Raw genomic sequence first — 72,089 nt, 5'->3', positions numbered from 1 at the left:
AGGATATGCCTATGAAAATAAAAGAATCTTACAGAACACCAAATAGGCTGGACCAGAAAAAGAAGTCACCTCGCCATATAATAATCAAAACTACAGAATAAAGAGAAAATATTAAGAGCAGCTAAAGAAAAAGGCCAAGTAACATACAAAGGCAGACCTATCTGAATTACACCTGACTTCTCAATGGAAACTCTGAAAGCCAGAAGATCCTGGACAGATGTCCTATAAACGCTAAGAGAACAAGGATGCCAGCCCAAACTACTATATCCAGCAAAGTTTTCAATTACCATAGATGGAGAAAACAAAATATTCCATGACAAAGCCAGATTTAAAAAAGATGTATCCATAAATCCAGCGCTACAGAAAGTGCTGGAAGGAAAACCTAGACACAACAAGGAGAACTACCCTCACAAAGACACAGGCAATATATAATTCCACTTTACCAAACACCAAAAGAAAAAGGGAGGGAAACCTACATACAATAATTCCACTACCACTACGAATAAAACAAACACAAAGAAGAATCATCAATCAATGGGCATTAATATCTCTCAATGTCAATGATCTCAACTTGCCTATAAAAAGACACAGACCAGCACAATGTATATGAAACAAAACCCATCCTTCTGCTGCATACAAGAAACACATCTCAATGTCAAAGACAGACGTTACCTCAGAGTAAAGGGTTGGGAAAAGATTTTCCAATCAAATGGACTTCAAATTAAAATCAATCAAAAGCAATGAAGAAGAACATTTCATATTCATCAAAGGAAAAGTCCATCAAGATGAAGGCTCAGTTTGTAACATCTATGCCGCAAATACATAGGCACCCACATTCGTGAAATAAACATTATCAAAGCTCAAATCTCACATAAAATCTCATACACTAGTAGTAGGAGACTTTAACAGTCTGCTGTAATGGCTAGACAGGACCTCCAGACAGAAACGTAACAAAGAAACAAAAGCACAAATAGAAGTTATGACCCAACTGGTTTTAACAGATACCTATAGAATATTCACCCAAACACAAAGGGATATATATTCTCCTTGGCGCCACATGGAACCTTCTTTAAAATTGACCACAACAGGAAACATAGCAAACCTCCACTGATAAAAAATAATTGGAATAACCCCCTGTATCTTATCAGACCACCATGCATTAAAATTAGAATTCAACAATAACATAACGCAGCAACCCTACAAACTCATGGAAATTGAACAATGCACAATTGCACCATCCCTGGGTAAAGGACGAAATAAAAAAAGAAATTAATGGCTTCCTGGAATTCAATGAGAATGAAGACACAACATACACAAACTTGTCAGACACTCTGTAAGCAGTGCTGAGAGGAAAGTTCATAGCACTAAGTGCCCATATGAAGAAACTGGAGAACAGTCACACTAGAGAATAAATAGAACAGCTGAATGCTCTTGAACAAAAAGAAGCAAACTAACCCAGGAGGAGAATATGCCAGGAAGTAATCAAATTGAGGGCTAAAATCAATCAAGATGAAACCAGGATAACATTGAGAAGAATCAATGAAACAAAGAGTTGATTATTTGAGAAAAATCAACAAACCTCTGTCCAAACTAACAAAAAGACAGAGAGAGCATGCTAATTAACAAAATCAGAAATGAAAAGTGGGGACATAACAACGGACACTGAGGAAATCCAGAGAATCATCAGGGCATATTTGGAAATCTGTACTCCACAAAATTCGAAAATTTAAAGGAAATGGATAATTTCCAGGATAGATATCACTTACCAAAACTAAGTCAAGAACATATAAACAATCTAAGCAGACCTATAACACTTAATGAAAAAGAAGCAGTCATCAAAATTCTCCAGCCCAGGACCAGATGGCTTCAGTGCAGAATTCTAACAGAAATTCAAAGAGGATCTAATTCCAATACTCCTCAACGTATTCCACACAATAGAAGCAGGAGGCTCACTGCCAAACTCTTTTTACGAGGCTACAATTACCTTGAAACCCAAGCCACACAAAGACACAACTAAGAAAGCAAACTATAGATCAATTTCCCTCATGAACATCGATGCAAAAATACTCAATAAGATACTAGCAAACCGGATTCAAGAACACGTCAGAAAAATCATCCAACATGATCAAGTAGGCTTCATCCCAGGAATGGAGGGATGGTTCAACATTAGAAAATCTATCAATGGAATTCACCATATATACAAACTGCGAAAGAAAAACCACATGATTAGATGCTGCAAAATCCTTTGTCAAAATCCAGCACCCCTTCATTATAAAGGTCTTAGAGAGATCAGTGATAACATTAACATATCTGAACATAAGAAAAGCAATATACAGTAAATCAACAGCTGACATCAAACTAAATGAAGAGAAACTCAATGCAATTCCTCTAAAATCAGGAACAAGTCAAGGCTGTCCATTCTCTCCATATCTCTTCGATATTGTACTTGAAGTTGTAGCTAGAGCAATAAGAAAACAAAAGGAGATCAAGTGGATACAAATAGGAAAAGAGGAAGTCAAGCTTGCACTATTTGCAGATTGAAAGACCCCGAATTTATAGAAAAAAAATATAAGCTTAAACAGGGAGGGCACCCCACTAGAGAACTTGGGAAGTGAGCAAATGACCCCATCCCAGGAACTGGCCAAACCACAGAATGGAATCTATGGTTTAGCAACCTTGATTGCAGAAGGGCTGTAAACCCACAAAAGGCCAATTCCGGGCTGCTGACCACCTGTGAAGAAGAACTTACCAGGGCATCAGAGATGGGCAAACAAGAGACGATAACACCATTTACTTAGGGAGAGATGATTAACTCATACCAAGGTTTGAAGAATTTACAACGTGTAGGTCAGGAAGACATCTACTTCCCCTGGTCAGTAGTCATGTACCCCACACGTCACAAGATAGGGACCCCTCCCAAAGGCTTGTAGTTTTTGTCTTTAAAAGCTGATTGTAACTGAACCTCGGGGCCAATCAGTCTAAAAGCTGACCCAGAGGCCCATCTGCAGATGCCTAATTAAAGCCTCTTGCGTGTTGCATCAATTGGCACGTGGACTCTTGATTCTTGGGGTGACGAATCCATCTTGGGGACCCCTCCTCAATTCGGGGTACCCCAACACAGATGATATGATAGTTTACATAAGTGACCCGAAAAACTCTGAGAGGGAACTCCTAGAGCTAATAAACACCTTCATCAATGTGGCAGGATACAAGGTAAACTCAAAAAAATCAGTGGCCCTATTATATACAAATGATAAAGTGGCTGAGAAAGAAATCAGAGAAACATCACCCTATACAATAGCCAAAAACAGCATTAAATACCTGGGGATAATGTTAACCAAAGAAGTGAAAGACCTCTATATCAAGAACTATGAGTCTTTAAAGAAAGAAATCAATCAAAGAGGATACCCGAAAATGGAAAGATATCCCATGCTCTTGGATTGGTAGGATCAACATAATAAAAATGCCAATCATGCCAAAAGCAGTCTACAGATTCAATGCAATCCCTATCAAAATTCTGGCACAATTGTTCACAGACATAGAAAGAACAGTAATCAACTTTATATGGAAAAACGAAAGGCCCAGGATAGCCAAAACAACCCTATACCACAAAGGAACTTCAGGAGGCATCACCATACCTGACTTGAAGCTCTATTATACAGCTATAGTACTGAAAACAGCTTGGTATTTGCACAAAAATAGACAGGTAGTCAAATGGAACCGAATTGCAAACCCTGATTTTAACTCACACATCTATGAACATTTGTTTTTGGGCAAAGAAGCTAAAACTATACAATGGAAAAAAGAAAGCATCTTCAACAAATGGTGCTGGCATAACTGAGTATTGGCATGCAGAAGACTTCAGATAGATCCATGTCTATTGCCATGCACAAAACTTAAGTCCAAATGGTTCAAAGGCCTCAACTTAAATCTAACCACAATAAAACTCTTAGAAGAGAGAGTGGGAGATGCTCTTCAACAAGTTGGTACAGGACACTGCTTCTTGAACATAAGACCAGTAGCACAGACACTGAGATTGACAATTAACAAATGGGACCTCCAGAAACTAAGAAGCTTCTGTAAGGCAAAGGAGACAGTCAACAAGACAAAAAGGGAGTCCACAGAATGGGAAAATATATTCAATAACTCCACATCTGACAGAGGGATGATCTCCAAAATTTACAAAGAAGTCAAGAAGCAAGTCTCCAAAACACCAAAGGATCCAATTAAAAGGTGGAGTACAGAACGAAATATAGAGTTCTCAATAGTGGAGGCTAAAATGGCCAACAGACACTTAAGAAAGTGTTGAACTTCCTTAGTCATAAGGGAAATGCAAATAAAAAACCTTTGAGATACCATCTTACTCCTGTCCGAATGGCTAAAGTCAAAGACACCAAAGACAATTTATGCTGGAGAGGATGTGGATTGAGGGGAACATTCGTCCACTGCTGGTGGGAATGCCAACTTGTACACCCCCTATGGAAATCAGTATGGAGATTCCTCAATTAAATGGGAATCTATCTACCACAAGACCCAACAATTGCACTCTTAGGCATATATCCAAACAATGCAAATTCATATAAGATGGACATCTGCTCCACTATGTTCATAGAAGCATTATTTGTAACAGCCAGAACTTGGAAGCAACCTTATGCATATTGCATATTGCAATTCAGTAACTCTATTGAGTGGTTCTGTAAAATCCATTAATATAATAAGAATAGATTTAATTCTGACTTTTAGACATAATCATAAGGACTTTGATGCACTTTACTTAAATGTTATTCTTTGTAACCTACCTTTCCTGATTTATTTGCGTCAGTATAAAATGTAGGGACTCCACATCTTGATTTTTACAATAAAATGTGAGGAATGATTCATTTAGTTCTCTTTACAAGTTGAATTCTCTTCGTTTTGGGATAATTGTTGTTAATATTTCCCTCAAAAATACTACAAGCTTATTGTCAGGGTTCAGTTTCAGCCCATAATTTGTCAATTTTCTCCTTATTAAAAAGTACTATAATTTCTTCTGGGTCTATTCCTGCCAACTGAATTCCCAAATTTACTTTTAGAATTAAATTAGAGACCTTTTCAACATATATTTTAATTTTTACTTTTTATGTTGTAAAAACATCCATTCTAATATGATATCTTCCCTCAGCATTAAAATTTTTGTAGAGGAATGCTGAGAGTATAATATGATTACAATACAATTAAGCTATTGATCCACATCAACCACATTTGCAAAGAATGCCATATGAGACTACTGCTTCCTCGAATCTCTTTAAATCTATCATTGGCACAAGAGTAAAATTAGTCCTTATAGAACCTCTATCACACACCAGTTCCTGTGAGGTTACTCGACACATTAAGGTTAGTTGTTTGTAAAGCTTAGGCTATTCCTCTCTAATCTTAAAATTCAATGGTGAACTTGGCTGTCCTATAAATTCTTCCATCTGGGTTTAAATATCTCTAGTAATTCTTTTAATAATTTTTCTTGAATCCTGCATCTTGGCACTCATATCAGCCAACTATTTTAGAGATAAACAAAAAATTTTCAAACCAGAAACAAAGTTCATCAAAATGATAACAGTATGTCAATACCAGTTAATTTGATTATCCTTTCATTTAACTGTCTCATTTTTAAATCATACATTGTGTAGCGATATAGAAACCTAACTGTGACCATTGTCATTGTAATAGTGTTTCCCATTTTTAATGTGAGAAAACTTTCTTTTTTAACTGATTCCTGCCTTTAAGTATTCCCAATTTTCTTGCCAAAATCTGTTGACATTGTCACTGAACTGTGAAGCATAGTTGAGAGTGGCAGCCCCAGGATGTGACCTGTAGGGAGAGTACCCATAGGGGCAAGAAAGAGACAGGCAGAGAGAGAGAGAGAGAGAGAGAGAGAGAGAGAGAGAGAGAGAGAGAGAGAGAGAGAGGACTATCTGAAAAACTGTACATGGTGTTGTGTAGAAAAAGCAAGTATGACAGGTTTGGCCTTAAGGCAAATCTAGCTGGTTTAGGCTGGGTAAGTCCTATGGCATTTGGAGCCCATGTGCTTTTGGAATTTGGGTGCCAGCTGAATACTGTTTAAGGAAGCTACAATAGGACAATCCCAAACTCACTCAAAGACTTGGGGACGAGTCAAAAGAAATCCCTGAGACCAGCTTTGACCTGGGATGGTGACTTCAAAGCTGTGGTAAGCAACTTTATCGGGAATTCTTACCATTACACTTTTCATCAATTTGTAGTGTGAATAATACAAACCCAGAAGCAGATACTGGGGTTCAAGCTGAAGATCAGAAAATTCAAAGCATCCAAGCCACCTGACAGCTCTTACGTATATCAAGGTTGTGGCAATCCTGTCTTCAATATGGCTGGAGACAAATTGCCAAGTCTGAATGCCTGCTCTCTAGTGGTGGTATTAAAGGTATGCAGATTCTATGGCTAACTAGTATGACTGTTGAAAATAAAGATGCATACCACTACTGGTTGTTCCCTATGGATATAGCTAGCTTTGCATTATGATCACCAGACATGCTTCATAAGATCATAAATAATATATCACCACATTAATATTTTGTAAACAAAAAATTAAGGTTTTCAACAGTACCTGAGTGGGGTGCCTTGAACCCCAGGGATGTTGACACCCTTTTATGTTATGTACCCAATTATAATTATGGGGAACGTTACTTTGAAATCCATAGAGAAATACCTTCTCCATGAAATGAAATATATTAACAATGGGTATTAGAATATAAACCACAAAAGAACATCGGGAAAAGTAAATCAAAGTATTTAATATTTACCATTATGTTGCATATCTGTAAGTCTGTAACAAGCCTGGCAGGTAATACAGGGTGACTACAAGCCCACTTGTAACAACCTTGAAACTTTTTATTTCCTTTTCTTTATTCTTTATAGAAATAACATGAGTTTTAGAATCATACTATTATATCCATTTTTACTAAGTGTTTTGCATTCACAATATTATTTATCCACCTGTGAGAAATCATAATCTTTACTCTTTCCATTGTCAAAATTTTTCAGGAGTTGGAAGCAACCAAAATTTATTTTCTGTATACACAATGCAATGATAATGCCAGTTTTTAGAAGACAATCAACTAGTGTGTTCCTTGTGGCAGAAGTAAAAAACTAGGCCTTATTAATCCATATCTGTTGAATATTGAGTTGGCAATATTAAGATCATCTCTCAGTGCCATAATAAGTATATTAATAACAAAGTTATAATTCTCACTTATTTAATACTTATTTGTTATTGGGTACTGTGATAAATTCATACTCAAACAATACTTGTGCATAGTAACCTCATAGAGATTCATTTGTTGAAGTCATTATAACAAAGTAAGAGAAGTGTACTATTACTCCTGTCTGCCTTATTAATAAATACCATGTTATAACACTTGCAATCATGACTCTAAGTTTCCACACCATCCTTGAGTTCATACCCCCAACAATGTAACACAGGTATAATATAAGTCATGGTTCCCTAGAAGAAAAATAAAACAGAAAAGGAATATATGTCAAAGGGGACATATTAGATTGGATTACACACTTTGGTCTGGGTAGTTCAAAAATGGATATCTCACACTAGAGAACATGACCTGGTAGTTTTTACATCACAAAACTGAATGTTTCTGTGGTGTTAATCTGGAAATGGAAGAATAAAAGTTTCCTGGAAAGTCCTTTGTCTCCAGCCATTATTGGAAGCCTAAAGGTAGGTTCTGATTAAATTGAAGGGATGAAGAATGAGAAATAAGTGGATAAAGTTGCTAGTAAGTTTGAAAAATTTTACTTCTTTCGTGTTTTCTCTGGACTGTCCCTGAAAGTTGAAGTTCTTATTTGTTTTTGAGACTTTCCTTTTTAGTAAAGCCCCTAACAGGGGTTTCCAGAAGCTTGGATTTTATTTGATTCCAGAACCAATCAAGTTGACAATGAAGGTTAACTATCAGAGTCGTGTAACATATAATTGTGATTCGTCATTGCCATGTGACATGCTAATAGAATACCTGTTTATAAAATATTGTTGGATGTTTGAAAATACTTGTAACATGCTTCTTGGTCTTAGAATAATACTACGAGAACTCCCCAAATAATTGCAGTCATTTAACTGAATGATTTGTAATAAGTCATTGTACATCAGATCATACTTGATTCATGAACATACAGGTGATTCTCAGGCATGTGCATCAGCTGAATTTCAAACACTTACCAAAACTGGCATCAGAGCTTTGAGAAAATACTGAGAATATTAATCAGACCCAGTCACATTTTAGTAAAACCTGTAGGTTTGTGAGTTAGATATTGCCAGTTTTCTAACGCATCTCTAATTTGCAAGCACTAAATATGCAATAATATTGAAGCAAGATAACTTATAAAGAGTTTAAAATTGCTTTCAGATAATGAGACTTTGTAATAAGCTGAAATAGCAAACCACATTCTGTCTATGTCCAAGAATGGTCTATTAGAGCAAAGGAAACACAATGTAGCGCTACTTCCATGGATATGGCTGTTTGGAATTGTTTATATTTCTATAAATTTTTGAATAATAAAACTAGTAGCCATTGTCTTCATAGAAGTAGCTAAAGTTATTATGTTGCTCTTTTGTCAGTATTAAGAAAATATCTATAACAACTATTCAGCATGCTATAGAGACAATATTTAGAATGATTTAAATTTGAAATGGTAATGTTAATATACTATTAAGATATATTTATTTTATACTGTAAAATATCACTTAATTTATTATTAAAGTTTATCAAGAATGTTTCATATACACAAAAATAGTAAGTTGAGATTAGTGTAAATTACTATGTGGGGTATTCACAGAAGGTAATCTAATAATATTTCTGTGTAATGAAGTGGAAAATTTTCTTTGTATTTAAATTAGTTTACAGCTTATGACACTGATTATTAGAAAGATAAAGTTCAACTGGACGTTTAAAGTTAAATATGACCAGATAATACATTTTGTTCAACAAATTTCTGTTGATGTGTTTATAACAACATGGATATTTACACAAAAGTGATCAGGAAAAGTTATTTTTGAAGGTAAATAGCAAAGAAATAAAATTAAATGGCTATGGCTTGTTATTTAATAAGAAATATAAATTTTACTCTAATGGGGAGTATATTTTACATACATTATCTAAAATTCCATGTAAAATAACTATGGATGAAAAACAGTTTATTCTAATACATGTTAAAAATCTTTCAGGATCTGTATCATGAAATGTATTTTTTAAAGTATTATAAGTAATCAATGTAACAAATTATACACAAAGCCATTTCTCTAATTCTAGCAATGTGTGGTCTGCTTTGCTAATCATTTTGTGCAGTAGAAATGTATATGATTATTCTCTGGACTCTTCCATGTGATTTGGTACAGATATTTTTGTTTTTCTTTTCTGCCTTTGAATTCAAAATCAAACATGGGAAGTGGGTATCCTAACTGGAGACCTTAACAACTCATTCTGTATCTGCATATTAAAATCCCATTCTTATTTACCTCTCTGTAAAGGAATATGTGGGGCAGCCTTCTTTGGTTCTCCTACCTTCGTTTCCAGTGAGTGCAGCAGATATTCCCAACCAACCCTCTTGCCCAAGTTGTTGCTTTATTTCAGTCCCAACTCACGCAGACACTCCTCCAGAACACACAGATTAAATAGTCTAATTACAGATATTCACTTCTTCCCCCATTCCTCCAAATCCAACACCTAAGTCTCATCTACAGCTCTCTTGCAGACATTCTGATGAAGCCTCCCCTCACTCCTTTCTCCTGTTTCCAGGGGACTACCTAAGCATATCCTAGCAGAACATCCTGAATTTCCCAAACCTCTGAAGCCTACAACAAGCTAGTTCACCAACATCCCCATATCTCAGGACCTAACACCCAGAAATACATTTTGCCATCACTGTCCACAGAAGAATTCCCTAACATTCAACACAGAAATACCAGACTCTCCTATGAACCATAAAGGAAGCAGAAACCAAAGTGTAATAAAAAGGCCTAACAGAGACAAGACCATATATCAGCACCTTGAATTAAAATCTTTATGAAAATTATTGAGGTCCTTAAAAGAAGAAATAAACACACACTGTAAAGAAATGTTTAAAAACACAGAAGAAAATAAGTAAAACCATCCAAGACAAGAAAGTACAAATAGAATCAATACAGATAAACTACATTGAAAAAAATCTGGAAATGAAAATTTAGAATTGTGAATGGAAAGCACAGATAGAAGTCACATGACTTAGCTCCTAGCAAACTGGTGATGCAATCATGCAGGCAGCTTCCAGGAGACATGTCTCCGTACCGTGGCTGGCAGGAAAGACACAAGGCTAAGAACCCACATTTAGCTCTATTTAGTGTATTTAGATGTGTTTATATCATTTTTTATGTTTTATCAGTTCTTATGTGGATATATATGACTGGAAATTGGGTATCATTTATAGGCATAGTTTTCTGTCTCACAAGTCAGCTCCCAAATACCCACGTAGAAACTTCTTATTAATAATAAAAGATTGACCAATTGCTTAGGCTTGTTACTAACTAGCATTTACAGTTTAATTTATGCATATTTCTTGTTTAAGTTCTACCACCTGGCTTGGTACCTTCTCTCAGCACAGCATATTCACCCTGCTTCCTTTCACATTTCCTGGGGTGATTCTACCCTTCTTTTCTCAGAAGTTTCCTCTTATACCCTTCAGTATGACTACGATCAACAACAAAATGATAGCTCATACTGGTGAGAATGTAGAGCACAGGGAACTCTCATTCATTGCTGGGATTTAAAATGCATATAGTCTCTCATATAAATCAGTGTGTTGGTTCATCAAAAAGATGGAATTCAATCTACTCCAAGATTAAACTATACCACTTTTGAGTATATACCCAAAGGATTCTTCATCCTATCATTAGAGACACTTGTTCATCCATGATTATTCCTGCTCTATTCATAATAGACCAAAATTGGAAACCACCTAAATGTCCCTCAATAGAAGAACTGATAATGAAAATTTCATACATTTACACAATTGAGCATTATCCCACTGTAAAATAAATGACATCATGAAATTTATAGGCAAATGAATGGAACCAGAACAAAATCATTCTGAATAAAACATTCTATAGCCAAAAAGAAAATACTGCATGTGTTCCCTCATATGTAGGTATTAGCTGTTAAGTCAATGATAACGAATATGCAGTATAAAGAACCACAGATAGTAAGGCTTAGAATAAAGAACTAGAGGGAATAAACAGATCTTGCCTTTAATCCTAGCACTTGGGAGGCAAGGACAGGCAGATCTCTGAGTTTGATTCCAGCCTGGTCTACAGGAACTAGTTCCAGAACAGCTTCCAAAGCCACAGAGAAACCCTGTCTCAAAAAACCAAAAAATGGAAATATATTAGATATTTATAAATGAATGGGTGGCTGGAATTAGAAGATCAAGTAGGAAGCAGGGTGGGGGAAGGGGATTCTGAGATGGAGTTAAGGAAGAGAGAGCAAAATTTAAGGAGCATTTGGGGTTAGTATAAAAATCTATTATAGTAGATACTTGATATACATACATACATACATACATATATATAAATGTATGAAGGTGATCTAAATGAACTTGTCAAAAAATTTGCGAAAGCTCCAAGTATTTGTCTCTTCTGGAATTTGATTACTTCTAATTGAGTGTTAGCCAAAGAGGCTCCATGGTTATCCCTAAACAACCTAGGATGTTGCTAAGACAATAAGTTGTTATCCACAAACTAACAGCAAGCCTCCATTGTAAAATATCATGACTACACAGGATACAGATATCGAACTGGTTCTTGCATTGTGTCTTAATTCCTGTATTCCACTATTGTTTATAAAGGAAGATACTCTACACACTACTAAAAGAGACATCAAGTCTGCCACAAACCTTTTGTCTGCAATGGTGCACTGCCTTAGAGATATGTTAGGGCCATGGTGACACAAAGCTTGTGGGAGTATCCAACCAATGACTTATTTGATGTAAGACCCCCTTGACAACATGGAATCTATACCTGACACTGCTTGTCTGACTAAGAACAAGATACCAGAAACCCCAGAGACCTAGGGTAAAGTCAAATACATTTGGTATTTAGGCAAAAGAAAATTTGTGATAAAATTCCTAAAGATAGTCTGCATTATGGCTTTGTGCTGGATAGGGATTTCTTAGAATTCTTCTCTCATATATTAAATGCCAACTGCAGTTTCCCTGTCAACTTGATATAAGCTAAATTCATATGAGAGAAGGGAACCTCAATGAAGAAAACACCTCCATAAAATAAGGCTCTACACAAGCCTACATGGAATTTTCTTTTTTAGAGATTGATGGGAATTTCTGAGGCCACTGTCGGTGGGAAAATCCCTGGGCTTCTGTTCTCGAATTCATAAGAAATCAGGCTGAACATGCCATTCGGTAGCATGCCTCCATTTACTCTTGACTGAATCCTGTCTTAAGTTTTTGCCCGAGACCAGCCTGGTCTACAAGAGCTAGTTCTAGGACAACCTTCAAAGTCACAGACAAACCCTGTCTCAGTAAAAAAGAAAGGTCTCTGTCCTTGTTTGAGTCCCTATCCTGAATTCCTTCAATGATAAACAAAGATGAGTAAGTGTAAGCCGAATAAACCTTTCTTCATCAACTTGTTTTTGGTCAGGGTTTTTCCCATAGCAATATTAACCTTGACTAATTTTGCCATCATCAGAGGAGCTTCCTGCTGCAACAGATGGTAAAAGATACAGTGATCCATAGCCAGACATTACTCAGAGAGTGAGAGTCCTTGGAACACTCAGCCACAAATGGGTAACTCCATCTAATCTCTCTCCTCAGAGCTCAGGGACCCTTACTGAAGAGTTAGAAATTGTGTAAGAACCAGAGAGGATGGAGGACACCAAGAAAAGAAGGCCCTCTAAATCGACATGAACAGTGCTCATGTGAACTCAGAGAGCCCAAAGAAACTTATAAAGGGCCTGCACAGGTGTCTATCAGGTCCACTGTGTGTATACCATGGTTTCTAATTTAGATTTTTATGGGATTCCTGAGTGTTTGCACAAGTAGGCCTCTGTTTCTCATGCTATCTCCTGAGCTTTTCTTCTTTTGTTGGTTTCTCCTGTCCAAATTCAATATAATAGATTTTGTTCTATTATTATATTTTACATTGTTAATAATACCTAGCTACTAAGATGAAAGTTAACAAATGAAATTTCCGTTTTACTTTGTGTGAAAGGAAATCAGTTTTCTCCAATAGAATGATATTGTGTGTATCCATCACTCCAGGACAGGCCTCGTGATCCACAGAAGCTACCCAGCATATAATATACTACAATTTTCTGCGTGCTTTGACTTGGTTCCAATTTAGTGATTTTGTTGTTGTTGTTTGTATTCGTTTATGTTTTATTTAGGATATTGTTTTATTTTGCTTTCTTGGTTTGGAGAGATTTTATTTTGTATTAGCTTGTTTGGTTGTTTTGAGAAAGAACTTAAATTTGGAAGAGGAGAATATTTGGGAATACTTGGTGGAGAGGAAGAATATGTTCAAAGTATGCTTAAATTTAAAATTGTTTTAAATAATAAAAATATAACAAAAATTGAAAAATGTAATATAGACAGTCTTGAAAATCAGATCTTGAAAATGCAATCTTTAATAGTGGACTTCAACCAATGGCACCTGGATTTTAAAATGGAACTGCTAACTGTAGGACTAAGTTCTTGAGACTACTCAGCTTGCATTAGTGTATAGGGCAATCAAAATGAAATTTTCCCTCAAGTGTCTTTTTTCACCACAACCTCTCTCATCATAATAGAATACATCAATTCCTTTAAATGAATCTCCCTTGTGTTTTCCTTCACTCCATGTATATCTATCTCTTTCTCTTGTTCCTCTATTTATAAATGCACATAATATAAATGTGAGTTTTTGCTTCTCTAGAGAACAGTGAGTACTCATTACTTTAAAATGCACTGATATTTTATGTGCTACCAAGAACGACAAAAATTCTCACAACTAGTACTATGTGACATATGAGTTGATCACAATATTTTCTCGTTGCTTTGAATTTTATTTCATTTCTTCCCATCACTCAAAAAATTACCTAATGTAAAGTGTTTTGCGATGCTTATGATAGGTTGTAATGTCTTTGGAACCAAGCAAACAAAATATGTTACAGGGGTCTTATTACTCTTATTACATTTTGTTTCTCAATTTCTTAAAATTCCATATGGTGTTTTGGACCAGCCAACCCCAACTTCAAAATGGAACAAAATGCTTTGGTTTTATGCATGTGAAAAGTTAGCTAGCCTTAAGTTCAACTACTGTTCTTTTGCTCACAGCATTAAATTACTGAAAAATAATAATGTGGACAAATTCAATCAATTCAAAATATCTAAAACCAGGTGGCCAAGCCCATATATCAGGAAAGCATCTGGGCTACAAGTAGATAATCCTTTTCTGGAGTGATGTTTATTTTGAGGTATTGGATGAAAACAATATCTTTGTGCTTTATTTGTATTTTATTTATATTTATTTGTATTTTATTATCATTTGACATATTATTTTTGAAAGCAACTAATCATTCGGATAGGATGCAATCATTTTATGCAGCAATCTGAACAATAACATAAAAATCAACTAAAATAATATTAGGGAATTCTAGAAGAGTGATTACTCTCCAACTTTAGTTAACTCACACTTCCAATATTGGAGTAATTCAGAGATCTACTGTTAGAATAATTTTCTATAACAGTTGAGCTTCAGATACATTAACACTTACTCGTCCTTGCTCCTGTTATAAGGTTCAGAGTAGAAGAATTAGGGTAAGAAAGGCTAAAGGAGATAGCACCTTGCCATTACCACAAGACTTGAACAAAACATCCAATATCCCTCTAAGTAAGACTATGTTTCTCTATCTGAAAGTCATTAAATTATTTCTTTTGTTTTGTCAACAAGTCCTCTTGCTTGATGTCTTCTTGTCTCATGGTAACTAAGATATAATCTGCTATATCTGTTTTAATCCACCTAGGAGGAAGATTGAAAGTCAGAAAGGATTATAGCCATCCTTAAAATAGGTGGAATTCCAGATATATAATGACTGTTACCCAGTAAATGGAAGAATACTAGGATGGAAAATAAATTGTGCATTTTTATATAAAATTCTAGATAGTGAACTCTATAAGACTAGAAAAGGAAGTATCATTCACATTTACTAGAATACTCCTTTGAATAAGGCATGCATTTATAATGTCCATTGACTTAGAACAGAAAAATGTTTTGAGAGTAATATTGGAAACCATTATTATAGCCATAAGAATTTATTGATGAGGTATAAACCATAATTATAAAAAGTATTATATAGACAATATTGCCAAGAGAGAATCATGTATGTGATAATTTTCAATAAATACAGATGATGAAATTTCATGTCATCATGAGAAATAACAAACTTACTAATTATTGTGAGAGGACATGGAATTTTACAGGTATTATACATTAAAATTATGAGCTCAACAATGTTCATAGCAGCAATATTCATAATAACAAAAAATTAGAAAGATCCTAGGTGCCCCTAAACGGAAGAATGAATAAGGAAAATGTGGTACATCTAATTAATGGAATACTACTCAGCTATGAAAAATGATGACTTTGTGTAATTTTCTTTCTTTTTTTTTAGCCTCATTATTCCTTTATTTTGGTGCTTTTAAGTTTTATTCATACAGAGATGCAATCTTTCTGTTAAATGTATTTCTTTTTTGTTTTTTGTTTTTTATTTATTTTTCAGTTTAAATTTAGATAAGAAACAAGGTTGCTTCACAAGTCAGTTACAGGTCCCTCTCCCTTTCTCTCCCCTCCTCCTGTGCCCTCCCCCCAACCCCCGATTATCACCTCATTTCCCCAGGGAGGGTGAGGCCCTCCATGGGGGTGTCCATAGACTGTCATTTCATATAGGACAGGGCCTAGACCCTCCCCCCAAGAGTTCAGGGTGAGAGTATACCTCACATTGTTGGATGGGAGTCCAAAGTCCATGTGTATTCTCAGAATGAGTACTGATCTGCTGCCCAAGGCTCAATAGATTACCTAATTTTCAAGCAGATGGATTGAAATAGAAAAAAATCATCCTGAGTTTGGAAACCCAGACTCAAAGATAAACACAGCATGTAGTCAATCATTAAGTGGATATTAGTTGTAAAGCAAAGGATAATCAGACTACAATCCATAGCTCCAGAGAAGCTAGGTAACCAGGAGGACCCTAAGGGGGACACATGGATTGCCATGAGAAGGGAAATTAGATGAGATCTATAAGATAAACTTGGGGTGGAGGTGGTAAAAGGGAGGGGAGGGGGAATGAGAACAGGAGGAAAAGAGATGGCCAAGGTGAGAGGAATGCAGTGGAAGATCAATGTAAGATATATCATAATAGGAAGAGCCACTATGGTAGTAGGGAGAAACCAAGTGCTGGGGTAACTCCCAATAATCCACAAGGATGATACCGTCTAGATTCCTAGCAATAGTAGAGACGATGCCTGAACTGGCCTACCCTATAATCAGATTGGTGAATATTCCAACTGTCAGACTTCATAAAATTGACTCTTCTTCATCTTGACTTAAGGTCAGAGAGCTCAAAACTATGCTTAATCTTCCAAGGTTAAAGTCTTAAGACCTAAAGTTCTAATGTGTGGCTACTGTGGTATGTTTGGTATTAGTCCAAGATATCTTATCTGAATAACAAGAGACTTGCTCTGAGTTGTGGTTCCTATTAACTCTCAATGCCAGATGAGAGACTTAGTCTAAGGTGTGGTTACAAAATGTTTGGAGAATTAAGGAAGAAAATATTTTTCTTACTTGTATTATGATAAAGAGTCTTTTGCCATTTTCCTCTTTTTGGTTGAGGTATATAAGAATGTTGAAGAATAAACTTGGTATGTTCAGTATTCACTGGATTGCCCTTCTGACTCTATTCTGTGTCTCTGTCTTTTCCTTGAAATCTTTTCCTGCCATTTTTAACCCACACTCCCCCTCTACAGCAAATCAGCTGGATGTAACTGAAGCCCCACAAATAGGGTTTACTACAGCAAGTCATGAGAAACAGAACAATAAACACCACTTTCCCATGGTTCCTCTTTTATTTCCTCTCTCTGTGATTCTTCCACATCATCCTGCAATGATGGATTGTGGCCTCTAGGACAAGTAAAACTTTTCCTCAGCAAATTGCCTTTGGTCAGTAGTTTATCACAGCAATAGAAAGAAAATGCAGTATGACACTAAAAACAATCTGATAACTGAAAAGTAAATCATGCAAATGATTTGAAAATTGAGACATATTATCCCAAAAGGAATAGATTTAGACAAGAGGGGAACACATGTTTAATAAGAATATTTATGGCAAACAAATAAAGAAACAAAAATTAAAGAAGAAATGGCAACTTAAATATAGAACATTAATTACTATAAATACCAAAATATTGTGAGAGTTACAGTCTTTTGGTTCTTATTATTTAAAGTTATAAACAGCTAATCACATTGAGTTACAAAAGTAATTCATTAATTCTAGTGGTAAAGATAATTGTGTATGAACAGATTAATACTATAAGATTCTATAAGTAACTATCTTGATTAAGAAAAAATTTCAGGCCGGGTGTTGTTGGCACACGCCTTTAATCCCAGCACTCGGGAGGCAGAGGCAGGCAGATCTCTGTGAGTTCGAGGCCAGGCTGGTCTACAGAGTGAGTTCCAGGACAGCCTCCAAAACAATACAGAGAAACCCTGTCTCGAAAAACCAAAAAGAAATTTCAGAATATGAAGCTTTGTAAGTAACTTTTCATCAACTTAGGTGTAATATAGAGCTGCAAAAATCACTCAATCCTATTGCATGGTATATTTTATAAAAAACTGACTTTACAAAGTTAGTTTGAATAGAGTTGTATGCAAATACTCTTAAAAGAAATTAGTCAGCTAACAAAAGTCAATAATAAAGTCATTTGTGATATATGAAAAAATCAAGAAAGTTGCTTGTGGAAAGAAGGTATATTATTATGGAAAATAATTATTTTACTGTACATCTTTTCAGCTAACACTTAGTGAAGAATAGGAAGAAACTGGATATTTCCAACATTTCAAGAAGTAACAGACTACATTTTCATTTGAAGAAAAAAATATCATTCAGAAAGAAATCAAATTTTCTCAAAGACAACATGAATGCATTTCACCAAAGATGTAGTCAAAGAAATGGTAAATATTTACACATTTTAAACAATTGTATTTATATTATATACAAAATTACTTAAGACATTAAATAAAGTTAAGCAGTATGTGTTTGTTTCCATGTTAGCCACTTTTCCACCACAGTCATGTTAGACAAGTTTTAAGAAAATTATTAGAAAAAAACTAAAAGCTAAGAAAGATGAAATGCATGGGACTTTTGTTTATTGTGATAAAAATATAATAACTGGAAGCAATTCATAATTGCTGTCTTTACATTTATTGTTTTAAGGTTTTAAAAGTTTTTGCAAAATAGTATGTATATATGTGATTTTTAGAGTGTGTGCTTTGGGCAGGGGTGTGTGTGGCAGTTGGGGGTGGATGTGCAGGTATGGGTTGAAACCAGAGGATTTTAATTCCTGTAACTGGAGCTACAGGTGAAAGTGAGCTTCATGCTGTGTTCTTGGAATTGACTCTGTGAGAGCATGACTCACTGATAGCCACCAACTTATCTCTCTAGGTATACATTTCTTCTCAAGATGCTTAAAACCTGTAAATACAAGCTTCCATATGTAGGAGGAAGTCTGATGCCGCCATTAAACATGTGACTTATTAGAGGTGCATACAGATGAGGTAATAAAAGGGCGGTTTACCACACCGCTAGCCACACCCACTTTAGGCAGGACTAAAGATGTATACGGCTGGACGTAAAGATGTATACGTACGTAGACGGAACTACGTCATTAGCCAGGCCCACTTTTGGGCATGGCTAGGGGCGTTACGGGGGAAGGCATAAAAGACAGCACACAGGAAGTCTCGGTCTCTTTTCCTGGAGTTCGGCTTCCGGTCCAGCAGCTAGCTGAGAACTGCTTGGCTCCTCTGGGTTTGGTATCTTGTGAGTAATTTTCTACATTAAATACTTAGCTTTACTGTCAGTAATTGTGTGTCGCGTATCGTTACAGCGTCCATTGAAGCCTACACCATAAGTTATTCTATGCCATGCAATCTAGGCTTGACTTGTAAGACAACAGCTGTCTGACCTCACCCTCCTTCGCACTATTATGTGGCTTTTGTGTCAAGATGCATGTAGGGGAGGAGACAGAACTCACTCAGCTCATGTAATTTTCAAGCCAAGAAATTTTCCTTATAGAGTTAATCTGTAATGTTTCAAGATGCATAAGGAAATAAACAATGTATGGGAAGAGACAGAAATCACTCAGCTTATGTAACTTATTCTCAAAATTTCTATTCAAATCAAGAAATTTTCCTTATGGAGTCAATCTGTAATGTTTCTGGCGCCTTGAATAAGATTCGTTATGAAAGCCTGAATGACCATAACAAGTTTGACAGTGGAAAAGTACTGAAAAAAATGACATCATCCCCAGTCCTCAGGAGTGAACCCTGAATTTGTTGGGCAAAAGCATTGGCCTGACCAAGGCTGATCTGATATATAATGTGGAAACCATTTCTAAGTCTCGAACAAAAGTGTTCATGCAGTTTTTCCAGGCTGGAGTAGACATCACTATGATTGGGCAGTTTGGTGTCTGATTCTACTTGGCCAATCTAGTGGCAGAGAATGTGGTTATGATCACAAAGCACAATCATGATGAGTGGTATGCTTGGGGGTATTCTTCTTGTGGAATGTTCAGTTGATTCAGAACATTATAAGCCCATTGGCTGGAGTACCAAAATGATCCTTTACCTCAAAGAAGACAAGACAGAACATTTAGAGGAGAGGAGGGTCAAGGAATTAGGAAATACAGTACATAGGCTATCCTTTCATCTTTTTTTTTTGATAACAAAGAAGAGAATGAAATCAATGATGATGATGCAGAATAATAGATGTGAGAAAAGGAGGAGGATAAGAATGACAAAGAGAAGCCTAAGATTGAAGATGGGGGATCCAGTGGAGAGGACAAAGAAAATTAATAAGAAACACATTGATCAGGAAGAGCTGAAGACTAAACCTATTTAAACCATAAACCCTGATGACATCATTCAAGAGAAATATGATGAAATCTAGAAGAGCTTCACCAACAATTGGGAAGACCATCTGGCAGATAAGTACTTCTCTACAGTTGGAATTCAGGGCATTGCCTTTCCTTCTTTGATGAATTACATTTTGTGAAAAAAGAACAACATCAAATTGTCCGCCATGTGTTTATCATGGACACCTATGATCAGCTGATACCTAACTACCTCAATTTTTTGTACTTTCAAACATTTGAAATTCCATTTATATGTTTAGTGTTTATGGATGATTTGCGTGCATGTGTATCTATATACCATAGAGTACCTAGTATCTACAGAAGTTAAAAGTGTGTATCAGATCCCCAGAGACTGGGGTTACAGACAGTTGTTATTTTCTTTGTGGATGCTGGGAATTGAATATGAATCCTGTAGAAGAACATCAAGAATTCTCAATGGATGAACCATCTAATCAGTCCAGAAGTACTTTAATATTAGGAAATATTAATAATTAACTTTTACATTAGTATCTGACAACATTTAAGTTAGTATTTTAGTTTTATGTAGACTAGACTTTTAATCAACATCTTCTTAACAATGATAAATTTATTGTAACTTTTTAAAATAAAAAATTTAAACTAAGGGTTCATTTATTTATTTATTTATTTATTTTTATATGGGTGTTTTGTCTGTAGATACACATCAGAAAGGGCATCATATACCATGAACTGCAGGCTTCAAGAGTTGTTAGTTCCCATGTTGGTACTAGGAATTTAACTCAGGACCGCTGGAAGAGCAGCCAGAGCTCTTACCTGCTCAACCATCTAGCAAACCTTAATTTCATCTATTTTACACTATTTTAACCTAATTTTCTTTATTCCTAAAATGGGAATACAATGATTGCTGATCCATATAGATTGTATTGAGGAAGATGTCGGTCACTAACCATCAAAATATTATAAATGGTTGACATTTTTGGGGAGATCTTGTATTAGAAGGATGAGAAGGTTAAATCTCCCATAAGCCTGTGTCTTCTCTCTGCTGCACTGTGACAAGCACAAGTAGTTGTACCACCATCATGGAACAGATAATGAAAGCCCTGGAACTTGGAAAAAATTCTACAATGGGATAATTGAGGGTCAAAAGTAACCTAGAGATCAATCCTAGCCAACCCATTGTGGAGAACCTGCAGCAGAAGCCTGAGATAGACAAATATGGCAAAACTGTCAAGGACCTAGTGGTGCTGCTCTTTCAAACTGCTCTGATTTCCCCTGCTTTCTCTCTTGAAGATCCCCCAGACCCACTCCAACCACATCTACATCATAATCAAACTGGGCTTGGTCACTTAAGAAAATGAGCTGACAACAGAGGAGTTGAGAGCTGCTGTTCCTGATGAGATTCCCCCATTCGAGGGTGATGAGGATGCCTCTTGAATGGAAGAAGTGGACCCCTGGGAAGACCCTGCCCTCTGTTACAGTTCTCTGTGTCGGTCTTCACTGGCTTTGACCCACCTAGCTCTCAGTTCATGTCTAGAGGATCTTTTCGAACCTTTGTGCCTTAAGGCAAAAAAAAACTCCCACAGAATAGTGTACCTGCATATTATATATTGTTGGATTTTTAAAATTTTTATCTGAAATTAAAACCATGCAAAATTAAAAATGTAAATATAAATAAGTATAGATTATATAAACCTCAGGCAATTTCACAAATCATGGAATGTGAGTCATCCCTCCCCTTATCCAGAGGAAGCTATGTTACTGGTTTATCAAAATTAACACTTCTAGAACAGTTTTCAAAGTTGGGAACAATAAGAAGGGCTAGTGTACAAAAACATGATTTCTCCATGTGATATCTATGACAAATAGGTTTGTAAGTGGTCTAAGTCTTCAGAGTACCCACTACTACATCTGAGACAGAAAGCATTTATCGCTTCTAATCAGGACAAATAGTATGTATGGCAGTTTCTTTGCTTAGAAAAGGAAATAGATTTAACATCATTCCTTCAAAGTCCAAAGGTACCATGAGTACTTTGCCAAACATATCCATCGTGAGGTGGCTAAAGTTGGTGGAAGTGGAAAAGCTGGGGTCAGCATTGGCATACTGCCACATTCTCAGGTGGGCTTTGTGAGGTCACAGGCTGACAGCTATTATGAGGCACAGATTTTCAGAATCTCTTGGACAAACGACCTGTGGTTTTGTCTCTCTTAAACTTGGTTTTGTTGGTCGACAACAAGTGGCCAAGGAGAAGTTCCAAGACGAAGCAGTGTGCCTACGGGCAGTGGGAGTGCCAACCTCCACACGTCTATGGCTCCACTGGGTATGAATGATCGGTCACTTATGCCTATGACCCGCAGTTATGGTGGCTTTGGGCCAATACTGACCCGCACAATGCTTCTGTTCTTCAGGCTGGCCTGGCGGCTGCACATCAATTTCCCCTCTCTCTATGTCATGGCTTCTTTGATGTTCAATGTACGCATGCAAGTTCATATTGAACTGCTCTGAAGGCCGTCACTTAACCAAAGGAATCAAACCAGGCTCACCACATCAAAGACCGTAATACCTGATTGGTACAAAGAACTTGAACATCAGCCTGGCAAGGGTAAATAGGTCCAGAGGAGATGGAATTAACAAGCCATTATTCAATCTTAAGGAAGTAACACTGAAGCAAAGTCGTTGCCCAGCAGAATTGCTTTTCTGGATGAATCGGCCTTCAGTTGAAAGAAAAACAAAGACTATCTCTATTTTCTGTGCTTTGGAAGATGTTCATGCTGAGGAGTCCCGTGACTTTGGTGATATTTTAGAAAGAATCTGTCCAGAGAAAGGCCTCACAAAGCTAGACAGCCATGGCAGGCAGAGCCTCAAGGGTGAACCAGAGTGTCAGAATGACCAGACAAAACAAAATCTTAAGAAATGTGAAGATTTAAGTATTTATCTAGATGGGCCAGATGCTGAATTAGAACATCCTTGTCTGCTTTGTGAGGTGTTTACAATGGCCTATACTGATCTTAAAGTTCTGAAAGATGAGACAACACATGAACTTATTTTATTTGTGATCATTTAAAGTCCGTGATTTGAGGGCAAGCAATAAAATACAAAAAATAATAACAACGGATAATACTGGGGTTTCTGGATGTTTTTACCTTCCTTATGAGCAATCTCTTCTGTGTAGTTGAGGAACGAGGAAAAGAATAAAAATTGGGTTATTGTAAAACATTGTCTTAGATTATTTTCTTTCATGGACAGTTCCTATGTTGATTTGTATGACTACATAAACCTAAGACATCTTGACCATGTTGTATTTTATTTGGAAGAAATGATTTATATGGCTCTGTTAAAACCAGTGTTTGATGTTGGGTATTTTTCTTCCACTGCTAGTTTTCATTTTGAGACAAGATCTCTCCCTGAACCTGGAGCTCACTAATTTGTCAAGGCTATGGAGCTGATCAATCAGAAACAATTATCTGCCAGTCTCAGTCTCCACTTTCACTAGTATTAAAGGCATGCACTACTGCATCCAACAATGTCTCTAGTTGCTGAGGATGCAGACAATTCCTCATGCTATCATATGAAGTATTTTACCGAATAAGCTGTCTCCATAGAACCACTGAACATAATTTAAATTGTGCTCGACAAAAACCCACACTTGGGAAAATCTTTTGGGAATATAATATTATTTGAGAATAAGATGGTTTAACACAACTTTTATGTATCTCATATATCTGTTCTGAAGGTCTATTGTCACAAATAGTGTTTGTTTCTGCTTCTCTGCGATCAGACAATGGAAGTGCTAGTTCTATTTTATTAAGCAATGCTTAACTCTAACTCTATTTAATATAATAGCTTTTATGAGAAAGCAACAATTATCTTGCCTAATTTTAAAAGTAGGGAATGATAGAAAGACACCACACAGCAGAGATAGGTTAGAGGGTTTTTTAATTGTGGGAAAATGCATGGGAAAGGGGAGGGAGATGAAATATCTTTCATCACAACATTATTTTTAAAGTTAGCCTCTTTGCTGTTTGTTAGTAAATTTAATAGAAAAGACATTCAATAGTCTGTTTGTAGTGAAATTAAAACTAACATCTATTCATTAGCATAAAAATACAAATTCAGTATTCCATTATTGGCTACTTTAAGATGAAACAGCACCCTAAAATTTAAATGATACTACTCATTTAATGATAAATAAAACCTGGGAATTTTATCAAAATTCAAGTAGAATTTTGTCATATGTATTAAAAATTGTGTGTAAGGCTGTGTGTATGGCAAAGGTCTAAAGCATACATTTTAGAGTGAGATAAGCAAAAGTTAGAAGACTGTTACATTTCTCTCCTCTTGACTCTATCTCTTTGGGTGACTGATTTTCACAATGGCAAATTGTTGCTTGTTTTCAGTAACTCTATTATTCATATGCTGTCTCTGTACCCTATTAATTTAATATGTCAAGTTCACAATGATCTGCTCAAAAAGCTTTCCTTTAGAAAGGGAGCAGTGTTTCTCTAGGAATATATGGTATTTGTGGAGATGTCCTGGGTACACTGATTAAGATGCGTTATACCATTTAATGTCCACAGAAAGAAAATACATTGGGTGCTCTGGTCAACTGAAATATAGAAATTAAAAATGTAAATACAGAATAAACCCATAGTTGCACAGCTACTAAATATATCCCATACTATAAAGAGACAGGCTCCTCAATCAATGTTTGGGCAATGCTTAAGGTGCAATGTCAAGTTAGCAAGTTACAGGATAGAGAGGAAGGAAGAGATTTGAAGTTACTAATAATAAGAAGAAAAATGAAACAATTTCTTATTGAATTAGGAAAAAACAAATAGCATAAATAAAACTTGAAATTAGTTGGATAAGGGAAATTTCATAGAGTCCTACCCATAGATAAAGTGATACAGGAAATTAATGACTACTGAGCATGAGAAAACTAGTTTTCTCCAGGAATCAGCCCACTAATAAGTTATCCAGTGTTGCTTGAAATAAGTGCTCACAGAATTGAGTTAAATCTCCTTGACCTACATGGTAGAATGAGAGAAATGACTCCAGGACGCCAGAGCAAGTTAGCCTCTGACTTCCACATGTATGCCATAGCAGCTGTGTGCACATGCGTGCACATTAACACACACACACACACACACACAGACAGGACACACACACACACACACACACACACACGTAAAACTACAAAAATACTTTAAATCTCTGAACCTTAAACTTAATATCTTTGAAAACAGGATTTTGCAGCCTTTTCTCTACTGTATGTAATTCCATACAAACCCTGTAACAGCAATGAACCTATTATCAGCTTATTTTTAATATATGACAACTGTATTTTCACTCAGACTGAGAAATAACTTTGTCATACACTAATGACCTAGGAATCTAGGCTCTATTTAAATTGTATTTCTTAAGAGGATTATTCCAATTTTCTTATTTAAATTTAATTTATCTTTCAGATTATTTAATTTAGAAGAAGGAAGGGTCATTTTTATTTAATATCAATTCTATATGAGTTTTCTCTGTCATTGTGCTGTGAGACCTGGTAGTAGTAGGCAATATGTAGGAACACCTCCACATAGCACTACCACCAACAGCTGTCTCAAGGGTTATTTTTAGAGAACTCTCCCCAGTAAGAGCTGAGATTCATGGTTTAGATAAAAAAGAAAAGAATTTGAGATTGAGTCAGTGTGTAAAGGAATTCAGTTTAATGAAAATGAAAATAATGGTGTTCTGGGAAAGAAGAAAACACACCCAAAAGCATAGGTGTGGGCTTGTGATGTAACTCAAGGACAATGTGGACACTAGCTATAAATAAACAAAAGGTAATGAGACACCACAGGTTGTCAAAAATGATTGAACACAGTAGTTTTTATAAAACTCTATATGTTCTAGTTTGCTTCCTGTTGCTATAATAAACATCATGATCAAAAGGTACTAGGAAAGTAAGAGGTGTATATGATTAAGTTCACAAAAGAAGGAAGTTAGGATATGAACACTAGCAGAAATAGAGGCAGGAACTATGAAAGAGTGCTACTTACCGGCTTTCCCGTTCCCAGGATCTGTTAAGCTATTCTTACAAAGACCGGACCCACCTACTTAGGGAGACAATTTCCCAATATGGGCCCTCCTAAAACAATAAGCAAACAAGAATGTGCCCCATAGATATGCCCAAAGGACAATCCAGTGGTAACAATTTCTGAAAAGAGTTTATTTCCACTTGATTCTAGTTTGACACAGTTTTATAATTGAAATTAACTAGTTCACTGTTAACCAACATTGAAATAATCATCCAAAGACTACTGTGTCTTCTACAAATATGCCTGTGACTTGATAGCTTAATATGAGTCACTTCTGTGACCTTAAGTCCGAAAGAGAATAAGGATGACATCAGTTGTTGTAAAGAAGTGGCATTCAAGTATTTTCAACAAATAAAGTACACATTAAATAGACAGTAATTCTTATACTACATAAAATGGCTGTTATAGCCTAAAAGCTATTTTATTCTAAAATATCAAACTGATAACTTCCACAAATAATTGAAAAGCATTATGACCTAAGTTATTCATTTGAATATCAATGTTTATCATATCTTAAATTCAACAGGTAGTCTCCAATAATTCTAATTTTTCCAAATAATTATAATTTCCAACTTGTTTTAACTATAGAGATAACAAAAGAGCATATATGTACTGAACTCAATTTTACAAGATTTTTAAGTCAGAAATTTTATTTAAATATACCCAAACTGAGATAACTCAAATTTGCAAAAATGTAGTATATTTGTATAGTCTAAACAGTAGTTGAAGAGACACATAAAAAAATAAGTCATACCCAGAATGAAACCTTGTGTTAATAAATTTTCTAGGCTTTGTCTGAAACGTCCTTACTTCTAGGAGAGTGTTTTTGATGTTTTAAATTGGAATTTTTGGAAATAGTTATATAACACATGATTAAAATGACTATAGTGATTTATATTAGAGGATTGATAAACATTTTCATTCAGTTTCTAATAGAAATATGTTATCCATAAATTAACAGAATGTTGACTTTGTCACCTTTCTTTGTGTTCTGAACAATGCTAAGGAAATGAAATATTCTTGCTAGAAAAACTACTAATTCAGATTATAGAACTCAATTTTATTAATGAATATAGCAATTTAAGTTTTTCATTTACATATACTGTGGTCACTTAATGAAAGTGAAACAAGGGGAAGACATATACATTGTTTAATATCATTAATTTTTTCAAAAATATGAAATCTCAATCCCTTTACATTGTGAAAGATGTTGCACTAAAACATGATATCCTAATTAAAACATTTATAACTGACTTATTTTATACTTATCTTTTAATTATATTTACAATTTTACTATTTAAATGTATCTTCAAGATATACATATAATATGTATAAGAAACATGAAGACATTTTGTCATGAAACTTAGGTCCATTAAGTACTATTCAGCAGAAAAAAAAAACAATGGAATCCTGAGATTTGCAGGCAAATGGATGGCACTAGAAGAAACCATCCTGAGTGAGTTAACCCAGTCACAAAAAGAGAAACATGGCATATACTCTCTCATACATGGATTTTAGACGTAGGGCTGGGGAGTGCCAGCCTACAATCCTATGGCCAGAGAGTCTGGGAAACAAAACCTGCATTCAGTGGCTGATGGAAGCAGAGGCAGACATCCACAGCTAAGTGCTGAGCTGATCTCAAGAAAGCCAGTAACAGAGAGGGAGGACTGATGACCAAAGGGATTAAGACAGAGCTTGTTTAACCCCCAGAAACTGCTGACCTGACAAGGGTTAACTATTGAATCCCAGGCTGATGCCTGGGAATCCAGCATGGGACTGATCAAGACCCCCGGAATGGGGGTGTCAGTGAGGAGGCCTAGGTAATCTATTGAGCCTTGGGCAGTAGTAGATCAGTATTTATCATGGGTATACAAATGGACTTTGGACTCCCATCCAACAACATGAGATACACTCTCACCCTGAACTCTTGGGGGAGGGTCTAGGCCCTGCCCTGGATGAAATGACAGACTATGGACACCCCCATGGAGGGCCTCACCCTCCCTGGGGGAATGAGGGGATATGGGGAGGTTGGGGGGAAGGCACGGGAGCAGGGGAGAGAAACGGAGAGGGACCTGGAATTGACTTGTGAAGTAACCTTTTTTCTAATTTAAATTTAAATTTAAAAATTAAAAAAAAGCAGCCCCATCATGTCTACAAGACATAGCTAAAATCAGCTCATTATGAACTACAGGGGGAATTGATAATTATAGCACTTTGAAGTGGAGAGTAATGTTGGTCTGTCCTGCTTATTGCATTTGTTGCTTGAGAAACTGCTTGCTTATATTGTTTTAAGAGAAATTCCTAAACAAGCACCAACCGGTTGGGGGATGCTAAATCACACTGTGAACCCCGAGTTTTCATTTGTGTTGAAAAAAAAGAAGCATGAAGACATTTTGTTATGAAACTTAGGTCCATTTCCATGGTATCTCATGATAATGTCTAAAACCCGAAATGTACTGGTCACAAGCATTTCTGATCTCAGTTACTCAGCCTACAAGTTCCTACATTATTTAAAGAAAGCTGACTTTTTTCTTTCATCTTTGAGTTTCTCTTTGGCATAGATTATATAACTAATCAAGATTGTGGTTCTCAAAAGATACAAATGTTGTACAATTTATATGCCAATTTAATAAGAGTTAAAAAATGTAAGCACCACCACGATTTTCAAGATTAATAAGAAGGATCAGAATATATCCAACTATTTGTATGCTCAGCTCATGGTTTAAAATGGCCACTTTACCTCCTCTGCTTATGGGGGCTAGGGACAGATCAAACAGCACTGAATCTTCTGATTTCCTTAGCATAATTAAAATTCAGCTCTGAACTTGCCATCTTTAATTATAGCACAAGAATACTATGAAGAGTTGCCATGATATCATTTATCCTCAAGTGTGATTGTCTTGGGCAGCTGCCCTCAGTTATTTGCCACAGGCCTTATTTGCTTCTGGCAATGGCACAATTGTATGATGTAAGGACATGTAAAATTGCTTGCAAAGTAAATATAGGGAAAGACAGTGTTGGAACAAGTGCACATTTAGATTTAACTACTGAGAATTTTGATTCTAAATTTATGAAGCAAAATCATAACTTATAATTTGTGATATGGAGAGAGTTAACATTCTCAATTTTCTCTTTATGATGTATTCTACATCTCATCCTCAAAAACTGTAGATGAACTGAAGTAAACTTAATTAAACTAACTGAACACATGGGGTCCTGATACAAATCCCAGTTCTACGAAGTATTATTGAAAACTTTTTTGTGGCATTTTAGACAATTGTTACAACCTCATGTTTGAAACAAAAGCAAAAGCAATTTCATTAACAAAGTAAAGTAAAAACAAAACAAAACAAACAAAAATCATGAAGATTGAACACATGAGGAGCATCTCTGGGGATTTATCTTGACTTCCCCCCAAATTCTGCATTTTAAATTGCAAAATAATTCATTTGAATGAAAGATAGTTGAATTCATTGTTGGAGTGGACAATAGCCTCATTAGTTTAAAGTGAGGCTGGATATTTAGCATAAAATTCGATTTCACAAGCCATTCATATTAAAATGTGGACTGTATAAACTATTTAATGAAATTTTTTAAATATGCTGAGGAGAATGAAAACAGAACTAAACAACCTTGCCACATGAGTAACAGTGGAAAGAAACTTGGAATGAAATCCACCTACTCTCATACTCACTCATATCTGGGCATGTATAATTTTAAATCAGTTATAACTTCTGCATTATTTTAAGCTATTGAAATATTACTTATTTATAGATTATTTCCAAAATTACTTTCTATGTTCTCTACTCTCTTTATGCAGGTATCCAAATACATTGTCCCATATGGCTAAGATTGATTTGAGAAAAGATGAAATGCATTGACAAAGACTGAGAAGATATAAAATATTATTGTCTAAACTTTAGGTAGTACAATTATCCAAATACATTTTACCATATAGATAAAGAAGACAGACTAATGTGGATGATATGCATTAACAAAGATATGGAAATGATATATACAAGTTTTCCCTCAATTTTCACAAAGTAACAAATTTCTAGGTGGCCATAATTAGCTTTCAACTATGTATCTCTTCCTTCTAATGTCAAATCAACTTTTAGCATATGTTTAACATACAGAGAATATTTGTGAAATACTTATTAAAATGAATCTAGATGAACTGGTCAGAGTTCCCTAAGGACCAGAATGGATGTAATAAGTGAATATTATATTCAGGTGTTTGTGTGTGTGTGTGTGTGTGTGTGTGTGTGTATGTGTCTGTGCGCGCTCGCGCGTGTGTGTGTGTGTGTGTGTGTGTGTGTGTGTGTGTGTGTGACAATTGGATAAGGCTAAAATCAGATAGTTAGGCAGTCCTCACATGAGGGTGGATGTCGTTGCAGAAGTGTAGGCGTGGAGAATTCCTGAAGAGCCGCTGGTTTTGTTGATTTTCAGTCTATGTTGAAATCCCAAAGAAGCTGGTTCTAATATTAATGAAGGGATAACACAATAATAAGATGGAAGTGGTTTTCATGTAGAGTGAGGTCAAGCAGCAAAAAACAATATTTTCATTTTGATTTATATGAGCTCCCACTAGAATGTACCAACCACATTACTTTAATAATGCAATCAAGAAAATTCCTCCTAGAAATTTCTAGGGAGCTTTGTATTATCAGAGTACAGGTGGGAACAAGACAACTTCTGAGATTAAGAGTTTAGGCATGACATTAGGATAACGATATTGTAAGGTATAACAAAATACTCATCTAATGCATAACATACTTTTAAAGATTACTTAGGCTGAACATCTGTGTGCATGTTTTAAAAAATATTTTTAAAGTTATATTTTTCTTTTGATCCTAAAAAATTACATAATATCATATAACAATTAATACTCCTGTCAAAAAAACACAAAACGGGCACTACCTTTACTGTTAGCTGAATGTTTGTATACTCAGAAATTCAAGCAACTTTTATATAAATCATCAAATGAAAATAACATTTTGGAGCATATAGTATTAATATGAGCTTACTGTGGGAATATGACAGAGAGAAGCAGAACTGTCAATTCAAATTCCGGGGTACAATCAGTTTAGAGATGTAAATTAAGGAGACAGGGCTTGGAAAAACTGACTATATCAGAGATAAATCGAATAGAATAGGGAACTATATTGTGGAAGGCAAATCATTATTTAACTTAAAGGCCATAAAAAGATTTCCGACTTTCCTTTTAAATATATAAATATCATTGAGTGTTTTCTAATTGCTCCATTTATTCAAACAGAAGGCTTAAGATTTATCACAAAGATGAAAAAGCTAAGCTGATTTCCAAGAGAAAAATCATCAGCGCTAAGCTGATTTCCAAGAGAAAAATCATCAGCATTTTACAGTAGTTTTAGAATCATGGAGTAATATATTTGAAATTATTTAATTTAGAACAATTAAATGGGAGTAGAAAGAAACTAGAACTTATGTCACATATCTATCTAAGGGGTAAAAGACACTAAGTAATGCAAGCAAAACTGTTTAGTTTACACACAAGTAAACATATCAGAAAAAAGTGTTATGTGTTATGATGACTAACACTAGTTAATGAATTTTTGACGTAGTATTACAAGTGAATATTACTTCTTTCATTATATATTTTATCTGGAAAAACAATCAAACTTAAGGTGAAATTAGAATAACACAATTGTACTAATATTTTACAATGGGAAGGATAAGAAAATAAATCTATCATAATTTCGGAATATCAAAGTCATTGTTCTTACTACCATTCAACTTCCATGAAATACAGAAAAATAAATATAGGAAAGCCAGAGTATTCAAAGATTCTAATTATTTTATGCTACCTAAAACCCAAGCCAATCTCCTTCTGCATTATATATTGCACCCTGGGGCTCGATAAGGGGCCAAGAAATTTCTAATTATAAATTGTAAAAATAGCAGCATCTCTGTAAGTCTGAAATTCTGGTTATCAAAAATTCTTTCTTAAAATATCAACAATCTTTGCCTCATTTTGGCATCCTTGGAGCAAAGAAGTTTTACCAATCACTGCTATAAACCTACACTCTTCAGAGAAGGAAACTACCTGGCTTAGTGAAATTTGCCCAAATGAGAAGAAACCACTTTGCATGGGGTGAGGAGAAATGAATTTTCCAAAAGCAAGTGGCAGACAACCATAGGAATCACAACTGGATCAACAGAGCAAACAGAGATGCCACAAGCAACTACTGAAAACATGCAAGCACATAGAGTAAAATTTAGGTGTGCAAATGTACAATAAGAAGACCTGATTATTTCGAGGACAAAAAAGACTTTTAGTAGTAAAACTCATATTTGTACATTTGTTCAAAACTGTATACATCAAACTAGTTAAAAATATTCATTCTTAAGAAAATATTTAAGTTTTGTATTTAAGGTTTATTCTGTCCCCAAAGTAAAATAAAAATTACTTGGCTATAGAGACAGATACAGAAGAAATTTTAGAGGATAATAAAATAAAACATATACTGGTGGAAAACTTTTGGTATTGTAAGTTATGCTTGGTTTGTATTTGACCCAGAAAAAAATTTGCAATCCGGTATTATTGTAGCTCTTTTAAAACAGAAGATACACTTTTTGTTGAAAGGGATATTGAGCTACAAATGACTAGTGAAAAACACTTCCTGGGGTTTAGGTTTATTGTGTGGCCTCTGACAAAGGTATGATGCATTAGTTGTCTGAATACTGTGTTACTTGGTAGGAGGTCAGAGAATCCAGGATAAACACTAAGGTGATCAAAACAGAAGAGAAAAGGTTTTGCTGTTAATATTCTTTTCCACAGGTGGCCTTCAGTAATGATTCTTTTCACTGTGTAGGCTACACACAAACTTACTGGGGGGGGTGTATAGATCTGTCTGTCTATAGGTGTGATTTTATGTATTTAAGATTTCTCTGTCAATAACCTACCCATAGCTTTTAAAGCATGGCACTTGCACTACATCTTGACTTTTTTCTAACTACCTAAGGACTTTCTTGGTTACCAGGGCCTTGTTTATGGAAGTAAAATGTGCTAAACACAGTACATTCTAAAAATCGTCAATATTTAAAGATTGAGGTAAAACAATATAACCCAGAATAGCTCTTTCTATTCCCATGAGAAAATACTGAGGATCCTATTATGTTGACATTGATTGAAGTTCTGATTAACAAGCTTGAGAATATTTTATCTTGATTATCTGCCTTATAAATGTGGTGGTATGAAAGAGATCTCCATAGTCACTTACATTTGAACACTTTGAGAGGAGGTTTAGGTGTTACAGCCTTACTGGAAGAAGAGCATCACTAGGAAGTTAGGAAGTGCATTCCTTGCCATATTTCTATTTTTCCCTCTCTGCTAGGAACTTACAGTACAAAAAGTGAGTTCTCTGATTTCTACTCATCTCACCTAACATGCCTCTTGCTGCAATGCCACTGTTCTCCCAAGGTGTACTTGTACATCTTGAACCATGTGCCAAAATCAAACCTTACTTGCTTAAGCTGCCTTGGGCATGGCAGTTTACCATAGCAACAGAAACGCAATTAATAAAATACATGTTTGAGGAGATTGCCTGCTGAATTAATTATGTTCAAATCTGTGTGTGAGTATGAGTGTTTAAATAAATAAAATTATATGAAAAAGGAAAGGAAATGGTAAGCCTTCGGTAAATTATTAAATACTATATTTTAAGGAAGTTGGGAGTGTCTAAAAAGTGCCAAAATAATAGTATTATATGCAAGAGTGACAAGAATATTCTTCTTTAACAGTTCTATTTACTTATGATTAGTTTATGTGTTTAAAATTATAAGAAAATTCCCTCATGGAACTGGAATACTTTCCCAGAAACAGGTAACATTTAAGCATTATAAATGCAGCTCATCCTAACTGAGATGTACTTTAAATGTAAAATGTGCATAGAAGTGTAAAATTTTAATGTAAAATGCATATTACTTATTTTATACAATTACATGTTAAATAAAATTTGATTATATTAGATGAAGTAAATTACACTATGTAATTTATGTCAACTAGTTTTACCTTCTTCAATGTTATTAACCAATGGTGAGTTTCTTCTAGTGATGAATGAGGAATATGTAGTACAGTAATAAAAACAGTGAATATTGTTTACATCAAATAACAGCAAAAATGATATTCACTAACCCCATATTTGACAGAATCCTGATCTCGAAAATTTACAAAGAACTCAAGAAGCAAGTCTCCAAACCAGCAAATCATCCATTCAAAATGTGGGATACACGATTAAATAGAGAATTCTCAGTAGAGGAATATAAAATAGCTGAGAGACACTTAAGAATGTGCTCAACATCCCTAGCCATCTGGGAAAGGCAAATCAAAACAACTCTAAGATACCATCTTACTCCTGTCAGAATGGATAAAATAGAAATCTCCAACGACAGTTTATGTTGGAGAGATGTGGAGAGAGGGGAACACTCCTTCACTGCTGGTTGGAGTGCTGACTCGTAACAGCCACTTTGGAAATCATCATGGAGATTTCTCAGGAAAATGGGAATCAGTCTACCACAAGACCCAGAAATTCCACTCTTAGGCATATACCCAAAAGATGCACATTCATACAACAAGGATGTCTGTTCAACTATGTTCATAGCAACATTATTAATAATATCCAGAACGTGGAAGCAACCTAGATGCTTCTCAGCTGAAGAATGAATAGAGAAAATGTGGTACATTTACACAATGGAGTACTATTCAGCAGAAAAAAAAACACAACGGAATCTTGAAATTTTCGAGCAAATGGATGGCACTAGAAGAACCATCCTGAGTGAGTCACAAAAAGAGAAGCATGGTATGTACTCACTCATATATAGATTTTAGACATGAGTCAGAAGAGTGCCAGCATACAATCCCACTGCCAGAGAGTCTGGGAGACAGAACCTTCATCCAGCAACTGATGGAAGTAGAGGCAGACACCCACAGCTAAACACTGAACTAATCTCCTGGAATCCAGTGACAGAAAGGAAGAACTGAAGAGGAAAGGAGTTAAGACCCACAGAAACAGTTGACCTAACAAGAGGGAGCTCTTGGGCTCCAGATTGATGACTGTGTGGAAAGCATGGGAAAGACCTAGATGCCCTGAATGTGGTTGTCAGTGAGGAGGCCTAGGTAATCCATGGGACCTTAGGTAGTATTTATCCCTGGCATACAAATAAATTTTGAGTTCCCATCCCACAATATGGGATGCTCTCTTAGCCTGGCCACTTGGGGGGGAGGGCCTAGGCCCTGCCCTGGATGAAATGACAGACTGTGGAGATCCACCATGGAGGGTCTTATCCTCCCTGGGGATCACAGTGGAGATTGTTTGGGGGACTGGGATGCTTGGTCGGGAGGTTGGAGGAGGAAGGTACAGAGAGGGAGCTGGGATTTACATGTGAAACAAGCTTGTTTCTAACTTAAATAAGAAAAGGAAGAGGAAAAAGGATAGTCTTCATAGCTTATTTTATTAGTTCCCTTGGAGTTTCTTTTCTTTTCTTTTTCTGAGACAGTGTCTCTGTGTAGCTTTGGAGCCTTTCCTGGCACTCTCTCTCTAGACCAGTCTGGTCTTGAACTGTAAACCAGTCTGGTCTCAAACTCACAGAGATCTGCCTGCCTGTGTCTTCTGAGTGCTGGGAATGAAGGCATGTGCCATCAATGCCTGGCTCCTTGGGACTTTCTTACAATGTTTTTATCACATTACTCATTTTGCCCTGACAAATCTCCCTCCTCTAGCCACCTTATTTAGAATCCTTTTTCCCATCAACACCAACTTGTGCCACCCAAATATTCTTACATTTGTTGCCTTTCACTATAACATGGCAGACTTTTTACAAGCTCCATAATTAAAGAAGCCTGGTCTTTTCTCTCTCCATGACTAAGAACAACAAAAACCTCCTATGACAAATGTGTGTCTTTGTGCCCAACTCAGCTCTCAATGTGGTTATTTTCCTTACTTGAGGTTGCACATGTCTTTTAGATGTCTTCACAACCACTGTGTATCCACCCATGAATGCAGCTTACTTGTGTCCAGAAGATACTGTTTCCTTGTAGTTATTTACTACTTCTCCCATTTATATTCCTCCTCTGCCTTTTCTGAAATATGATCCTGAGATTTGGAAGAAGATGATATGGTATATACTATGTTTAGGGTGGATCCTTCCACAGAATCATATTAACTGGGTTTTGACCAGCTGTGTGTCTCTGTTTTAACCACCATATACTGCAAAAGAAGCTTCTCTGTTTGTAGAGCTACACTAATCTGTAGGAAAAATGGTAATTTATTAGATGTTGGCTTAATATGATTTAACAGACAAATAATAGGTTTCCCCATATGTAGCAGGCTTTCTTGGACTGACAGATCCCAAATCATGACACAGAGACTTATTACCAGTTATGAATGCTAATCCTTAGTTTAAGCTAATCCTACTAATGATGCTTATAACTTATTTTCACCCATTTCTCTTCATCAGTTATAAATGTTATGCCTTAGTTTAGGCTTATCCTACTAATATGCATTTTCGATTGTTTCTCTTCATCTATGTTTTGCCTTGGGGCTTTTTAACCTTTCTTCAATTCTGTATGTTCTAAATTCCTGCTTCCTCTGTGTCTGGTTTGCTGATGGCTGTCAGGCTGGCTGGCCTCTGACTTCTTCCTCTTTCTCCCTCATTCTCTCTAGAGCCTGGATTCCTCCTCTTACTTATTCCCCTCACTGCCTAGCCCAACCTGTCTCTCAACTGCCTAGTTATTGACCATACATCTTTTTATTAGATCAATCAGGTGCCTTAGGCAGGCAAGGCAAAAGAAATGCAACATATCATTACATAGTAAAACATATACAACACAAACAATGTAGCACATCTTTGCATAGTTAAATAAATATTCCATTTCACAACACTCCCGGAACCTAAGACTTGTAAAACCAGTTTTACTGGTACAATAGCAGGATTAACTGCATGAGAATAAAAAACACATTTTAAAATATTTTTTACTAAGTATGGTGATTTTAATGAGCGTGCTCCCAGGTAGGCTATGACATTTGATTACTTGGCCTCTTGTTGGGGAGGTTTAGGAGGCCTCAGTGGAAGAAGTATTACCTGGAGGTAAGCTTTGCCAATTCAGATGCCCAGTTCACTGCTTCTGTTGCCTGTTTGCAGTTCAAGAGTATTTTTTCACCATGATTGATACCTGATGCAGCAAATACTTGTCATGATAAAATCAACCATCAATGATCTTAAGCCCAAATAACCTCTTACATATAAAAGTTTCCTTAGTCAAGATATTTTATTGCAGTAGAAAAAAGTAACTAAGACAATGATTACAAAGATGCAATTAGTCTAAAGCACTTCCTATGAACATGAGAAAAACTTGAATATATGGAAAAATAAAAGAAATACAGAAGAGCAAAAGTGAATAACCCAATTCCAGTCATTTTTGAGGTTAGGTGAGACTCTAGTGTTTATTAGGAAAACTTCATGTAATTTACATGAATAACCATAGCAAAGACTCCTGGCAATAGGAGATATGCAACCAGAACAGGAAGTCTATAACCAGGCAAGCCCTTGTGTGGAGGAATAGGGACACCAACTCAATCACAAAATCTTTGACCAACATTTTGTTTTGCTTGGAGAATGTTCTGGGACAGCAATCTATAAGAATACTCATCAAAGAGACAACAGAGACTTCATGCAACAACTGGTGGGAGCAGATGCAGACACAGACCAAACACTAAAAGAAGCTCCGGGAGTCCTGCTGAGTATGGGAAGGAAAAATCAGAGTACCCAGAGGTTTCAGGAACATTACAAGAACAGGACCCACAAAATAAATTGAAGGAAACTCTATATATGTATGGCTGAGTAGCCAAATGTTCCAATGGAATTACTAATAAAGGGAGACAGGGCAAATCTCTGAAAATTTTGCTTATTTATAGGGCCCTTGCACACCTACTAAGTGGACTCATCCAGTCTTGATATGATGGAAATGTGTAAGAACTAATGAAGCCAATGGAGCTCCATCTCTTATGTTATTTCTTTCCGTGCTCTCTGCTATTCTTTCCCCAACTCAAACATCATGCTCCCTCATGTCTTCCTCTCCCCTCCTCTTTTCCCCTTCTCTTACTCCTAACTCTCCTCTCTCCCCATGCTCTAAAAAATACTCAAGAGATCTTGTCCCTTTTCCCTTTACTGGGGAATCATGTGTGTCTCTTTTAGGGTTCTCCTTGATTCCTAGCTTTTCTGTCAGTGTGGATTATAGGCTGGTAAAACTTTCCTCCATATCTAGAATCCATATATCAGTGAGTGCATACCATGTTTGTCTTTTTGTGACTGCCCTCACTCAGGACAGTTTCTTCTAATTGTAACCATTTCCCTGTGGATTTCAAGATTCAAGTATTTTCTCTGCTGAGTAGTCCTCCACTGTTTAAATGTACTACATATTCTCTATCCATCTTCAGTTGAGGGGCATCTAGGTTGCTTCCAGGTTCTGGCTATTACAAATAATGCTGTTATGAGCATAGTTGAACAGGCATCCTTGTTGTATGAATGTGCATCTTTTAGGTATATGGCTAAGAGTAGAATTGCAGGATCTTTTGGTAGACTGATACCCATTTTCCTGAGGCAACTCCATACTGATTTCCAAAGTGGCTCTAAGAGTTGGCACTCCCACCATCAGTGGAGGAATGTTCCCCTTTCTCCACATCCTCTCCAGCATAAACTGTCATTGATGTTTTTGATTTTAGCCATTCTGATAAGATTAAGATGGTATCTCAGAGTTGTTTTGATTTGCATTTCCCTTATGGATAAGGATGTTGAGTACTTTCTCAAGTGTCTATCAGCCATTATAGACTCCACTATTGAGAATTCTCTATTTAGTTTTGTACTTCAATTTTTAATTGCATTATTTGGTGTTTTGGTGAGTGGCTTCTTGAGTCCTTTGCACATTTTGGAAATAAGCCCTTTGTCAGATGTGGGGTTGGTGAATATATTTTCCCATTCTGGGTTCTGCAATTTTTTCTTGTTGAAGGTTTCCTTTGCGTTACAGAAGCTTCTCAATTTCAGGCAGTCCCATTTATTTATTGTTGATCCCAGTGACTGTGCTATCAGTGTTTTGTTCAGAAAGTGGTCTCCTGTACCAATTCCTTCAACGTTACTTCCTACTTTCTCTTATAAGACGTTCAGTATGACAGGATTTATATTCAGGTCTTTAATCCATGTGTTCTTAAGTTTATGAATGGCAATAGGTATGGATTTATCTGTAGTCTTCTACATGCCAGCTTCTAGTTAAGCCAGCACAATTTGTTGAAGATCCTCTGTTTATTCAACTGTATGATTTTAGATTCTTTGTCAAAAAACAGGTGTTTGTATGTGAGGAGGTTAATATCAGGAATTTCAATTCTATGTCATTGGTCTACTTTTCTAATTTTGTGCCAATACCAAACTGTTTCAGTACTATAACTCTATAATATAGCTTGAAGTCAGGGATGGTGTTGCCTCCACAATGTCCTTTCTTGTTCAGAATTGTTTTGGCTATCATAGGTCTTTTGTTTTTTCATATAAAGTTGATTACATTTCTTTCAATTTCTGTGAGGAATTGTGCTAATAGTTTGATGAGAATTGCATTGAATCTGTAGATGGATTTTTGGCAAGATTGTCATTTTTACTATGTTAGTCCTACGTTTCCAAGACCATGGGAGATCTTTCCATGTTTCTGGTATCTTCTTTAATTTCTTTCTTTAAAGTCTCAAATTGCTTGCTATACTGGTATTTCACTTGTTTTGTTAGCTTTACACCAATATTTTATGTTGTTTGTGTATATTGTGAAGGGTGATGTTTCTCTGATTTCTCAGTCCGTTTATCGTCTGTATATAGTAGGGCTACTGATTATTTTTTAATTCATCGTGTATCCTGCCACTTTGCTGAAGGTGTTTATCAGCCATATGAGTTCCTTGGTAGAGTTTTTTTGATCACTCATGCAAACTGTCATATCATCTGCAATAGTGCAAGTTTGATTTCTTCCTTTCCAATTTGTATCCCTTCAATCTCCTTTTTTGTCTTATTGCTCTAGCTAGAACTTGAAGAGATATGGAGAGAGTGGCAGCGTTGTCTTATTCCTGGTTTTAGAGGAATCTCATTGAGTTTCTCTCCATTTAGTTTGATGTTGGCTGTTGGTTTACTGTATATTGCTTTTATTATACTTAGGTATATTCACATTATCTCTGATCTCTTCAAGACCTTCATCATGAAGGGCTTTTGGAATTGTCAAAGGACTTTTCAGCATCTAGTGAGAAGATCATGTAGTTATTCTTTTGCCATTTGTTTATATGGTGGATTACATTGATAGCTTTTCATATATTCTTTCATTCCTGCATCCCTGGGATGAAGCCTAGTTGATCATGTTGGATTATTTCTCCAATGTGTTCTTGAATTCTATTTGCCAGCATTTTATTGAGTAATTTAGCATCTATATTCAGAAGGAATATTAGTCTCTAGTTCTCTTTCTTTGTTTTGTTTTTTGTGGCTTGTGTACCAAGATAATTGTTGCCTCATAAAAACAGTTTGTCAGTGAACTTTCTGCTTCTATTGTGTGAAACAATTTGAGAAGTATTGATATTAGCTTTTTTTACAGTTTCTGGTAGAATTCTGTACTGAAGCCATCTGGCCCTGAACTTCTTTTGCTAGGGAGACTTTTCATGAAGGCTTCTATTGCATTAGGGTTTATAGGTCTGTTTAAATTGCTTATCTGTTCTTAATTTGATTTTGATAAGCGATATCTATCCAGAAAATTTTCATTTCCTTTGAATTTTCAAATTTTGTGCAGTACGTCTTTCAAAGTATGACCTGATGATTCTCTGAATTTCCTCAGTGTCTGTTGTTATGTCTGTCTTTTCATTTCTGATTTTGTTAATTCTCATGTTCCCTTTGTGTCATTTGGTAACTTTGAATAAAAGTTTGTCTATGTTGTTCAGTTTTTCAAATAACTAACTCTTTGTTACATTGACTTTTTGTATTATTTTCCTATTTTCAAGTTATTGATTTCAGCCCTCAATTTGATTATTGCCTTGCACATACTCCTCCAGGGTGAGTTTGCTTCTTTTTGTTGTATAGTTTTCAGTTTTGATGTTTTTTATTTAGTGTGACTATTCTCCAGTTACTTAATTTGGGCACTTAGTACTATGAACTTTCCTCCTAGCACTGCTTTCAAAGTGTCCTATAGATTTGGGTATGTTGTGTCTTAATTTTCCCTGAATTCTAGGAAGTCTTTAATTTTATTTTATTTCTTCCTTAACCCAGGAAGGGTGCAATTGTTCAATTCCCATGCGGTTGTAGGGTTTCTGCAATTTGTGTTCTTGTTGAATTCTAACTTTAAAACGTGCTGGTCTAATAAGATACAGGGGGCTATTCCAATTTTTTGTATCTTTTGATATTTGCTGTGTTCCTGAGTATGTGGTCGATTTTACAGAAGGTTTCATGTAGCACTGAGAAGAAGGTATATTCCTTTGTGTTTGAATGGAATGTTCTATAAATGTCTGTTAATCCTAGTTAGATTAACTTATGTTATTACTTTGTTAAGTTTCTGTCTGGTGGTCCTGTTTAGTGGTGAAAGTGTGGTGTTGAAGTATCTTTCTATAACTGTGTAAGGTTTAATGTATGTTTTGAGTTTTACTAATGTTTCTTTTATGAACATGGGTGCCTTTGTTTTGGAGGCATAGATGTTCAAAATAGAGACTTCTTCTTGTTGGATTTTGCCTGTGATGAATATGAAATGACCTTCTTCATTTAATTTGATTGATTTTAGTTTGAAGTGAAATTTGTTAGATATTAGGATAGCTACACCAGTTTGTTTCTAAGGTAATATCTTTCTTTGTAGTTGAGATGTGTTTCTTTTATGCAGCAGAATGATGGATTTTCTCTTCGTGTCCATTCTGCTAGCCTGTGTGTTTTTATAGGTGAGTTAAGACCATTAGTATTGAGGGAAATTAAGGACCACTGAGTGTTAATTCTTGTTTGTTTTGGATTTATTGGTGTTTGTGCTATTATGTGTGTAATATACCCCAGTTTTTCATTTGACTTTTGGTAAAGTGGGATTATCTATTGCCTATGCTTTTTGAGTGCAGTTAACTTCCTTGGGTTGGAGTTTTCCTTCCTATACTTTCTGTAGGGCTGTGTTAGTGGATATATATTGTTTAAATCTGATTTTGTTATGGAATATATTATTTTCTCCAGCTTTAGTGATTGAATGATTTGCTGGGTATAGTTATCTGGGATGGTTTTTCGAGACAGGGTTTCTCTGTGGCTTTTGGAAACTGTCCTGGAACTAGCTCTTGTTGACCAGGATGGTCTCAAACTCATGGAGTTCCACCTGCCTCTGCTTCCTGATTGTGGGATTAAAGGAATTCACCAGTACCACCCGGCTATTCTTCCACGATTTTGTTGAGTATTTTTTTTCATGCAATTTTAACTTGGGTTTCTTACTCTTAGGTTTGGCTTTTTCACAGTGTGCCATATTTCCTGTATATTTTGTGTTAGGGCTTTGCTGGACTTAAGATTTTTCTTTGGTTGATGAATCTATTTCTCCTAGTGTGTCTTCAACTCCTAAGATTCTGTCTTCTGTCTCTTGTATTCTGTTGGTTATGCTTGCATCTATAGTTCCTGATCATTTACACTGCTTTTCTAATTCCAGCCTTCCCTCAGACTGTGTTTTTATTGGCTCTTTTCCAGCTTTCAACCCTTGCAGTGTTTGAATTGTTTCTTGGAAATATTGCTTTTTCTTTTCCTCAATTTCTTGAAATTTTGTTTGTTTTTTCATCCATTTCTTTAATGTATTTTCCCCTTATCTCTTTTGGGGTCTCTATCATCTTCATGAAGTTGTTTTTAAGGTCATCATTCTCTTCTGCTTCATCTGTTCTGGGATGTTCAGGTCTTGCTGGTGTAGAGTCCCTAGACTCTGGTGGCATCATACTGGTTTTTCTGTTTAATGTGTTCTTATATTGTAGTCTTCCCATCCCTTCTTCCAGTGGTTACAGGTGGAGTCTCTTCCACTCCTGGTTGGTATGCGTCCAAGATTCTCTTGCAGTGGGAACAAGTAGGTACAATATTCTGATGGGTCTCCTGGTGGGTGCTGATGGGTCTGAGACACCCCTTCTCTTGGTGTTGGGGACAGGACTAGCACAGGGAAGTCAGCAGACTCTTGGTTGCTTGGTCCTCCAGGAGCTAGTTGACCTGCCTGTAGTCCCTAGGCCAGGAGATCCAAAAGTGGGCAAGTAGAATTCAGGTCTGAGACAGGGGCCCACACTAAGTATATATTTTTTAATATTTTATTAATTGTATATTTGGGAGGTATGCATTGGATGCTTCTGAAAATGGTTTTTCAAGAGGTTGTTCTGAGTTATGTGTGGATGATGTAAACTGAACTCATGTACTGTGCAAGCACTGGAAGAACTCTTAACTGCTAAACTATTGCCACAACTGGCTTATTCTTTTTTTACGGGAAAAAAATCAACCCCAAAGAAGAGGTCTATCAATTGCCACCTAAAAACACTGATTTTGTATTGCTAGAAGACTTGTTTTATCCTTCCCTAGAGATGTTTCATTTTTCTCCATAAATCACACAAATATTACCGGGCATTGGTGGTACACACCTTTAATCCCACCACTTGGGAGGCAGAGTCAGGCAGATCTCTATGAATATGAAGTCAGTCTGGTCTACCGAGCAAGATCCATGATAGTCTCCAAAGCAACAATACAGAGAATTTTTTTCTCAAAACACACACACACACACACACACACACACACACACATATATATGTCATCTCATATGATTCTACTAGAACTAGAGTCAAGTTGCAGAAATCTAACGATTATGTACATTATATAATGCAGGCAGTGTTGTGATACACACAAATTAAAAATATGAGCTTTATAATTTGTATATACAGAAGCACATGTAGAATACATGATCATCGTGGCACAAGGTTAGATTTCCAGCACTAAAAAGACATGAAAAGTTCTGGGGTCACTGGTCAAATAGCTAAGAAGCCCTAGGTTACAATAAAAGACTTAGTGTCAGGGGAGAAGTGCATATGGGTCCTGAAGAATGACACCTAAGGTTAAATCTGCATAGAGGTACCCTTAATAAGCACTAATATGCACACAAAAAGAGAGTGAGTATTTCTGCAAGATGCTTATCTGTTTACTGCCCCTTGGGGAAACACATCTGGATGCTTGGTTAGTAACTGCCTATGATAAATTTTAGAAACTTGAAGACCACATTTGTTAATGCTTTGGCAAATCAATAAAACATACAGATCTTTCTTGGATGATAAAAATGAGATCAAACTTTTGTGACATTTGTCTTAATATTATGTCTGTCTCATTTGTTACCTTATTACAGACCATGTAGAAACAAATAGATTAGTAGTTATGGGTTAATAATTAAGAGAGAGCTAGGCAATAAGAAGCTTAAGTCATCAGCCAAACAGTTTATAACTAGTATAATTCTCTGTATGTTTATTTGGTGCTAACCAACTATGGGACCAAGTGGAAAAGAAATGTTGACTATACCCTACTCTTTGCACGTCCTGATCTCTTTTTTTTAAACTATCCCCATGCACAATAACCTCTTGCTTTGAGTCAGGCTTAGTGTGGTGTAGGTTTAAACCCAGCAACCTTCTCTTCTGTATGATCCTATTACCAACAGGAGTAGAATGAGGTATGATACAGTGGTGGTCCAGGAGGTCAAGTCTGAGAATATCATCATAGATTTTTCAGGACATGCAAGCATGTCTTGTGCTGGGATTTACACGGACAAGTCTAGGCCTTAGGTTCATGGCACAGCCTATTGCTCATTTTCCTCATTTTCCAAACACAGAGTTTATCTCTGGGTTGTGTGCTCTGGAATGGGAAGAACACTGAAAGATAAAATTACCCTTTTTGTCCTTTTCAATGTGTCCTTTCTTAGATCTGTATTGCACAAAGCCTGTAAAATCTGCAACCTAGGTCCCATAGGTGTTGTGAAGGTGTTTTTGTGCTTGGATAGTTGTTTAAATTGATGCTTCTATGGGGAGGAGAAACCCTAGAAAGTTCTATTCCACTTTCCTATAACTGCCTTTAATATATGCTGCAGCTGTAGGTGTATCAATTTTCTCTATTGTCCTTGCTTTTGTCTCCCTGGTGCCTTTGGTTTCCCTAGACACTCCTAAAGTACTACATTCATCTTGAAGTTTTTTGCTGTCATAATTGACTGTTATATCTGAGCTCTGCTGATAGAGTGCTAAGGCATTATGGAAGGCAAGCAATATGTAATCTTATGATTAAAACAATCTCCTTCTCTCTCAGTCTCTCATTGACCTCATTTATCCTCTGTGCTGAAGAAGAGTTTTAAAGTCTTTGCTTCTACACTCTTGTGAGTAAGAAACATTACATCAGATTTCAGTTCTCTAGATTCCCTTCCTCTCAGTCATGTATATCTGTAGTAAAGTACGTTTCCTCCAGGGAAGGGCTTTGTTATGGAGAATATAATGTTTGGGTATATTTCAAAATGATTACTTTTTCTTTCAACTTGCCTGAAGCATGAATGGGGTTTTCACAGATCTTTGCCATGAAAAGCTGTTAAAGGGTCTGGTGCTAAAACTCATAAAAAAATGTGCGAAGTCCTATGACTAAGACCTTACAATTTTCAAATATCAAATTTGTCCACATCTAGCCTCTGATGATTTTTAAAGTGTTCCATTAGTTACTTATTTCAGCAGTTTATGTTCTCAAGAAACTGGGAGTCTCTGAATTGATTCTTTCACATATTCTGAAGAATATGCCACTTTCCTAGTATTACTAAGTATTACTAGTGTTATGATATACTTTAAATAATTTTGAGTTCATTTTATGTGGTGTGTCTTGTGACAATTTCAAGTTCTTTATTTACATGAAAGAAGCCAAATTTTTCATTCCATGTTGAATATTATTTTCCTACATAGCATTGTATAGTATATTTACATTAAACTATAAATAATTAAATTTGCTTTCTTGTTGCCTATAAAGTTTGTGATGTTTCCACTTTAATTCTTACATTTTTCCTACAGAATATATATTTTTTGTATTCTCTACATTATTACTGCTATACATGAGTTATCTTCAATGTTATGTGTTTTTAGATTCTGTATTTTTCTGGGTTCGGTAATTAAGAGCACTTGCTACTCCAGTAGGGAACTTGGGTTTGCATCCCAGATTTCATGTGGTATCTCAAAATCTTCTATAACTCTAGCTTTAGAAAGTCTTCCCCCCTCTCATGGCCTCCATAAGCATTTGGTACAATACATGCATGAAGGCATAACTCTCATGAACATAAAATAACAGTAAATAACATGTTTAAAATAATGTCTTAAAAATTTTGCTGAAAGCTATGTGTAGTATATTGATTAACAACATCTGAAGAAAACTGGCCTCTGCTGGAAGGATTTATTTTCTCAATTTTTCTTTGTATGTTTGCTATAAACCCCAAAACTGGAATCACCCTATTCTTTTTTTCTTGTTCTGTTCTTAAATTTAGTTACCTCTAAACAGTTTTCTTCATTCAGACTCTTTCATATTTTTTGTTATGTGTTATGGTTAAAATGAGCATTGATGTGAAAATAAAACATTATTGGTATTATCCCATGATCCACAAACTTCAAATCAAATAGTAGTCTTTAGAATGTATTATACTAGTTTGTGATTCTCAATAATATTGCCTGATACATACATACGTATATCTATATCTATATATATACATATATATAATTCATCTTCATCATTGAATTATAAATATTTTTATTCATTCTTTTGTGCAGCAGTTAAGTTACATGAATTTAATTTCATTTAATGTTGCAATCTTCTTAAACTAAAATATTATTTAAGTGAGTACTGGTGATTGTACAAAAATATTCCTAAGTTTTATAATTACTACAATTTAATAATTTTGACTTAATTTTTATTTAAATCAAAAGCAACCATATTTTACATACCAACCCAGTTCCCTCTCTCTCCCACTCCCGCCAACTTCTCCCCATCGCACTCTCTATCTACTCCTGAGAGAGTGTGAGTTTTCCCATGTGAGATTTTAAAAGTCTCACATTATTTGGGGCAGGACCAAGACCATCCATCCTGTATCTCGGCTGAGAGTGTTTCCTTCCACAGGGAATGAACTCCCCAATGCCAGTTCATGCACTAGGGATAAATACTATACTGGTCCCACTGTCAGAGGCCCTATAGACTTCCGACACCTCCCAATTGACACCAGTGTTCAAGAGGGCTAGTTCAGTTCCCATCTCTCAGTCTAGATAGAGTCCATGTCAGCTGTTCAAAGATTTTCCCTGCATGGTCTTGACCCCTTTGCTCATCACTCTTCCCTCTCTAGAACTGTATTCCAGGAGTTTGACTCAGTGTTTAGCTGTGAATCTCTGCTTCTGCTTGCATAACCTACTAGATGAAGACTCTATGATCGCATTTAAGAAAGCCATCAATGTCATTAGAGAGAAATGGAATTTTAGGTAGCCTTTCCACTATTGCTTAGATTCTTAGTTGGTGTCATCCTTGTGGATTCCTGGAAATTTCTCTAGTGCCAGGTGTCTTGTTAAGTCTATAGTAACTCCCTATATCATGCTATCTCTTTCCTTGACCTCTTATGTTCTTCCCCCAACTCAACCTCCCTGATTCCCCATGTTCTCCTTTTCCCTCCCCTTCTCCCCTCCTCTTTCTCCTACCTCCCTTCCCCCTCCCCCATGTCACTTTCCCCTTTTCTGGGATCCAAGTATATTTCTATTAGGGTGATCCTTGTTTCCTAGCTTTTCTGAGGTTGTACATTATAGACTGTTTATCCTTTGCTCAATGTCTAATATCCATTATGAGTCAGTATATACCATGTTTTTCTTTCTGTGTCTGGGTTAACTCACTTCTGATGGTTTCTTCTAGTTCCATCCATTTGTCTGTAAATTTCAGGATGTCATTTTTAACCAGTTAGTATTCCATTGTCCATATGCATTCCCACCAATAATGCTGTTCCCTTTCTCCATGTCCTCTCCAGCATAAACTCTCTTTGGTGATTTTGAATTAAGCCATTCTGGCATGTATAAGATAGTATCTCAGAGATGTTTTGATTTGCATTTCCCTGATAGCTAAGGATGCTGAATAATTTCTTAACTGCCTTTTAGCCATTAGATTCCTCTGGTGAGAATTCTCTATTTAGATATGTACCCCATCTTTTAATTGAATTATTTGGTATTTCGTTGAGTAGTTTCTTCAGTTCTTTGTATATATTGCAACTCAGCCCTCTGTCAGATGTAACGTTGGTGAAGATGTTTTCCCATTCTATGAGCTGCCTTGTTTTATTGACTGTGTCATTTGCCTTACAGAAGCTTCTCAATTTCAGGAGGTCTAATTTATTATTTGTCAATGTCAGTGTCTGTGCTACAGGTGTTATGATCAGGGAATGCTCTCATGTACCAGTGCATTCAAGGGTACTTTTCATTTTCTCTTCTAAAAGGGTCTGTTTGACTGGATTTATGTTGAGGTTTTGATCCAGTTGGATTTAAGTTTTTCACATGGCTATAGATATGTAATCTTCTAAATATCAGCATCAAGTTATGTCATTACCATTTGTTGAAGAAAAACATATTCCTTAGGTCTCTAATTAATATAATTTAAAAGTTGAAATTTCCTGGTTAAAGACAGGACTGAGTGTTCAATAGCCCTGATTGCTTTTCCAGAGGACCTGAGTACAACTATCAGTATCTATATGGCATCACACAAATTTCGGTAACTCCAGCTTCAAAACATCCAATTCCCAACTCTGTCCTTCTCAAGTACTAGGCTCACAAGAGCTGCATATATATATGTAAAGCCAAACACTGATATAAACAAACTCAAACTTAAAACATAAAAACAAATAGTATGGCATTTCCATACTGGCTAGCAGAAATTATCACAATCATTGCTCATATGAATGTTGGGAATTTGACTTTCCTATACTCACAAAAAGGTGTTTTAACAAACTTGGATTATACATACTTATATATGCATCTATTGTTAGACATATTAGTACTGAAGCATAACAATCTAAAAATCTATTATTTTCTGTTGCTGTAGCTATTTCTACTTCACACCTCTATCCTATACATTTGTTTTTGCCCATAGTGTCAGCATTACGTTCTTGACTCAGGTAATCTTCTGGTTTCTATTTTATTGAACATGGTACCTAATCTCAGATATCAGCTTGACAGTATCCATAAGAATCTAATAAGCCTCATAGAGATACAATAATAGGGGGAATTATTATAGGTTTGAGGAGAGATCTGGCACTAATGGTATTTCCAGAGATCATTAAGGATGACACTAACTGGCAATCTAAGCAATAGTGTAGAGGCTAACTTAAATGCCCTTCCCCAATTATGATGTGCCCTTCCCCAATTATGACGTAGATGATTCCCTTGTATGCCATCCAACAGCCTTCATCCAGGGACTGATGGAAACAGAGGCAGATACCCACAGATAAACACTGAACTGAACTCCAGGAAACCAGTTGCAGAGAGAGAGAGGAGTGATGAGCAAAGGAATCATGACCTGGTGGGTGAAAACCACTGAAATAGCTGATCTGAACAAGTGGGTGCTCATGGACCCCATACTGATAGCTGAGAGGTCAGCATGGGACTGATCCAGACCCCCTGAATGTGGGTGTCAGTGAGGAGGCATTGGTTATCTTTGGGGTCTCGGGAACTAGATAAGTATTTATATCAGTCATCTGAATGGACTTTGGGAGCCCATTCTACTTGGAGGGATTAAGCCTGGACACATGGGGGTGGTCCTAGGCCCTGCCCTGTATGATATAACATACTTTGGAGTTCCCTCATGAAGGGCCTCACCCTCCCTAGAGAGTCAAATAGAGATTGGGTGGGGAGTTACAAGGCTGGTGGGGGGTAGGAAAGGAGGGGAGGGAGAGGGAACTGGGATTAACATGTGAAGCAACTTGTTTCTAATTTAAATTTAATTTTTTTAAAATAAATAAATATAAAAGAATCTTATATTGATGTTATCGAGGATTCCTCTAAGGACTTTTTAAAAATAAGTTCATCTAAAGCAAGAAGACCAACTGTATGCATGAATAGCACTGAAGTGGTCTTTAGGATAGGTCCACGTGGTAAATATCAAAATATATTTCAACATAAAAATAGCAGTCAGGCATGCAAATGAGCCACTATAAAAATACATACATAGTTTTAGTCAAGTTTTCGCACGAATGTAACCAGGACTAAATTATTGACTACAGCATCTGGTAAATTTAGGGAAAAAGAACCATGAGTAACCTATTTCTCTTTACTGATAATTTGCTAGAAGTTCAGAGACATTTACCTGGCCAAATGCCAAGTATGAATAACTCTTTATACACAGAAGGAGAGAAAGAAGAATGTGAGAGCCAACTGATGGGATCAGAGAGTTTGTATATGCAGACTTCCAGGCATGGCAAGACTTTTACAAGCATCAACTCATAACAGCTGTAAATATTTTCAAGTTTGAATTCTAGCATGATGGAGGAGAGCTTCTTAAGGTCCCACCCCTAGTGGAACAGCTATTGGCAGTTATGGCTCCTGAGGGAGGGAGAATCTCTCCCCTATGTGAATGGAGGGCTTCTTACAAATTATTCAGTCCAAGTGGATGGACACAGAAACATATAAAATATAGACAGCAAATGGGACCTAATAACAACAACAACAAAAAACCCTTTTAAAAACATATAAGGCTGGAAGGGAGAAATAGTAGAGAATATCAGGATATTGTGGGTAAGTTCAAGGGAGATAGGGGTAGATTAATATAATCCATATACATTTTATAAATATGGAATTTTCAAGGAACAGGAATACTTAAAAAATAATATTGTATTTTGGGGAATTTGCTATGAAAAATAATCAGCATATAGTCTCTAGTAACAACAACTCTTGGATCTCATAGAGATTTTCTTTTACTTGATCTAATATTATGGAAATAATGAAATTAGAGTGAAAAGTTGAGACTTAATGTGACTTAAATTTTCTCCAAAACTTATCTACTTCTTTCTTAGTGAAGGTGAAAATCTCATGTACAACAAACCATTTCAGAAGTCTAAATGATGCAAAAGTTAATTTAATTAAGTTAAAAGCTATTCAGTCACTATTTTTTTAAAATCTTTATTCCAAGAGTGTAGCATTAAGGTGTCCACTTGAATTTTCTAAATTTATGAATTCAATATGTGTTTCCTTTCTTTTTTGAAGACTTCCAGATAATTTTCAGTTTTTTCCTTTTAATTTGAAAATCAACATGCTGTTTAATGCTAGAACATAGTGCAGAGTACTAGGTATTGTTTTAGTCTCAACTCTACTTGTTCATCTTACATCCTATTTTCTTTTAAGTTCTGGAGTCCTTCCAGTTCCATTACATAGCAATTTAAAAAATTTTCCTGGTCAAAGATATTCTATCATTTTAAAAATCAAGAACATATCCATTTATTTATGGCAGTTAAATTTTAATAAATATATACTGATTGTATGCATTAGTCATAAACATAGTGCTATTTCAACAATTATATATACCATGCACTTATCAAATCAGGATAATTGACATTTTTCTCTCATCATCATTTCTATATTTACAGTGTTCTTGTCTTTGAGATCTTCAAAGCTTTAGTGTTTTTAAAAGTTTGACTGTGTCATTTGCTGCTTTAGAATTGATAATATATTTAATCCCAGCACTCGGGAGGCAGAGGTAGGCGGATCTCTGTGAGTTCGAGGCTGGGCTGGACCAATAGCCTCCAAACAATACAGAGAAACGCTGTCTCGTAAAAACAAAACAAAACAAACAAACAAAAAGAATTGATAATATAGTGTTGAAAATTTAAAATGGTTTCAGTTCTGTTTCTTTTACTGTTCACTAAGATGTAGAAAATTATACATACACACACAAATACACACACAAACAGACACAATGAGGCAGAGTATGTAGTATTTGTCCTTCTCAGACTAGAGTGTTTCCTGTTCCATCCATTTTCCTGCAATTTTCATAAGTCTTCCTATGATTGAAAAAAGTTAAATATATACATGTAGCAAATTTTCATTGTCACTTTATTTGATGGAGGACAACCAGGCTCATTCAATTTCTTTGTAAAGTATAATGAATATAACTTAGTTGTTGTACTCACACTGTCCTTTCCTTTAATATTGAGAAATGTCCACTCATAGATTGGCTTCATACTCATGATCTGCCCCCTTAGTGCTGAGATTACAGATGTGTTCTACTACACATAAGAGTAATCATGAACACCATAAATAATAGATGTTGTAAATATACTTTCCCTTTCCCAGAATAAGGTACCCTTTTCCTAATGATAATATAAGGTCAAAAAATGTTATAGCTTGTAGATACTTTGAATTTGCAACAAATTTTTATGTAATTAAGTTTGAACTTGTCACAAAATGTTTTATGTGTTGATTTTTCCTTTATTTAGCATTATTGAGATAGTGGACATTTTAAAAGATGATGTCTAGTAGGAAAAGTTTAGGTTATTGGGTTTGCTGCTTTAGGGAAGCTTTCATGAATATCTTGTAGGACTTCGTAAATATCTTGGTAGGGAAAGCTGTTATTAGACCTCCCCTTGACTCAGAATATTTCTTATTTCTCTTGTATTTACTTTCAGTCCTATGATGGCATCTACTTTGAGGATCTTCCCCTAATTAAAATTTTAACATGACCCAAACTTGGAAATTTTGCTGACAAAACTAGATGCTAATTTAAAAACTATTTTACGTATTAAATACCATATTTTTAGTATATTAGGTTCATAATATACCAATGGAAAATATATTAAGCAAATAAAATCTGTAATTGAAAATTTTGGCTGTATACAGGTGAGTGAGGACTAGATAACATTTAAGAAGCTGTGACTAAAGAAACGGAATGATATTATATTAGTATTATATTAGAAATCTTTCAGAAAATTTTGGTATTGATTTGGGAAAGATGTCTCCATGGGAAATAGCAGTGGCTTCTCTACAAGAGACCGAGTTTGATTCACAGTACCCAAATGGCAGCTCACGACAGTCTGGAGTTCCTGTTGTAGATTATCCTATCATAATCACTTCTCACCTCCTTGGGTACCAGGCACACTTATGGCAGTCAGACACATGTGCAGACAAATGATCCAGACACATAAGGAAATACATTTTAATGATAAAAAATATGAAGAGAAAATTTAGAATGGAGAAAATCACAGCTTTTGTGATTTTCATATTGATATCATCAAAACCATGAAAAAAGCATAATATTCATTAATTCATACTTCCTCACCATAGCATGTTTATTCCAGTGAGTAATATTTATCCGTATTCTATCAATAACTGCTTGGAATTTTTAACTATAAATTTACCGGGGCACTTTAAAATGGAAATACACTGTGATTGAAATGCCATCGGTGTCTTACAAGTCAAAATGCTCCAATGTCAGAATATATGGTGGCTGGTAAAAGGGGAGACTTAACAAATTTCCTCTTAAATATAATAGACCTTTTAAAACTCTCCAAGTATAATTATGGAGGTCTGAATTAAGTTCATGCTAAACCTCACTTCAGTTTCAAGACACAACAGTCACACTAGGATTGTATCCAAGAAATACCATCTAATTTCTGTAAACAGTAGTAATTCAGAACAGCTTAACTAGACACCAGTGTCATTGTTATCTGCCACCTTAAGAAAATTAAACCAAAAACTCCTCAAAAGCATAGTCCAAATATGACAGTCTTTCTTGTTTTAAAATAATGTAGCTTTTGGGTGTCAAGAGGGTGTCCATTGGATGTCAGTTGGGAGGATTGGGCAGTCTATGGGGCCTCTGGCAGTGGAACCAGTATTTATTCCTAGTGCATAAGTGGGATTTGGGAGCCCATTCTCTATGAAGGGGTACTCTCGCAGTCTATATACACGGGGAAGGGACTAGGTCCTGCCCCAAATGATGCTTGCATAGCCAGGAGAAGGTGGAAGGTTCCCTAGAGCTACAGTTTCAGGTGATTTGAGCTGCTTGAAATTGTATCATGGTCTTCTGGAAGAATAGTAAGTGTCTTAACAAGTGAACAACTTTTTAGTACAAGAACCATCTTTCAGTGAAAAAGATGTTTATGGGTTACTTTCAATATTTTGATCTGATTGAGGAGAACATAAGAGAAACTAAATATCTCAGCTTCAAACATTAATCCAGTAGTTAATTTTTGGTATTAGCATTTTAAAGATTTTTAGTTTAAATAAGGATAACTTTGGAAGGTATTATAAATATTAATGTGCGTTCTAGGTATAAAAATTGATTGTTTTCAATGAAATTGTTACAGCTTCAGTGTTGCTGTGAACCCTTGAACAGGTCTGATTTAATTCCTTGTGGCCATATCAGGTGATGTTGGCCTGGTAAGTAAGAATAGGCACTTACCATTAAGAGCATTTGTTAGTCTTGGAAAGAATCTTAGTTTGGTTCCCAGCATCAACATTGGAGGCTCACAACCAGTGTGTATCCAACTATATCTTCTGACATCTGTACCTGAATACATATATACAACACCCACCTTGCACACAAAAAATAACAAATTTGGAATAAATTTTATTGTGTATTCACATGTGTTATGGAAAATTTTATTTATGTGCATCTGTATGTATTATAATGAAATAATAGAGAAAGAAATACTCAGTATTTAACCATCCTTAATGTAGAATAAATACCTAGGATAAATTTGTGCTCAAGTCTGTGTCCATATAAGCATTTTTCAGATTTATGAAAGCAGTATTTTTAGGGAGTATATATATAAAATTGATTTTCTTTATAAAAAAGTTTATTATGCTTCATGCATTCTGAAGACTATTATTAAGATATTAATATTATGTAGATACCAGAAGACTACACAATATTATATATTTTAATTTTCCAAAACTTATTTTATTGAACAGGGACTGTGGAAATAAACCATTTTAATAAAATATCAGCATGTTTTATAAGAAAAAATTGTTTTTTATTTTCTTTCATTGTCCCTTTTCATATTTAATTCTACATAGCTTGCACTTGGGAAACTTCCTTCATTTAAATTATTTCTAAGGAGACTTATTTTATTGAAGGTAATGTCATAAAGTTGAAGTTACATTTATATGGAAGAGTCTTTCAGGTAAATGTATGTTTCTGAAACATGGCATTCATTGCTTTGGCAAATGGTTTCAAATTCAGCTCAATGCTGATAATTATTTATATATAAATTTTTAAGAAAATATACCCTAAGTTTAGTATACATTGTAGAGATAATTTTATAATTATATCTGCATTTTTAAGAAAACTGCAGTTTTAACATTTTATCATGTGAAATGGTAAATAGTTTAGAATTTTGATGCTAAACAATGTTTTTAGTTTTGTCAAAACATCACATGGTAACACATGTGGAAAATTGTTCCATAAGAGCAATTTTAAAATTGCAAAGTGAAGTGAATCTTCAAGGTTAATGAAGTTACATAATCCATTCTAATTGATTATAATTTTACTTAGTTAAATCTCTAGCTCTATAAGATCTAATATATTGTAAAAAATAGTAGTCTTTTAAATAGTTACACACTACCATAGAGTGGTGGCAACCAGTTACACAGGACTCTGTCTCTTTTTTTAAATCTAGAAAGTCCAATTAACCTGCCAAAATATTCCTTCCATTGTATCATGATCACTCTAGTAAGGACCATAAACTGAGGAAAAGCTGATTCTTTTCAGAAGCTTTCACTTCCCTAAAGCTTCTCAGCAAAGCATTAGATTTCAGGCCCATGTCATGTCTCCATGCTGACTTTTTTCTATCTCGAACTTGGGAAAGTCTGTTGTATGATGTTGCAACTGCTGGGGTTTGTGTGAACAACAGATATAGTATTGATTTGGATCTTGGGCAAGCTTAGGACTGTTCATCTTTCTTTCTGAGCAATAACCTCCCACATACTCATAGTAGAGTTTCTGGGATTACAGGCCTGTGCCACCACCACACCTGACATATCCTAAGTTATGCTCATATGTATTGTGTTATTCATTTGATTATAATGTTATTAAATCATTTTCCTCTTTAATTAATATGCAATAAAATATTAATAATAGTGGCATATAAAATGAAAATCATGAATCCTGTAGCAATATTCCTCACATATTATAAATTCATGACACCAAAAACAATTTCCTGCTCTAATGCAGTAGTAAAAAAATAGAGTAAATATTTTCACACCACAACTACAAATGTAAAAGAGGAAAATAATTGCAAATTTACATTAAGGCCAAACCTACCTGTTCTATCTACTCTCAAGTCTTTTAGACCAATCTTTTGCAGACCAAACTTCTACCTTTTATTTTGAATGTAACAAATGGCAGCATCACCCTACAACCTGATATTTTGGCTATAGGACTTGAACTCTACATAGTGCTTGTCAATTTTATCAAGCTGCTTGCAATGCTTTGGTGATTATACTCCTTAAAAACCAGAAGACAAATTTCTAACCTTTAAAATAAATAGAAAATAAACAACAAAATATCTCTTTGCAATATAGTGGTTATCTGTAACTTTGAAGTTCTTTCATCTTTTAGGAAAACATCCATTTTCTAGCTTTGACGGTCTGGGCCATATGCTTCTTTCTTTATTTTTATTACACTAATAGATGTAAGCCTGCAGACGTGGCTGGTTTTGTATACAACACACCATGCACTGAAATCCAGAGGCCAACTTGCAGGAATAGGTCCTTTCCTTTTAACATGTGGGCCATGGAAGTCAAATTAAGGTCCTCAGGTTTGGTGAGGGTGGTAATTTTTTTACTCACTGAGCCATCATGATAGCCCCACATTTCTTTTCAGCAAAGCTTCCCGTACTTCTGTTGGTAGACTCATAATCACGGTGTCTGTTGAGACACCTTATAATGACTTGCTGCATAGTTAATATTATTTTGTAGCATCTTTCAGTGTTGTCTTCAGAATATAGTTTCTGAAATTTTACAATATTAAAAGGCCGAGAGCATTCTAGCATTTAATTCTGGAATCTTGTTCATTAATTGCATTTTAAATTAAATTTTCCTATAGCATATGGTATTTTAAAAAGTCAGGAAGATCCAAGCTGCTATTTCCATATATTGTTTGGAAACACGTTCTTTTTTGCTTAGAGAGATATCTAACGGGTTAAGAATACTAGCTGAAACAGGGTGGTGGTGGTACACGCCTTCAATCTCAGCACTTGGAAGGCAGAGACAAATGAATCTCTGTGAGTTTGAGATCAACCTGTTCTACAAGAGCTAGTTGCAGGACAGCATCCAAAGCCAAAGAGAAACCCTTTTTTGAAACCCCCATCAAAAAAAACTCACTAGCTGCTCAATCATATTTTACCAGACTTCAGACAGTACTCACATCACTTATCAGCTCTGTGGAACACAGAGACATGGGGAATTGCTGGGTCTTCTTGATTCCTAGAGTGAGAAAGAGCAACCTGTTGGTTCAGGAAAAGAGCTTCCATATTCTAAAGAAATATTCAGATAAGGATAGAGAAAGACACTTGGTACAGTTTCACGACCTACACACAAAGACTTGTGCACATGAACGCATATATGTTCAGCAGAGTGGTTTGCATATGCAAATTGATTATGTAAGTAAGGAAAATATTTCCAATAAAATATTCAAATTTTACTTATGTAAAATATGACACCAATGTCATTCGGCCAAAATGTTGCTTCTTTATCACAAGGATTACTTTTCTCCCATATTGAACATTATGTTTTTTCCTTTCAACAAATGCATCCTTCATTTAGTTATTATCTTCCTTTTTACCAATGCCTTATCTATGTAATATTACCATAACTTATATAGTAAAAGGACAGACACTCTTTTTTTCTGAGCACTCATAAAGTTTCCTTTATAGGTCTTTTCAAAGTGTTGACTTTTTTCTACAATGAACCCCAAAATGGTTTCGGGTTGTTCAAAGATGTTTTACATTTATGGTAGTACTTGTTAGAGCAACAAATCAGGTTGCAGAACAGCTTTTTTCATAGTCTACAAAAAATGCTATAGTACAGGTTCACAAACAAAAACATTTCTGTCTTTCAGGCTCAGATTTTAAAAATATGGAAATAGCACATACAATATCTATTAATGGCACTTTATCTGGTTTTCAAAAGTCATACTCTCATCATATCCTTATATATTCAAGAAATAAGGCATAATTTTCATGTATGTTCTTTAAAAGCTATTAACCAAATTAATGCCCAATGACATTTTTTCTTAAAAATAGGTTTTTAATTTTCATGAATGAATATTTTGCCTGCATGCAAGTCTGTATATGCATTAGTTAACACCTATATTAATTCATGTATTTGTATGTATTACATGTGTACCTAAAGAGGTCAGAAAATGAACTATGAGCCACTGGAACTGAAATTACAGATGGTTATAAAGTGGCATCTGGATGATAGGAATATAAAACATGTCCTCTATAAGAGTTTAATCACATGGCCATCTCTCTAGCTCCAAGTCTTTTTCTCTAATACCATCAAACTGGGCTTTAAGTATTCAGCATAAGAATTTAGGGTAAGAAAAATACTTGGTGCATTAAAAGTACTAACTGACTTCTGTAAGATTACTGTTTTAATTTTTGTACCATAAAGATATTCATCTTAAACAATTGTGCAAGATGAACTATAGTTGGTATATATGATTATGGACATTGTTTTCAGTAGTCTAACATATATACACAGGTGTATGTGTGTATGTGTGCGTGTTATATAATTTACAATGACTACTAAACATTTTTGCAACAATCATAATGATACTTTCAGCAAAATATGCCAATGAAACTTTCAGTGGTGGGTTAGTGGGAGGGCATGGAAGGAGGGGAGGGAGAGGGAGAGGGAGAGGGACCTGGGATCGACATGTGAAGCAACCTTGTTTAATTTAAATTAAAAATAAAAAATCAATTCCTAAAATTTCTATATATGTAATGAATAGTTTTGTATACAGAATATATATGAATGAATATGTGTGTGCATATAGTATATGTATCTATTTATATACTTTTAATGTGGACTTGTTTTATGTGTGTGAGTACTTTACATTTATGTATGTGTATGTATTATGTGTGTACCTAGTGTCCATGAAAGTTAGGCGAAGCTATTGAGTTGCAAGGAATTGTAGTTATAAATAATCTGAGCCACCTTGTGCATGCTGGAAACAAAACTGAGCTCCTCTACAAGAAAAAGATGTATCATTAAACCTGGAGCCATCTCTCTGGTCCTGTGTACATACAATGTAAAAGAATTTTTTTAAAGCAACAAACGAATGGGAAAAAATTGCTTAATAAAAACAAAGGCTAAATAATTAATGTACACCAAATCAGCGATGCAGAAAACAATGAATGCAATACTTTGGACAGAAGAAAAAAATAGTCAATAAACAAGAAAATGGAAAAATGCAGTAATGATTACTGACATACAAAATAGATCTATGAATAAAAATATCATAAACAGAATAAATTAAAAGTAGCAACACACACCAATTAATGACGACTTTAAATATTCATGGCCTTCACTATCCAATTATAAGAATGAGTAGTTAAACAGATTAAGAAAATTCATGTTTTTGCTGTCAATAGCAACTGATGTTAAATTTAAAGATATGAACCTTCTTTGAATGAGTTGTGGTTCATAGAATTCTAAGCAAAAATAAACAAGATAAAATCAGACAGTACTATCCAAATATCTGGTAAATTTTACTTAAATGTGCTTAACAGGTCATTATGTTGTGTTTGGCCATGGCAATGCCTGTCCTAAATCCAAGTGGCTTCAAAACCAGCATATTAGCAGATTATCTAATTGTCCAGGACAGCAATATTGTTTACATTTTAGTAAACGGACTAAAAGTATTCATCTGATTTTGAAGTAAGTAACATGAAATTTAGAATTGACCAAAAAGATTACAAATATTAGGAATGTTAACAGCAAACAATATCCTATATCTGCTTTTTCCCCATGTTCCCGGGTTCTTCTCTGAGGCTGTTATAAAACAATAGCCAAAAGAAAATTACAGAGGAAAGCAGTTATTTCAGTTTATATCCTGGAGACCATCATCTGAGCAATTCTGGGCAGTGACTGTAGCAGAAACAAGGAATACTGCAGAAACCATAGAGGAAAGCACTCATAATGACTTGCATTTCTTAGATTGATAAGCATCCCTTGTTTTAAACACACAATTCAGGGACTGCTCCCCATGGTTCACAAAAAACACAATGGGATTGACTCCCCTATATCAACCAACAATCAATAAAATGACTATCAGAAATTCCAAATATCTGAGACAACTGCTCAGTTGAGATAACATCTTCCATTATATATCTAGATTTGTGTCATGTTGGCAAAAACTATCCTGTTTGTCTTGTAGTTAGCACTGAGACAAAAACACTTTAAGCAGTAACTTTTAAATCTTTGTCCCCAAAGTCTTGTTTAATATCACAATATAAAACACAGCCCAAACTTTAAAAGTCTCAATGTCTTTATAATTCCATTATTTCAACATTCAATATCTCTTTGAGTAATATAGAATCTTTTAAACCTAGGCAGCCTATAGAACACAAACAAGTTGAATATTTTATGTTGTTGAAAGGAGAAAAACCAGGGTACATAAAAATTGGTAAGTTGCTTAGCAAAGTTAGAGTTATGATTGAGCTTACTAGAAGTCCCCCAAGGTAACTTCTTGGATGTGTGTGTGTGTTTCTGTGTTTGTTATGTTAATTTTTACTAATTAATTTACATTAAGTTTCATTATGACAATTTCATATATACTTAGATCTTATTTGTCCATCCCACACACCATATTAATCTGCTTCATTTCTTGAATAGCCTGCTTCTGTGAGGAAAATAAGTTTTCTTTAAGTATTTTATAGAATGAAACTGCAAAGCAGTTGTATTCTGAGATATATTTAAATGGAAAATCTCAATAACTGATTATTATTTCCTAATTATTAGTCTAGTTACATTTTTTGTTTCTTCTTGATTCAGATTTGGTTGGCTGTTTGTGTTTTCTTATAGGCTTCTAGTCATTTCAACTTTGTAATCATGTGCATTTTTACTTTAGTTGCTAATAAAATGACATATTGTCCCTCAACTGTGAAAAATAATTGAACACTTTGAAGATTGAAATTGAGTATGTGAGTTGTTTTAGTATTACAGTGCCATTTTGGCTCTTGGTGACGTTATTCCATGAAGCTAGGTTATTTGATGTTCAGATACATCAAACTTGCCTCGAGCTAGTAGCTTCTAGATTTCTTGTGTGAAGCATAAGATGAATAATGAATATGTACAAGGAGAAAATGAAAATTTATTCAGAGAAAGTGAGAAAATCTCTTGTGATAATGGTGTCAATAGAAGAGAGGGATATTTCCATGCTGTTCAGTTCAGTGGCTTTATATGGTAGAAAATGTTTGGAGACTGAGGTCATTCTTTTTTTTTCAGTTTTTATTTTAATTTTAAATAGCTTGTTTTACTTGTCAATCCCAGTTCCCTCTCCCTCCTCTCCTCCCGCACTCCCCTTCCCTACCACCCTCCCACCCTATTGCCACATCCTTCCACATAGGGGATATCTAGAGTCTGTCATTTTACTCTGGGTAGGGTCCAGGCACTCCCATTCTTAATGAGACTGGTTACTCTTCCTTTAGGAGCATCACGGGTCAAACCACTGAGTTTCCATACATCCATTGCAAGCCTCTGAAATAAAACTTGAGAAATTATCAAGTGTTATTCATAAAGTCAGTGTATTGTTCATGAGTCATGGTTCCCTTTGTCTGTTCTCTTACACAAATTGTTTTACTCACTTTCCAGGATATGATATAGTTCCTAATCTTTCTTATTTTGGAGGCTTTGTGGCAATTTTATAATTCACCACAGGCTCTCATTTTGCTTGACTATGGAGAGCTAATTCCTGTCTCAGCTAGTGACTGAGAAATGCAGGAAACAGGAAATTGACAAAAGTTAAATAAAACATACCAAACAATGCTAGAGGGGTGGAATTAATTCTGTTATTTTTTAAAGTGTAGTTGGCTAACTATTGATTTTTAAAAAAAATCTATGACACCCTTCAAAATGCCCGAGAAAGCATTCCAATTTCTAACTTATAAATATTTGAAGAGACAGTAGTAATTTTTATTTTACTCAATTATTAAACATTCTATACTTTATCAAATTACAGGCAAGATGAACAATCACTTGCTCTAACACTAATAAAATTGAAAGTTATGCTTATAATTAACAGGTAGAAGACAAAGTCATATGTTAGGGAAAATGTTAAGTTCCTAGATAAGTATCAATAAATTGCAATGATTATATAGACTACATGCATTTGTTTGAGGGTGTTTGCATTAATGTACATGTAAAATAATGTGATTATTCTCTCTTTTGTAAGTTATTCTTTGCAGAGTTACTTTCTCTTTGCCTTCTTTGCATTTCCAAAAGGCTGTATGCTCTCTCTGGGCCTTTTATAAAGACTGCATCCCTTACTTTCACACAGGCATTTTAAATCTTGAAAGGAAGCCTTAGCAAGTGATTATCTTGTGTATAGCTGGATAACACTTTTTATGTTTACAAAACATCTGCTTTACTACTTTTGATCAACTAATGCAAACTTTGTAAAACTCTGTCATGTTTAGCTTGATGGAAATTAACATGTTTGTTTTAAAGAAAATATAGGAATTTTCCTGAAGCGACCCAGACTGATTTATAAGTTCCTGCCAGAGGTAAACACTAAAACAAAACAGATCTATATGTTTTAAAGGTGAAACACTGCTAAATATATAACTTTCTTGCTCTGGTTTAGAATATGCATGAAGTCCTTGCTCAATGCATAAAAATTCTGTGATGTCTCACTTTGACTTTTTCTCTGTATGAAACCACTGAGCACTAAAGAAATAGATATTTAAGGGTGTTTGTAAGGGAAGCTTTTTCTTTGAGAGAAGCTTTCCCGCCAGCCTGGTTCTAAAGCCGCATCAGTCCCTAATAAACACACAGGAGGCTATATTAATTATGAAGCTGTTGGCCTTGCTTGTTTCTTACTGGCTAGCTCTGACTTAAGTATTTATCCCATAATTGTTAATCTAAGTATTTCTCTTACCGGAGAATAGTTTCGGGCTTCCTACCCCATGGTGTTACATCTTGACTCTCTTGTGTTTCTCCTTCCCAGAGTCCTCCTGGACTCCTAGTCCCACCTATCTAGATTCCCTATTGGCCAGACAGTGCTTTATTGACAAATGCACAGGACTTCCCCAACAGGTGTTCATCTTATTAACACACCCAACAATAAATAAAACTGATTTTCTTTCCATTAATTATCAATATCCAAAAAGTTGAATTTCAAGCAGAAAACAATCTAGATCTGGATCCAGAAAAACAAATATGTCTCCTTTGTGTACCATAGAAAGAAGAGAAAAGCTTGTAAAGAAAAAGGCTAACTGTTCTGAAAGAATTGTTGGAGAGGTATTTGAAATCATAATACAGTGCTAGAAAAAAAAAGTTAGGTAAATGGTTGATAAATAGATAGTCGGTATATAGACACATGATATGCCAAAGTAAATACTGTTATTGGACAATGAAGTGAAATTGAAAAAATATCAAATTACAAATTGACATTATTCAATGAAATGTATATTTGAAGAAAACGGTGAAATCAGAGTAGTCAAGATCCATATAGTTATGTAAGATAATAAAATTTTGAAAGAATGCATCATCAGTGAAATGATATTGTAGTAACTTACTCAAAGAACATTTAAGAGTCTAATAAAAAATTCTGGGAGAAAATGGCAAAGGTCTAGAACAAATTCAGACTTGTAGAACATTATGATAATAACTTAATGAATTCATTTAGATTTGGCATATTGTTGTCTTTAAAGAAATGAAGACATGAATTTGTGAAAAGGATGAAGAGAAGGATTGTGAAGAGAAGTAGGGGTGATTGTACACATATATGAAATTCTCAACGAATGACATATATATATATACATATATATATATAAAGAGATTTATTTTTAAAAAGAATATTACAAAATGTTAGAATTTCCTACTCATGTGAAAAATTAAATGAGCATTCTTTGCCATTTTTGGGAAACTTAAATGGGTTCTTTCTTGTAGTGTTTTTAGAATACAAAATAAAGAGACCAAAATATGATGTTAAATATTTTATGTCCTAATCAACAATGTGTGTGCAAATTTGATGGTGGTTAGGTCCAGAATAGAAAAGTAGATGTGCTGATAATTTAGAATCTGAATATATATTTGGAATGTATAAACACTGAAATAAAGAGTTGTGATGCTGTGATGCCAGAAATTAATACAAAAGAAACAGAAGATCAGAATAAGATTCATCATTTCATGCGAAAGTTCTGATGTATCTAGAGAGCATGGCAAGTGTTGTAAATTTTGAGAAGAAAATAATGGCATCTCAGAGAGGTGGATTCATTAAAAACATCTAGGTTTGCTATGTAATATGCTTCTATTTCCAGTCTTATACAATAGACATCACTTTAAGAACTGGGATGTACTATTCTCATAAGCACAGCAAAGATTCAGTTATGCATTTTGATCATAGACAATAAATATCAATGTGCTTTATAGTATCTTAGTCAGTGTATTTTGGGATATAATCAAAGAATCTCTTTGTGATAATATTATGCTGGATGCTACTCCTCTACAGTCAAGGCTAAGTTCAGTTCTAACCTAAGTACCAGGGATAGTCACTTCATTAGTTAAACAATTGTTGTATAATTAGTTTGGTATAAACAATGATTTTTCAAGATAGACATATCTATAGAAATGCAGAAAGAAGATATTTAATAAATTTTCCAAAAGGAATTCCATATAAGGAAAACTTTTTTGTCCTGGATGCACACTAATACAATAATAGTAATAATTCTGATAAAACCATTGCAAAATTTGGTTTTTATCATACAATCATCTTCAACATGGCTAAAAATTAAAAGCAACTGGATTCTTTTATAGTCTAGTAAAGGTTAGAAATTCTTCAAGAGAGAGTAGGAAAAGGTCATGATAGCATTAATAATTAAAGTGTACAAATTTGTTGATGGAGAACACTTTAAAATTTATTTTGAGAAGATGTAAACATGCAAGCACACCTACGCACTAAACATAGGCAAAATTGTGAAACTATGAAACAATAGCTGTGCCTCATCATACCACATGCATCAAATTTTAGATACATATAATACGTCTTACTATAGTTAAGAAAAATATTCACACTGTTCAAAGTGAAAATATTGCAGATTGATATGCATTAATGTCTTAGATAGCTTCAAAATGCAACCACCTGTGGTAAGTAAATACGATTTAAAGATATATATCCACAAGCTTTAATGCATTGTATTCATTACCTATTTCTTTTTCATTTTAAATAGCTTGTTTTACATGTCAATCCCAGTTCCCTCTCCCTCCCCTCCTCCCGCACTCCCCCCACCATCCCCCCCATCCTCCCACCCTATTGCCAATTCGTTCTGCATAGGGGATATCTAGAGTCTATCATTTCATTCAGGGTAGGGTCCTGGCACTTCCCTAAGAGTCCAGGCAGAGAAAGCAACCCTCTTTGTGTTATGGACACACAATGTCTGTTAGTATTCGAGGGATAAACACTGATCCACTGCTCAGGACCCCATAGATAGCCCAGGCCTCCACATTGACTGTCACATTCAGGGGGTCTGGATCGGTCCCATGCTGGCCTCCCAGCTGTTGGTCTGGGGTCCAAGAGCTCTCCCCTATTCGGATCAGCTGTTTCTGCTAGTTTTGCCAGCCCATTCTTTGCCAATTTGCTCATCGCTCCTCTCACTTTGTCGCTGGGTTCTTTGGGTTCTGTTCAGTATTTAACTGTGGGTGTTTGCCTTTGCTTCCATCAGTCACAGGGTGAAGGCTCCAGGATGGTTATAGACATCAAGTTCACTATCTGGAATAGGCATTCGAGGTGGTCTCTACACTATTGCTTATCTTGCCAATTGGTGTCATCCATTTAGATCACTAGAGAAGACAGATCAGGCATCATTACCTATTTCTTGCTGTGATGAAATACCATGGCCAAAAACACCTTAAGAAGAAAATACTTTTTGTGTGATTTTGAAGGAATAATGGCATTAATGGCATTTTCACATCTGTACTAGAAGCAGAGAAAGAAATAGTGTGTGTGGCATGCCTTCTCTAGCATCCACAAATATTGTCACCTACTGGAGAAATGTGTTCATACATATGAGCCTATTGAAGACAGTTATCATTCATATCACTACATACACATATATATGAATATGTTAAAATAATTCCCCAAAGGGAGAATAGTGCAGTAGCAATTATAGAGTTGACTTAGCAATATTTCATATTTTAAATATATCACAGAATATAGCAAAGACATCTTACAGGGAAAATCTTTTTGAGATATTGAGTGTGATATTTCATCAGTGTCTAACCACATTCTTTAAAAAGATTTATGAATAAACTCAACCTATATTTAAAACACCAATCTGCCATGTTCTAGATTCAAATAAGCTACATGGATACATGGATATATTTAAAGATATCCTTTTTCTTTTTAGTGAGTGCAGAGAGACTGAAATTGATGGTTTTTCTGCAATCATGCAAACAAGCAAAGAACAAGCTACTATTAAAAAATAATCCTTAATTGATGACTTCTTCAATTTCCAAAGCCTTATGTTTTAGTAAAGGAAAATAAAAGAAATTACAACTTTGCAAAAAATCAGAAATATCTTCCATATATGGATGACAATTAAACAGACATGAGAAAAAATATCCTTTCACATTTTCCAACTTCTTTAATGATTTAATGAGAGGCATATAAGGCAGAAAGAAAGGGAAGCACTATCCCTTCTAGCACCTTGCAGACATGTCTTAATCCTCAAATGAATGGGTTCTCAAAATGTTCATATCCAAAATTCCAGTTTGAAAAACGTAGATATTGAAAATGAAGCAGTCAGACTCTTGCTATCAACAGGTATCAGGCTTATGTGTGGAAACCTATAATACAGATTTACAATCCATATTGTCAAGTTCTCTCTTACCCTGAGAACAGGAACATATCATGGTTGACTTTGAAAATGTGAGCATTATGTATTATATGTCTACTATATGTGAAAATATAATTACACAAGTAAAGCAAATCAAAGCATAATAACGTTTCATGTAATTTCTGTTAAATGTGAAATGATAAATAATATGAGTACCAGTATTAATCCACTTATTTTCTAAAAAGTACCTGAGTTTCAGAAATTTATCAAAGGTCCAGTTATATTAATCTCAACATTTTAATGATGAAAGATGTAGATACTCTGACCTCAATAGTAGATCCACTAATGAGGAACTACTAGGTTGCATCATATCCTAAAAGATTGCATCATAAAAAATGAGAGATAAAAGAGACAGTGGGAGGGAAAAGCAACAACAGGAGACACAAAGACAGAAGCAGAAACACACAGAGGGCAATATAAAAAGATTTTATTGTAATATTCAAAAAGGAGATAAAAGATTGGTGTTAGTTTAAGCTTCAATATAAAACATGTTGCTATTCAGGATCATATGCTCAGGGCTTATATCACAGTTTATGGAAATTTAAAGAGCAATAGATTGGCTCCCGTAAGTAGATCATTAGGTATGTCATGTGTGGGTAACTGGCTTTAATCCCTTCATGTATATGTCTTGCTTACTGTCATTGACCACACTCTGAGTACCATGATGTTCTTTGTCATCTCATATTCAAAATATGAGCACCGGCCAAAAGTTAATTGAATAAACCTCTGAAATCATAAATCAAAATGGCAATTTCCTTATAATATTTCATACGTATTTGTCATAGTAATGAAAGCCTTACAAAAGTGTTTTTTCTAACTTTGCTAACAACCTTAATTGCTGAGCTATAACTGGGGTACTAAAAAGACTCCCTAATTTTTCATAGCATTTCTTAGATAGGTACAATTATTTTTAGTATTTCTTCTCAAAATATTCTGTTGAATTTTTTCAAATTATGAAATATTATACAATATTTTCTGTAACAATATCAACTCAAAAGAGAATCATGTTTATATATAAGACTAAGGCTCTGAAGTCAAATAATTTTCAAAACATATCTGTTGACTTTTATGGTTGGCTTCTTAAAAATCTGTTTACAAAAACAAAATAAAGTTTTAGGGAGGCCAAGATAATACACTGCAATACTAATAAGAAAGCAATATTAGAATGCAATTATCGCTATGTAGCTTCATTAGGTATGTGAACGAAAATTGTTGAGACATGCAGTAGATAATAGTATGGAGGAGATTTGGAAATAAATTATATTCTTGAAATGGATGAAGTCAAGGGATAAAAGGTAACCCAATTCTAACAAACAAGAGAGAATGATTTCAATCTGATCCTATATTTCAGTTGTTGCCAATAACAATAGCTTTAATGGAATGCAATTTCTTCATCCAATCAGTAAACAAAATCGACTGGAGAAAAAACAGAACAGTATTAAAAGGGAAAAAAATAAGTTTCCCTACAGAGTAGTTAGCATCATGAATGTCATGTCTGACCTGATTCAAAAGTAATAGGTTGCTGTAACTATTCTACTCTTTTAGTCTCTTGCTTCCCTTGACTGCATTGAAAATATTTTGGGGGAATATTATTTAGATTTAATTGCAACTTTAAAAGCAATAGCTTGGCTCCAATAAAAGGAGAGTTGCTAACTTGCTTTGACCTTTTCCTGCTGTATCTTTGCCCTATTCCTGGCAACAAGAAAAGTAATCTTCTTCTTCTTCTCCTTTTATCCTCCTCTTCCTCCTCCTCCTCTTCTATCTCCTTCTCTTTTATCTTCATTCTTTGTTTTGTTTTGGGGATTTTTTTGAGATAGGGTTTCTTTTTGTAGCACTGGCTGTCCTGGAACACATTTGGTAGACTAGGGTGTCTTTGATCTGCCTGGCTCTGTCTTCCAAATGTTGAGAATAAAGATGTGTACAACCACCAACCGCTGCATAGCAAGATTTTTCTCTTTTTTTTTATTTAAGTTAGAAACAAGCTTGTTTCATATGTTAATCCCAGCTCCCTCTCCTTCCCCTCTTCCCTGCCCTCCCCATTAGGCCCCCCAGTCCCAGACCCCATCTCCATTCTGATCCCCACGGAGGATAAGGCCTTTCTTGGTGGATCTCCAGAGTCTCTCATTTCATCCAGGGCAGGGTCTAGGCCCTCCCACAAGAGTCCAGGCTGAGAAAGCATCCCTCAGTGTGGGATGGGCACTCAAAGTCTATTAGTATGCCAAGGCCTCATAGATTACCTAGGCCTCCTCATTGACACCAAAGTTCAGGGGTTCTGGGTCAGTCTCATACTTTCCACACAGCCATCATACTGGGGTCCGAGATCTCCCCCTTGTTCAGGTGAACTGTTTTTGTGGGTTAAACTAGCCCAGCCTAAACCCCTTTGCTCATCAGTTCTCCCTTTCTGTCACTGGATTCCAGGAGTTCAGTTCAGTGTTTAGCTGTGGTGTCTGCCTCTGCTATCATCAGTTGCTGGATGAAGGTTCTGCATCCCAGACTCTCTGGCAGTGAGATTGTATGCTGGCACTCCCCTGATTAATTTCTAAAATCCATATATGAGTTAGTACATGCTCTGTTTCTCTTTTTGTGGCTGGGTTACCATACTCAGGATGGTTTCATCTAGTGCCATCCATTTGCTTGCAAATTTGAAGATTCCAGGAGAGGGACCTGGAATTGAAATATGAAGCAACCTTGTTTTTAACATAAATTTAAATTTAAAAATAAAAATATATACATATATATATAAAAGAAATGTGGGAAGTGTGTTGAAGTAGGCAACACACACATACACACACACACACACACAGATTCACATTGGGTGTCTAGCTAGGAAGTAATATCTACAAGGAAAAAAAAACACAAGAAGTATGAGCAGGCCTTCCACATCCCTCAGAACCACTTTCATGAAAGCCTGTTGAAAGGCTTATTCACTAGAGCATGGATGACAAAGTTCTAACTGACAGCTGGGGTCTCAGACAAGGAAGTTCTGGAGAAAGGGGAGCTCCACACAGCTAATCCTCTCCACAAGGGGTATCTTTCCAGGATTAGTAGGGACCACAGCAGTGTCTGCTACAGAACAAAACAACACCCTAAGGGGTGAAAGGTACCACATTCCTCTCAAATATGAAGACTTGCTTCTTGAGTAATTTGTAAATTTTAAAGATCAGTCCTCTGTCAGATGTGGGGTTAGTGAATATTTTTCCCATTCTGTGGGCTGCCTTTTTGTCTTGCTGACTGTGCCCTTTGCCTTACAGAAGCTTCTCAGTTTCAGGAGGTCCCACTTATTAATTGTTGATCTCACTGTCTGTGCTAGTGGTGTTATGTTCAGGAAGCTGTCTCCTGTACCAATTCATTAAAGGGTACCACCCACTTTCTCTTCTAAGAGGTTCAGTGTGTCTGGATTTATGCTGAGGTCTTTGATCCATTTGGACTTAAGTTTTGTGCATGACGATAAACATGGATCGATCTGCATTCGTCTACATTACAGCATCCAGTTTTGCCAGCACCATTTGTTGAAGATACTTTCTTTTTTCCATTGTATATTTTTAGCTTCTTTGTCAAAGATCAGATGTTCATACGTGTCTGGGTTAATATCAGGGTTTTCAATTCGATTCCATTGGTCTACCTGTCTGTTTTTTGTGCCAATACCAAGCTGTTTTCAGGATTATAGCTCTATAAAGGAGCTTGACGTCAGGGATGGTGATGCCTCTGGATGTTGCCTTGTTGAACATAGTTGTTTTGGCTATCCTACGTCTTTTGTTTTTCCATACAAAATTTATTAGTCTTCTCTCAAGGACTGTGAAGAATTGTGCTGGGATTTTAATGGGGATTGCATTGAATCTGTAGATTGCTTTTGGCAGGATTGGCATTTTTATTAAATTGATCCAACCTATCAAAGACCATGGGAGACCTTTCCATTTTCTGATGGCTCCTTTAATTTCTTTCTTTAAAGTCTCAAAGTTCTTGTGATAGAGGTCTTTCACTTGTTTGGTAAGCATTACCACAAGGTATTTTATGTTGTTTGTGGCAATTGTAATGGGTGATGTTTCTCTGATTTCTTTCTCAGCCCTTTTTATTGTCTGTATACACTAGGGCTACTGATTTTCATGAGTTGATCTTGTAGCCTGCCACTTTGCTGAAGGTGTTAATCAGCGATAAGAGTTTCCTGGTAGAGGTCTTTGGGTCATTTATAAACTATCATATCATCTGCAAATAGTGAATGTTTGACCTATTCCTTTCCAATTTGTATCACCTTGATCTCCTTTTGCTGTCATATTGCTCTGGCTAGAAATACAAGTACAATATTAAAAAGGTATGGAGAGAGTGATCATCCTTGTCTTGTTCCTGATTTTAGCGGAATTGCATTGAGTTTCTGCCCACTTAGTTTGATGTTGGCTGTTGGTTTGCTGCATATAGCTTTTATTATGTTTAGGTATGTCCCTGTTATCCCAGATCTCTCCAAGACCTTTATCATGAAGTGATGTTGGATTTTTTCAAAGGCTTTTACAGCATCTAGTGAGATGATCATGTGATTTTGGTTTTTCAGTTTGTTTATATGGTGGATTACATTGATGTTGAACCATCCCTGCATCCCTGGAATGAAACCTATTGATCATGGTGAATGATTGTTCTCATGTGTTCTTGGATCTGATAAGTA

General features: G+C 35.4%; 1 protein-coding gene and 1 pseudogene across 1 annotated transcript; both read left to right on the top strand.

Moving 5' to 3' along the window:
* The first annotated feature begins 19,407 nt into the window (after positions 1–19,407).
* Positions 19,408–20,551, top strand: LOC101825738 (annotated as a pseudogene).
* Positions 20,552–22,395: 1,844 nt separating this feature from the next.
* LOC121139847 (small integral membrane protein 10-like protein 2A) lies at positions 22,396–23,396 on the top strand. The gene has a single exon (XM_040743855.1). The coding sequence runs from the start codon at positions 22,508–22,510 to the stop codon at positions 22,703–22,705; it is 198 nt and encodes a 65-aa protein (XP_040599789.1). The 5' UTR covers positions 22,396–22,507; the 3' UTR covers positions 22,706–23,396.
* Positions 23,397–72,089: the final 48,693 nt, after the last annotated feature.

The sequence above is a fragment of the Mesocricetus auratus genome, unplaced genomic scaffold (genome assembly GCF_017639785.1).
Source record: "Mesocricetus auratus isolate SY011 unplaced genomic scaffold, BCM_Maur_2.0 Super-Scaffold_100003, whole genome shotgun sequence".
In the NCBI taxonomy this organism is placed as follows: Eukaryota; Metazoa; Chordata; class Mammalia; order Rodentia; family Cricetidae; genus Mesocricetus; species Mesocricetus auratus.
Note: the sequence above shows the minus strand (reverse complement) of the source record. Positions and strands in the feature narration are given on the sequence as shown.

Excerpts from the sequence above, each read along its gene's own strand:
- LOC121139847 (XM_040743855.1), top strand. The coding sequence starts at position 22,508 with ATGGCTCCACTGGGTATGAATGATCGGTCACTTATGCCTATGACCCGC.